This window comes from Benincasa hispida, chromosome 8, assembly GCF_027475165.1.
Source record: "Benincasa hispida cultivar pf3 chromosome 8, pf3_genome.v1.1, whole genome shotgun sequence".
Lineage (NCBI taxonomy): Eukaryota > Viridiplantae > Streptophyta > Magnoliopsida > Cucurbitales > Cucurbitaceae > Benincasa > Benincasa hispida.
The window spans coordinates 9,451,577-9,523,665 of record NC_143485.1 but is presented as its reverse complement, the minus strand read 5'-3'; the positions used below and the strand labels follow the sequence as shown (position 1 = coordinate 9,523,665).

At 29.7% G+C, this 72,089-nt stretch overlaps 4 protein-coding genes across 9 annotated transcripts; 2 read left to right on the top strand and 2 right to left on the bottom strand.

Moving 5' to 3' along the window:
- Positions 1-13,562: 13,562 nt before the first annotated feature.
- LOC120083348 (protein SEMI-ROLLED LEAF 2-like) lies at positions 13,563-24,594 on the top strand. Its single transcript, XM_039039074.2, has 19 exons — positions 13,563-14,084; positions 14,323-14,397; positions 15,035-15,150; positions 15,766-15,880; positions 16,075-16,203; positions 17,287-17,334; positions 17,726-17,907; positions 17,983-18,179; positions 18,300-18,592; positions 18,895-19,044; positions 19,169-19,735; positions 19,833-19,979; positions 20,849-20,921; positions 21,539-21,666; positions 21,852-22,052; positions 22,166-22,303; positions 22,394-22,519; positions 23,200-23,433; positions 23,915-24,594. The coding sequence occupies exons 1-19, from the start codon at positions 13,956-13,958 to the stop codon at positions 24,074-24,076; spliced, it is 3,210 nt and encodes a 1,069-aa protein (XP_038895002.1). The 5' UTR covers positions 13,563-13,955; the 3' UTR covers positions 24,077-24,594.
- A 6,188-nt stretch (positions 24,595-30,782) lies between these two features.
- On the bottom strand, positions 30,783-34,058 carry LOC120083754 (AMP-dependent synthetase and ligase family protein). Of its 2 annotated transcripts, none has more exons than XR_005483534.2 (6): positions 32,720-34,055; positions 32,172-32,361; positions 31,836-31,973; positions 31,384-31,451; positions 31,147-31,249; positions 30,783-31,037 (listed from the first exon to the last, which is right to left on the bottom strand). XR_005483534.2 is itself a non-coding variant. In XM_039039610.2 (6 exons), exons 1-6 carry the CDS (start codon positions 33,728-33,730, stop codon positions 30,924-30,926), a joined length of 1,632 nt encoding a protein of 543 aa, XP_038895538.1. In that variant the 5' UTR covers positions 33,731-34,058; the 3' UTR covers positions 30,783-30,923. The 2 variants fall into 2 exon arrangements, 1 of the variants encoding a protein (XP_038895538.1); XM_039039610.2 differs by having other exon boundaries at positions 31,828-31,973; positions 32,720-34,058.
- Positions 34,059-45,681: 11,623 nt separating this feature from the next.
- LOC120082442 (lactoylglutathione lyase family protein / glyoxalase I family protein) lies at positions 45,682-50,706 on the top strand. 5 transcript variants are annotated; one of them, XM_090316557.1, is made up of 9 exons: positions 45,682-45,893; positions 46,137-46,256; positions 46,377-46,438; positions 47,046-47,106; positions 47,334-47,413; positions 47,509-47,579; positions 48,358-48,447; positions 49,389-49,510; positions 50,477-50,706. In XM_090316557.1, exons 2-8 carry the CDS (start codon positions 46,164-46,166, stop codon positions 49,487-49,489), a joined length of 558 nt encoding a protein of 185 aa, XP_090172683.1. In that variant the 5' UTR covers positions 45,682-45,893; positions 46,137-46,163; the 3' UTR covers positions 49,490-49,510; positions 50,477-50,706. The 5 variants fall into 5 exon arrangements, with proteins under 5 accessions (XP_090172683.1, XP_090172684.1, XP_038893544.1 ...); XM_090316558.1 differs by having other exon boundaries at positions 50,123-50,706; XM_039037614.2 differs by having other exon boundaries at positions 45,821-46,030.
- An 11,126-nt stretch (positions 50,707-61,832) lies between these two features.
- LOC120083904 (transcription factor MYB80-like) lies at positions 61,833-63,825 on the bottom strand. Its single transcript, XM_039039813.2, has 3 exons — positions 63,645-63,825; positions 63,052-63,181; positions 61,833-62,626 (listed from the first exon to the last, which is right to left on the bottom strand). The coding sequence occupies exons 1-3, from the start codon at positions 63,778-63,780 to the stop codon at positions 61,912-61,914; spliced, it is 981 nt and encodes a 326-aa protein (XP_038895741.2). The 5' UTR covers positions 63,781-63,825; the 3' UTR covers positions 61,833-61,911.
- Between the last annotated feature and the right edge of the window lie 8,264 nt (positions 63,826-72,089).

Here is a 72,089-nt window from a genome sequence, read left to right as displayed (position 1 = left end):
TTATAATTCCATAACTATTTAGTAAAAGATGGAATTCAATCCTAACTCACTGTACTGGTACACCACAACATAATGATGTAGCAGAAAGGAGAAATCAAACCTTATTAGACATGATTCATTCAATGATGAGTTATGCCCAGTTACCTCAGTCATTTTGGGGGTATGCAGTATAAGTTGCCATATATATTCTGAGCATGGCGTATGAGTTATGGAGAGGACGTAAAGGTATTTATGTCACTTCATAATCTGGGGATGCCTGACACACGTGTTGATGCAAAACTTTAAGAAATTTGAATGACGTTCAAAACTATGCCTATTTGTAGGATACCTAAAAAAACAAAAGGTGATCTATTTTATGATTCTCAAGAAGATAAAATATTTGTATTGACAAATGCTACATTCTTAGAGGAAGATCACATAAGAAATCATCAACCTTGCAATAAACTAGTATTAGATGAGATGTCCAGAGAATTTACAGATAAATCAACAAAAGTTGTTGATCAAGCTGGTCCTTCAACAAAAGTTGTGGTCCATCACATCCTTCTCATGACTTGAGAATGCCTCGACGTAGTGGGAGGATTGTTCAACAGTCTAACTGCTACATGGGTTTAACAGAAACTCAAGTATCATACCAGATGATGGCTTAAAGGATCCATTAACCTTTAAACAGGCAATGGAAGACATAGATAGAGATCAATAGATAAAAGTCATGGACCTAAAAATGGAGTCAATGTACATCATTTCTATTTGGGAACTTGTAGATCAACCAAATGGGGTAAAACCTATTAGTTGCAAGTGGATCTACAAAAGAAAGCGAGACCAAACTGGTAAGGTGCAAACCTACAAAGCCAGACTCGTGGCAAAAGGTTTTACCTAAAGATAGGGGGTAAACTATGAAGAAACCTTCTCTCCTATTGCCATGATTAAATCTATTATAATACTTTTATCCATTGATGCTTTCTATGATTATGAAATATGAAAAATGGATGTCAAGATAGCCTTTTTGAATGGTCATCTTGACGAAAGTATTTATGTCTCAACCAAAAAGGTTTATTGAAAGGGTTAGGAGCAGAAAGCTTGCAAGCTTAATAAATCTATTTATGGATTAAAATAAGCATCTCGATCCTATAATATAAAATTTGATACTACGATTAATTCTTATGGCTTTGAACAAAATGTTGATGAACCTTGTGTTTACAAGAAAATAGTCAACAATACTATAGCCTTTTTGGTACTTTATGTTGATGATATCCTGCTCATTGGGAATGAGACAAGTTTCCTTGCTGACGTAAAGAGATGGCTAGCATCGCAATTTCAAATGAAAGATTTGGGAGGTGCACAATATGTTCTTAGAATCCAAATTATTTGGAATCGCAAGAACATCATGCTAGCGCTATCTCAAGCATCTTATATTGACAAAATGTTGTCCATATATAATATCAAAATTCCAAAAAGGGTACGCTACCTTTTAGACTCTGAATTCATTTTTTCTAAAGAACGGTGTCCTAACACACCTCAAGAAGTTGAGGAAATGAAAATAATTCCTTATGCGTCAGCAATCGGGAGCTTGATGTATACGTCCCGACATATGCTTCGCATTTGGAATAGTCCACAAGTTTCGGTTCAACCCTGGTCGTAGCCATTGGACTGCTGTTAAGTACATTCTAAAGTATCTTCGGAGAATGAGGGATTTTATGCTTGTGTATGGTCCTAAGGATTTGATCCTTATGGGATACACTGTTTCTGATTTTTAGACTGATGTAAATTCAAGGAAATCTATTTCAGGATCAGTATTTACTGTAAACGGAGGAGCTATAGTGTAGAGGAGCATCAAATAGAGTTGTATTGCTGACTCCACTATGAAAGCTAAATATGTTGCTGCAAGTGAAGCAGCTAAAGAAGCAGTATGGCTCAGAAACTTCCTGATAGATTTGGAAGTGATTCTAAATATGCATCTGTCGATCACCCTGTATTGTGATAACAATGGAGCAGTTGCCAACTCAAAGGAATCTGGAAGACATAAATGCAAAAAAGAACACATCGAGCGAAAATACCATCTCATCAGAGAGATAGTACACTGAGGAGACGTGATAGTCACGAAAATAGCTTTTAAAAATAATCTTGCTGATCCATTTATGAAGGCCCTCATGACTAAAGTGTTCGAAAGTTACCTGGTCGGATTGGGATTACGAGCTTCATAAATCTAGGACAAGTGGGAGAATATCAAGGATATATGGATGCCCTAATTTTTTGTATTTTCTCTCTTTTTCCCAACATTGTAACTCACTGGAGTTTTAATCCAAGTGGGAGATTGTTGGGAATGTTCGAAAACTTGCAGTTCTAATTTCAAAACATATTCTATTTTGCAATAAAAGTATTATTGAGACTTCATTCAATAAAAATGTTATTGAAATTGCATTATGTTATAAAGTCCAATAAACAAACTCATGGTTATAGTATGAATGTTTTAACTTTATATAGAGACATAAAAAAGGATCAAGTTTTAGTATATAGCCAAAAGGTCTATAAGTGTATGAATGAAATTGAATACCTCATTTTGGGAACACTATAGATACAGCCCACTTTGTATATTGATACAAAATATGTGATCCTGAAATCGTTCGTGTGAAGACATGCGACTGGAGGCATCCTATGCAAAAGATGTTTCCATAAGACCGGACCACGAAATAGTCACTTTTCTTTATAACAACCGTTTACTGTTAAAACTGACTATTTCAAATCGATGACCTAAGGTAACTCGATCTTAATTCTGAGCTAACTATGAACTTCTATTTATTCGAGATTATCCTCTGATCTGCATACGTGAGAGTGGTTCAACATCACCGCTAAAAAAGCCTCCCATTTTAGGGATAAAATCGGATAAATAGCTGGGGACATAGTCCTGCAAGAAGGAATCCACTCCTACCCATCTTAGGGTTAGCAGATAGGTTATTCCCTTAGGTACTGATTCTTGGTCTTGAACAAAGGGGCTCTGCCATCTCATGACAGAGAGAGATATGGTTTATTAGTTGGACTATAAAACAATTATTCAATAGAGGAGCAATGGAGACTTGAGAGCAAGATGTATTTACATAGGTATAACGGTAATTTTGACCTAGTTATAAATACGGACGACCTGTGAAAGATCGACTTACTGATTATGGTTAAATCAAGTGGATAAAAATATATCTACAATGAGAAGAGTGCAACTACTGAGCTATAGTGGTACGTCTCAGTAGTTAACAAATATTGATTAATTCGGTTTAAAGAGTTTAGCAAATTAATCTCAAATCGTTGGAACTCATGATATGTAGGTTCATAAGGTCCGTCTACTAGTTTGTAAAAGATTAAACCTTGGATTAAAATATTGAGTGAATTTGAAATATTCAAATTCAATTTTTTAGGATTTGGATAATTATATTTGATATAACTAACGTTTGAATTTATTGAAATAAACGTATTTGAAGAGTTCAATATATTTAAATATTGATTACATGAATAGGGATTTATGCTTAAATTAGATGTTTTATCAATTTAATATTTGATATTATTTAAGTAATTGAATTTGTTTAATTAATTATATAAATAAATCATTTTGCAATTTTGCAATTCAATTTCAGAAATTGAATTTGCATTTAATTTAATTTTGTTTAGAATTAAATTAAATTGAATAAAGAAATTGAAAATTAATTGTGAAAGTGGATTTATCCAATTTTTCATCTTGATAGTGGATTTTTCTATAGATTAACACCTAGCCCATTAAGTTAATGCCTTTTGAAGTGTCATTAGGTTGATTAACTAAGTGTTTGCATGATTAAGCTGATTAAATACTCCTAATTTGATCAGTTTCAAGGATACGTTCAGATTTTTGAGAAAAAAAATTATGTAGAAATTATTTCTCAAACCCTCTCCAAAATCACTTCCAATTCCTTCTCAATTCAGAGTTCCACCACTCAATCAAAAGCTGAGAATAGTAGAAAAGATACTCTTGGTAGTCTACTGAAGAAATTAAAGGACAATTTTGTGGAAATTGCAAAGAGCAAGTGAAAATCTATATAGGTTATAAAACTGAAACCCTTTTATCTAAAAATTTGTTATTTAGCACGCTTGTTACTCAAATTAATGTAATTAGAGTGCTTAATGATTTTGTTAGCTTCCGTGTTTTGCATGTTTACTTTATCAGTTATGAATTATGAAACCAAAACCCTAGGATAATTAATAGCAAAATATTTCTAAAAATTACACTATTTTCCATAAATGGGCTGGCGCTGCGGTGCTGTTGGGTAGTGTCGCGACACCCCCCAGCATCTGCGCCCATCTACCCTTTTTGTCACAACGCATCACCGTGGTGCTTTACACACAACACAGAAACACTGAGTGCTACGATGCACTGATGCCTCTTTTTGGTGCTCTCAGGTTATAGTGCCGAGGTTCAATGCCCGCAATGCAGCGCTTCCTTGTTTTTAGACAACTTGACCTTTTCCTCCTCTTTCTTCCCGTCTTTCAATGTATAGCTTGCGATTGACTTCTTTGGGCATATTTAGGCTCCTTTTAGCTCATTTTGACATTGAATCTCCATCTCTAATATAACCCTAAAATTCATCCGAAAACACATCAAATCAAACAAAAATCACATAAAAAACTATCCTAAATCAAATGCAAATAGTGCACATTTTATATGCGTTTCAACGTATTAGGTAAGTTAGGTAAAGGTAAAATTGAAGACACTTAAATAGGGGACAAAATATACTTTTGACTATGCAGAGCCCTCAAATTAAAATAACATAAAGTAAGAAAAAGGTTAAAAAAGATAATAGTTTTTTCTAAAAAAAAAGTTAGTCTTGAAAGGTGAAATTTTTTTTTAGTTAAAATCGAAATTTCCCAAAAGTTGTTTTATTTTCAAAACGACCTATGCATAAACTTGTAACCGAAAGGGCTTGTTTTTTTAAAAGGTAGTGCCTACTTTTCTTCTGAATTCCTGCAGGAAATTAAAAGTAAGGTTCAAAAGTTGCTTCGAATATTATAATCCGTACATGCCAAACACATGGGAAATACAAGACGAGAGGGCTACCTAAGAAGGCAACACTCATATTTCAACCTCATAGACTTATATTTTTATTTTTAGCTCCACATATCAAATATTAGGGTGCATTTGGAGCTCCCAATTTGGAGTAGGTTGAATAGTCTATTTAATATTCTTCGCTCGTGTTAAACTAATGGGAGGTAAGGGTTATTTTAACCATCACCTTGTTATAATAAAACTATTTACAACTCAATAATTGAAATAACTAAGTCTCTATCCACCAACGAAAACTCTAATGACCACCTCCAATTACCAACTTCGATGACCAACTTTGGTAGTCAACTCCAACGAAGACCACCTCCAATGTCCAACTTCAGTGACGACCATCTTCAACGACTAACTTTTGGAACTACCTATGTGACCAACTTCAGCAAACACCTATGTGACTAATTTCAGCAAAAACCACATTTGAGACCTAATTTGACGATGATCACCTCTGTCAACTACCTCCAGCGGCCAACTTCAACAACCACCTATACACCAACTTTAGTAGCCAACTCTAGCGAAGACCACTTCTGACCCCTAATTTTGGTAACCACCTCCACGCGACTCCATTTGGCGACTAAGTTCAATGATTACCTTCGCCGACCTGCTCATAATGTTTAATAGTTTTTTATTATAGGTAATTTGGCATTAATAGAAACACTTTGAATATAGCAAATCAAACAAACTTGTGTATAAAAATACTTTTTGTAACCAACTTGAAATATAGGGAACAAATAGAAATTAGACTCAAAATCTATAGACCAAAACTATAGTTTTTAATGTAGGGAAATATTTATTTTTAGATTTTTGTCTAGTTCTATGAAAGAATAAAATAAATTCTGACACAAACAAAAAATTTAGTTAGAAAACTCATTTTAACAATTATATAACTAATGAAAAGTTTAAGGGTCAAAATTCTATAAAATTGTAAGTTTTGAAGTCCAATTTAATAATTGTATAAGTTTGAGTGTCCTAATTTTTTTTTCTTTTTTAATTATATGTTTTAATTAGTTGAGTTATACACAAATTAAAAAATAAGTTCGGTTAGTTTATGCAGTTGGTAAAATATGATAGGTTACATTGCTTATATAAAACAAAAAATAGTAGGAAAATACTTAAACCCGAACTAAAAGAACCTGCACCCAAAACACAAACTATTATAATTAGACTATTTCACTCTAAGCAGAGACTATTATAATACATAAACTATTATAATCTACAACTGATTATAAGAACTTAATTGAAAAACCTCAATATATAAGGGATGAAATTAAGAAATTTTCAACTTTTGGTTCAAAATATTAAAAGGTAATATATGCATAATCGTTTTTTTCTAAATAAATAAACAAATAATGAGGTCAAATTATTATTTTTTTCTATATTTTGTGTTCGTTTCATTTGTAGTCCTTATATACTTTCAAATATCTAAATTAGGCCCTTCATTTTCAATAAATCTTAAAATTAGTCTCAATTGTTTCATCCCATTTGGTAACCATTTAGGTCCCTAATCATTTTGTTTTTGTTTTTGTTTTTGTTTTTGAAAATTAAGTCTATATCATCTACATTTCTTAACATGATTTACATATTTTGTGAGAAAATATGCTTAATTTTCAAAAAACAAAATGATTAGCAAACGAAGCCTAATTTTACAAAAAAAAGTCAAAAATAAAAAATAAATAAAGTCAAAGCTACATTAGCGTATCATACAAAAATTCTAGAAACATATTCATATTGTGCCTTTTCTTACTTGAAAATAATAATTATTATTGTTAATCAAATTTTGATAAAAATTAACTTCATATTATAATATTTACTAAAATTATATAAACTAAAATAAAACAATTCCAATATGACCAAAATAAAATTAACCCTAAAAATAGTTATTATTCTTAACTAAAGTGAGCACAACCCATTGACATATAATATGTGTTAGCAACCAATAAGTATATGGTTTAAATTTTTCATTGTACTAAATAATAAAGACAATAGCAAATATAGCAATCAGACACAAAACAATGTAAAAAGAATTCGTAGATATAACAAAATTTAGATTAAGCTCTAAAAGTATATCAGTGACAGACTATATTGCTAATAGAAGTTTATTAGTGATATTATTACTAACAGATTGGGTTCTATTGGCAATTTTTTTTAAAATATTGTTATTACACTCGATTATTAACGGTAAAAGTGCTATACATTATAATTACTTTAAATAATACGAAATAACAATAAGATTATTCTGATTGTACATACTTAATCACACAAGTCTTTCTATTTTATACTTGTACATACTTTTTCATGTTTGGAGATTGTTTCATCTTTCAATTGATGGTTAAACAAATATTTCTCTAGCTTTATATTTTATGTCTTTCGGTTTTCCCTTTTTCCAATAATAAATATGTCATTTAGTTCTTATCTTCTCGTGGTAGTAATTTTTAAAAAATAATTCTTAAGGATATCTATATGCATATATATTTGTGTGTGTATATGTATATATATACATGTATGTATGTACATATTCATATATATAAATAAATATAAAATATATATATTTATTTATTTCCTGTTGAATCCACTCTCTTCAAATATCATGATTTATATTGTTTTTTTTTTAATTGAGAAAACCATCTAATAATGACCGGTGAAGTAATTAACAGTCTTATTGTGCCTATAAATTTTATAGTTACATCATATGTATTTTTAATTTATTCATCCACATATGTATTCTTTTTTATTTTTACATTTTTCATCACTTTTAAATTTCATATAAAATATCTACAACTGATATTCACTTAACAAAACATTCATTCATTGTTTTCTATTTATATGTCACATAAAATAGTAATTGACTTATTTCATATCTATGGTGAAATAACTTAAAACATTATATATAAATTTTTAGGCACTATCTCTTTAATTATTTTATATTTTAATTCCAGATATTTTATTTATTTAAACTCAATAAAATTTAGATACATACATTATTTAAATTTTAATATAGAAACCTAAGTTCTAAAGATTTCTAACCAAATGCATGTACCATTTAAATAATAATAAATAAGAAAAATTATTTCAAATAATAAAACCGTTGAAAATATTTATAAATATAATAAAATATCAAATCTATCTGCCATAGACTAATATCTACATCTATTTATATCAAGTCTATGGTAAATAAACAGTAAAATTTTATATATTTTGGTGATTTTTTTAAAAAATAATGTTATTTTAATATATATTAACAAAAATAGGGTAGGACTGAAAAGATTGACAAAAATAGGTTTTTTAATCTTGTACCCGGTACACGATTACCTGGTACACGACTTTCTTCTCCATTAAATCACGATGCCTCTTCTCCTTCCTCCATTCGAAACGTTCTTCCTCCGAATCATTATTCCTCCATCCAAACATCGTCTGAAAACCTCCGCGACGCCTTATTTTCTCTTGTTGCTTGCTGCCACCGTGAGTCGATCTACCGAAGAATTTTCTTCATCCGAAGCATTTTCTTTGACTAAGGTAAAGTTTTTTCTTTAATTTTTTTCAATATGTGTATTTGTTTAAAAAAATGAGGATCAAGTTCGAAAATGTATAGTTTATAGATCCATGATTTAAATGTATAATCTTCATATATATATATATATATATATATATATATATATATATAGATATATCTCACTTTGTTTGCATTTGGATTGAACTAAATGTGTAGTTTATGGATTCATGATTTATTTTTGGATATATGTTGAACTTAAAAATATATGTATATGTTTATAAAAATGAAGAGGGCTTCATATATATATTATTTTGTTTGCATTTGGACCGAATTAAATGTATGATTCATGGATATACTATTTTGTTTTTATTTTGGCTGATTTAAATGTATAGTTTATGGATCTTAGATTTGAGTTGATTTAAATTTATAATATTTAGATCTTAGAAATTGGATTTTGTTGGGTTGACATATTAACATTTTTTTTTTTTGTTAACTATAACAGTTGAAAAAATCATAATAAATATGTCAATGCGTCTTGAAGATTTAGTTATTCCTAAATCTGAAAATGATGGAGACAGTGATATTGATGTTGAAGTTGATGAATTATTTGGAAACGATAGTAGTGGGGAACATGATCTTGAGTTGGTACAGATATGTTCACTCAAATAGATTGGGAAATTACAAATTTAACATGTGAACTAGGATCTACTTTAGAGAAAAAGAGTATATGTATAGATAATTGTAGTTTAATAATGTTGTTTAATACTAAAGAAGATTTACAACTTGTTGTAAAAAAATATCGTGTGACAGAACACTGCGAGAATATTGTAGTGGAATCAAATCAAGATCTTTGGTATATCAGATATAAATCATGGAAGGATGGTTGTGATTGGAGGTTACTGGCATGTCGGTAAAACTCATGGGATGTTCGAAATCACCAAACTTCAAAGGGAACGCTCATGTTTGTTTTCAGAATTGACACAGGGTCGTTCACAGCTTGATTCAAATTTTATGAGTACCGAAATCTAAATTTTGATTAGAGCCAATCCTGGGTACCTGTGGCCCTACTCCAAGAAGCAATTAAAAAACAATAAGGCTATAATGTTAATTATAGACGGGTGTGGCAAGTCAAGAGAAAAGTGTTGATTGTTGTGTTTAGTGATTGGGAGAAATCATATTCAGAACTTCCGTATTGATTGAGTGTTCTTGTTCATTACAATCCAGGAACATGATCAGATTGGTATTTCCTTCCGTTTGATGTGCCAGATACAACTATTTTTAGTCATTCGGTCTTACTAAGAGAAGGGTTCAAACATTGTAGGTCATTAATTAAGATCGATGGAACTCATCTCTATGGAAAGTATAAAGGGAAATTATTGATCGCCTTATTTATTGATGCAAACGGGCAATATTTCCCTTTGCTTTTTCTATTGTTGAAGGTGAAAATTCGTCCAGTTAGTCATGGTTTTTGTGGGCATTGCGTGGATATGTTACCCAAAAAGATGATATTTGCTTGATTTTTGATAGACATAAGGGCATTATTGCTACAATTAATAATGAGAAAATTGGTTAGAGTGAACCTAGAGCATACCATCGATATTGTCTTCGCCATGTTGCCAGTAATTTCAATACGAAATATAAATCAAAGCAACTAAAAGATTTGGCGTTTAATGTAGGAAATCAACACCAAAGGCGCAAGTTCATTCGGTGCATGAAAGAATTGAAACAATTGAACCCTGAATGCCTTGAATATTTTTTAGATGTTGACTTGGAAAAACGAACCCAATCACATGATGGTGGGTACCGCTATAGGTGGATGACAAGCAATGCAGCTGAATACATGAATGATGTTTTCAAAGGTGCCAGAATATTACCAATTACTTATTTGGTTATGTTAACATTCTATCGCACAATACTATATTTTGAAAGTCGAATACAAGAAATCAGTGAAGCACTCGATCATGGGGACATGTATACAGAATATGCATTGAGAAAACTTAAGAGGTGGAAAAAACGAGCATCTGTGCATATAATGACATATATTGATACAAACTTTTGAAGTATAAACTGACATAAGTATGATTTCTTCCTATAAAGGACAACATAAACAAGTTTTGAGCTTGAAAGAAGGAACATGTTCTTGTAATAAGTGGTAGTCATTCAAGATTTCATGCTCTCATGTAATTGCAGTTTGTAATTAGATGCGTTTGACATACATACCACTTATTGATGAATGTTACAAATTGTCCAATTTCAAGCGATGTTATGAAGGTCGCTTCCATCTAATAAAACACTCAGATTATTGTTCAAAATTATCATTTACAGAAATTCGTCCGAATGTAGACTTACTAAGAGAACATGGTCGGCCAAAAAATACACGCATTCATAATGAAATGGATTGGAGAGAGGCAAGCCAAAAAGTTCGATGTACAATTTGCAAGAGATAATGACATAACAGAAGTACTAGTCGACAATGTACATTAGGTGCTTCGTCTTCGGGTCATTAGGTATATCTTTTATGTACTTGTATTTTTCATGTAATTATACATTTTATGTACTTATATTTTTTATGTAATAGTTTCATGTTATGTAATTGTACTTTTTATATAATGAATTTATTTTTCATGTAATTGTATCTTTTTATGTATCTTTTATGTGATGAATTTTATTATGAAATGTAATTTGAACTTTTTAGGTAATGGTGCTTGGTCCTTCTAATCTTGTACAACTATATCAACAAAATACACATCGTTCACAATCAATATGGGATAGTTCTTCTACAGTAGGTTTGAGTTGTCGGAGAAGAGAGACATCTGCACAACATACTATCCCATTTGATCACCATATTATTCCCTACGTTAAACAAGCAGGTTTTCTCGAGGTTACACAAATCAAATTTATCCAACTTGATTGACACCTCATTACTGCTCTAGTTGAGCGTTGGAGACTAGAAACCCACACATTTCACCTACCTTGTGGGGAATGTATAATTACGTTGCAGGATGTTGCCATACAGTTCGAGTTACGAGTGGACGGGCAACCATTGACAGGTTTACTACAATATGATTGGAAGAATGTTTATGAATAGTTCTTAGGTGTTCTACCAGATAATCTGAAAGACTCAAGATTGAGTATCCCCTGGTTGGCATCCAAGTTTCCAGAATTACCTCCCGATGCCGACAACATCAGCGTACATAGGTATGCATGAGCATACATTATGCAGCTTATTGGAGGATTTTTGTTAACTGACAAATCAAAGACTCTACATCTCATGTTCTTCTCGCTACTATCTGATTTTGAGCATGCTGGTACGTACTCGTGGGGTGATGCATGTCTTGCATGGTTGTATAGAGAACTTTGTCGGGCTACCAATGCATAAGCGTTGGAAATAGCAGGGACACTGATACTACTACAGGTATGGACTTATGTTAGATTTCCAATTATAGCACCACATGTCTAGTTACAGGCCCCGGATCATCGTCCACTTAGTGCCAAGTATTATCTCATTTATATATTTATTTCGTTATCATTTCATGTAAGAATATAAATTAATTATATTTTTTATAATTTTAGATGGAATGGTGTATTAGCTGCCTCTGAACAGTCAGCAAATATGTTGCTCGTATACCGAAAAATATTTGACAGACTGATGCACAATTAGGTAACGAATGTATATATAAATGAATATTGGATGTATACTTATCTTCTTTTTTTGTCAGATTAATTGGACGCCATACACACAACAGATTTGGTCATCATTACCTGATTATTGTCGTGATGGTGAAGACATCTAGTTGACCATTAGTCCTCTTATATGCTTCCATATAGTAGAGTGATATCATCCAGATCGTGTGTTGAGACAGTTCGGTCTGTAACAAACGATACCTTCGTTGTCCTATACACTCCCAGCACTACACCAGATTGATTTGAGAGATAAACACGACCAAGACTGGCGTCGAATCCACGTGGAATATATATCCTACTGGCATGGACGACATGATCGCTGTGCACAGGGAGAAATAACAAATGGGTCAGCTGTATGAGATGACTACTTTTCCTGGTACGATTCAATCACGAGGTAGTTTATCACACTTGACGACGCTTACTATTATTGCATGGTAAGAGATTTAAAATCAGACATTTTCCATATATATGATATGAATATTGTTTAATACTTATTTTTTTTCACCGTATAGAATAATTTTATCGGAGATGTACACAATATTCAATGCAATACAACTTATCAGAGTTAGGTTTAATGGGTCAGCAAACATTGGTCAACATAGAAAATATTATTCAACAAACAAGAAGACTCAATGTTGCTGACACGATCGAAGACGTATTCGTCGTAGACGACAACGACAACAAGATGAACCTAATTTAGAGGGACATGAAGACAGCCCCATATGGGGTAAGGGCTAGGGGGTCGTCTTTAAATTTCATGTAAACTTATATTTTCAAATTAAAGAACTAATTGTAAATCTTCTTTAATATCATGACATTTTTTTTTAATATAAGTACAGAATAATTATGTTTTCATAGTAGATTAAATATATAATTAAGTTCAATAATGAAGAAATTTGTGGACCCGACCCTAAAGTCTTAATATTGTTGTACATCTCCGATTAAAAAGAAATAATTAGTCAATCTATTTTTTTTTAAAAGAAAAAAATCGTGGACTAAGTCCACGAGTCTCCATGCGACCGGTCAATCAAGTCAGTCGACGTGTTGCTGACTGGATTAAACTTTAATCGTGTACCCCGTACACAATTTTTTCAAATGGTAATCGTGTATCGTGCACACGATTTTACTACCCTACTTTTGTCAATACTTTCCACTCCCACCTATTTTTAAAAGTATTTTCTCATATACCCCATTTTTATCAATAATTTGAAAAAACACTATATTTTTTTAACTTCATCCTATTTTGGTGCTAAAAATAAATAGGAAAGTAATATGGAAAATAATAAGATATAAAAATGAAAAAGGAGGAAAGTAGAAGAAGCGGGAAAATAAGGGTACCTAATTTGGCAGTTGGAAAGAGGAGAATGAGAATGCGAGTTGTAGGGCATTTTGCGAAAAGCCAAGAACCAGGAGATCAAATAGCCGAAAATGGAGGCGATGTGGAAGATGAAGGTATATAATCATTTTGTTGTCCTCCATTTTTGTTTCGGTGGAGGTCTCGGAGATCCGGTGCTCTCGCGCTCACATACCGGAACCGGACGCCAATCCCTTCTCACCATTTTCCGAGGGCAAGGGTTTATTCATTCTCATCTCGATCGGGTCCTCCTCCCGGAGCTTGCAGCGTTTTCCCCAATCCCAATCAACCTCCCTACCGAATGTATTTGGTTGTTTAACGGGATTTTTGGGATTTCCTTCTCCTGCTAACGGGAAATGGTTTCGCGCCAAGTGTTGCCTGTTTGTGGTACTCTCTGTTTCTTTTGTCCTGCTTTGAGTACCAGGTCTAGGCAGCCAATCAAGCGCTACAAGAAGCTGCTTGCTGATATCTTCCCTCGCTCTCAGGTTCTGCTTCTTTTCTTTCTCTATCCATTTTTCAGTTGCCATGTTTGTTGGTGAAGGGAATTGAAGCTTGTTTGGTTGGTTGGGGTTTTTTTTTTAATTTTTATCTTTATCTTTTTTTTCTTCCTGTTTAGATGGCTGTATATTTTATGTTATCGTTGCTCATTTTCAAGGGGAATGTTGGGTTGGACTTATGCTATTTAAGCTTCTGATATTCAACCTTCTTTTCATGTTATGGCAGGAAGAAGAACCTAATGACAGGAAGATTGGTAAATTATGTGAATATGCATCGAAAAACCCTTTTCGGGTTCCCAAGGTGCGGTTATTGTCATTAATATGTCGGAACCCCGTTCTTGGATTATTTTGTAAAATTCTTTTTATTATAATTTATTTTTTGTTAATATTCATCTCACATATCTAGAGCCAAAGATAATGTGTAGCAATTGCTATATAGATTGAACTGCTATTGACAAGGAGGTTATGAAGGACGGTGCTGAACTATATTGACATAAATCAAGCATGGCAGATTTCTCTGTCCTTCTATTTTTTTATTTTTTCCTTGAGAAGTCTATGATAGAAGAGTTGATAATTAGAAGGTCTGTCGGAAACTTAGTTGTCAAATTCAAGCTTCTTTTTTGTCCTTATATGATGATGCTTGGTAGCAATTCTACTGTTTACTTAGCCTTGTTAAACGCTTGAGTTGAATACGCTAGTTTTGCCTTTCTTCCCATTAAAATTTGATTCCCAATATCAGAGGTCAAGCATTTTATTTGGTGCAATCTTCTATAGTTTAAACTTTTTTGGATGCTTCGGCTGTTTGTCATTATGATATATTCATTGCTTGGTCCCTCAGGTATGGAGGCCATAGTACTTTCATGATTTGTATTTATAGTATGTTAATTTTTCCTCTTAATAATTTTTTCTTCCGTGAATTTTTTATATTCTTTTTGCAGATCACAACTTATCTTGAGCAGAGATTTTACAAGGAATTGAGAAACGAGCAATTGCACTCTGTTAAAGTCATCATATGTATCTACAGAAAGCTGTTATTTTCTTGTAAAGAGCAAATGTGAGTTCCTTATTTAATTTTGTAATGGAAGTTAAATCTTTGAATATCAATACCATTTTCCTGGATCTTTCTGTGAGAAGGCTATAAACTAGCACCAGGAAAGCTAAATTTGGTTGAGTGGTGCAAGTTACTAATACGTGCTTACATCTCAGTCATCACTGGTCTTTTAAAGTTTGTTTCACAATGAATTTTGATTAAATTATTTTGATACTCGGGCTCCCATTTTTATGATATAGATTGATAGTGGATGATGTATATGTATGAATCTTCTGCATTTGTTAATGATCTTGAGTGTGTTCTTGGCAGGTCTTTTCCTTATCAATGGATTTCAAATCAATCGATTTTCGTAATTTCACTTCTTTATTAAAATGTTGTGATTCATATGTAAAATGAAATTAAATAGCTAAATTTTGTAAACCATGGTAACTTTTAAGCCATATGAGACTGTAAATTAAGTTATTTTTCTTCAGAATAAATTTTCTGGAAACCATTTGTGATTTGTGGAGAATTGGCCGGTGGATATTAAGCATGCTTATTCATCTTTGATGTCCTAACCTGAAAATATACTACTTACATGTATTTGAAAGTTGTAATTGGCATAAATAACTATTGCAGGCCTCTATTTGCGAGTAGTTTGCTTGGCATCATCCACATTCTACTGGATCAAGCACGTCATGATGAAATGCGAATTTTAGGATGTCAAGCCCTCTTTGATTTTGTTAATAACCAGGTAAGGATTACCAAATGGTATGCTTGCTTTTCGTAATGTTGTTTGGTTTAGGACTTCTCATCTTATTTCATTTATCAATGAAATTGTCTCTAAAAAAAGAACTTTTTTGTCTACTTTTGGAAGGTTGTGATGAATTAATTTACACTCATTCCTTGTAAAGTTCCTTATATTTATGTACATTTATAACTGTGCAGAGGGACAGTACCTATATGTTTAACTTAGATGGAATGATTCCCAAACTTTGCCTTCTAGCCCAAGAATTAGGGGAGGAAGGGAGAGAAAAACAGATGCGTTCTGCTAGCCTTCAAGCCCTCTCAGCTATGGTAATCTGCACTAAAGTTTATTTGGACGTATTACTATGTATTTTATCTTTATGCACGTACTTTATGTGTTGGCCTTTCAATCTCTTAGTAACCATAAGATTATGGAAACAGGTGTATATCAACAATTCTTTTATTGATAATTTGTTTTTAATGAAGCATGTGGTACGAACCCAGGCTAACTGTGTATCAACCAACACAGTTACAGAGAATTTCTTAAGAAAATTCTAGTAGCATACACAGGAAGGAGAAATCCCTGTTTCCCTCCAAAATTTTATGAATTGAAGAATGGAAAACTACTTTCCATAATCAGGCGCAAAACTAATCCTGTTAAAATATGTCCCAATTTAATTGAGTGAAATCATCAAAATGAAAATTTGGGTTGCATACATAACCTTTGGGGCAACTTCTCTGCGGTTGATGAAATGAGTCGGCAGATTAATTAAATATTAGCACAAATACACTTACGTACTAAAAGAAAATTACACATCTTTTAATTGCTACAAGAATTGGATTTTTGGTCTGTTCAAATGGCAGCAAATCCATCACCTTCACTAGGGGGAGGGAGGGGCATTGAACCAGAATTGCCAACGTAAGAACATATTATTGAGACACCATGAGAACATATTGCTGAGAATACCCAAAAATAAATTGTTATCCTGAACTAAGTTTTCCTTTCCAAAGTCTGCTCTTCTCATGTGCCTTTTCACTTTTTAAATTGCATTTTGTATATAAATATATCTCTTTTATGTACCTGTTTTTGCTGTTGTATCCGCTTTCTTTCATGGTCAAATTACAATGACATTTGAGACATCGGTTCATTTTTTTTGGTGCAACTGTTGCTGTTGTCTACTAAGTTGTATTGGTGCAACACTAGGCACTCTTTTAAGAATTTTAATCTTGGCTATTTAGTTACAAACTGGAAATCTCTTTTGTAATCAGCTATTGGTACTTGGGGTCTCTCCTTATTTCATTTATTCAATGAAACATTTCTTCTCAAAGAAAAAAAAGACTGTTTCTGTTGGAGAATGCTATTTGCTTTCTTTTTAGTCCGGAAATAATTTCTTATGAGTGTTTCATCTGCAGGTTTGGTTTATGGGTGAATTTTCCAATATATCAGCAGAATTTGACAATGTAAGTTGCTTTGCATTTATCACATCATTATCATTTTCTCACTTTAGTTTCTGGAACTATTGCCAGCCCTTTTACCGTTGGTTATTTAAATTTTCCTCCGTATTTTGTTTCTGCTAGGTCTTCCTCTGCAAGTTTAAGACTTTAATGGTTATATTTATAACCATGAGGAAGTATATGAATACTTTAGTGGTTAAGACTACATGTAAACCCCCCCTCGCACACACTAAACCCTGGATTTACTCTCCTTTTTAAGAAGATTAATGCTGTAGGTAATCCTTATAGTCGTGGGCTGTGAGAAGTATGCTGATCTCTTGTTTATTTTAGATATTTTACTTGTCTGCTTAGTATTATTTCTTATGTTGGTGGTATAAACTTTCATAAAAAATTTTAGGTTATCTCTGTCGTGTTGGATAATTATGGAGACCTTAAAAGTACTTCCACTGCTCCTTCCCACGACGGGCAAGATACTCAGGATGCAAGTGCTGAAGTAGTTCCCCATCTGCAAGAACACTTGACAAGGGTGTCTTCATGGAGGATGATAGTAACCGAAAAGGGGGAAATTAATGTATCTCTGTAAGTTCATGTCTTGGAACCACATAATTATATTTGTATCAACTTTTCAAGTGATATCATTCTTTTATGTAACAGAGAAGATGCAAAGAATCCAGAATTTTGGTCAAGGGTTTGCCTACATAACATTGCTAAGTTGGCTAAGGAAGCTACTACTATACGACGTGTCTTGGAATCTTTCTTCCGTTATTTTGATACTGGCAATCTTTGGTCTCCAGAACTTGGGCTTGGTCTTTCTGTCTTGTTGGATATGCAAATAATAATGGAGAATTTGGGTATTGTTTTCCTCTAAAATTTTTAAGAGTTTTAGCCTCTGAGATCTAAACTACTACTTCCGACTTCTTATATTTCTATAATTGTACCAGTGATTTTCATGTTTATTTTTTCTCATACAGGGCACAACTCACACTTTATGCTTGCAATTTTAATCAAGCACCTTGATCACAAGAATGTTCTGAAAAACCCTACCATGCAAATTGACATTGTTAATATTGCCACCTCCCTTGCTCAGCAGACAAATGCCCAACCATCAGTGGCCATAATCGGTGCACTAGGTGATATGATGAGACATCTTCGAAAAAGTATACATTGCTCCCTTGATGATGGTAACTTGGGAGCGGAAGTTGTCGAGTGGAACCGAAAACACCAAGCATCAGTTGATGCATGTCTTGTAGAATTGTCGCGAAAGGTAATTTTGCTTTCATTTGTGCTTCTCGAGATGCTCTCAATCATTTTGATGTAGGATTTATGTATGCGGATGTAAGTAATTTGTTCCTATTATATAGATAGCAGTTTTCATATAAAAGAGCAGGTCGTTCCATTGTAAATTTACATGTAATACAGTCATAAAGATCACGTGTCGTTTCGTTTGACTTCTGCATGCACACTATGAATCCCTATGAAATCTTTTCAAATTAATTTTACTTCTTATAACCTTATAACTTGTTAACATTGTTGTGGATTTTGTGTTGATTTCATTCAATGGCTTAGGTTGGAGATGCCGGTCTTATTCTAGACATGATGGCTGCCATGCTAGAAAACTTGTCAAATATTCCTGTAATGTCTAGAACATTAATTTCTACTGTGTACCGTACAGCCCAGATTGTGGCATCAATACCAAATCTTGTGTATCAAGACAAGGCAAGAGCGTCTAATCTTTTTCTTCTCCCCTAAATTCTTGAAGATTGTGGTTCAATCTTATTCTCCACCTTTTTTTCATCACCGATCTCTACCCCAGCCCTTTTAAACTTAAAATGTTTTGCAGGCCTTTCCAGAGGCATTATTCCATCAATTACTACTGGCAATGGTCTGCTCAGACCATGAAACTAGGGTTGGTGCTCACCGCATATTTTCTGTTGTTCTTGTTCCATCATCTGTCTGCCCACGTCCTCATGCTTCTGTACCCCACTCTGCAAAGCCTACTCATCTTCTAAGGACACTCTCAAGAACTGTGTCAGTGTTCTCCTCTTCAGCGGCACTTTTTCAGAAAGTGAAAGTTGAGCCTCATTCTGCACAAGAGAACATCTTTCAAAAGGTGGACGAAAAACCTATAATTCAACAGCCTACAAAAGTTGAAGGTGACTCCATTTTTAGCAGACTAAAGTCAAGTTACAGTCGGGTTCACACGGTGAAGAAGGATCCATCAATTTCAGTTCCAGCTTCAATTATAGAAGAAGAGGAAGAGCCAAAGATCAACAATAATACTATGATGAATAGACTGAAGTCTAGTTACAGCCGAGCTTATAGTATGAAAAAGTCTGCTAGTATGAAAAAATCTACACCTAGTACAGTTACTGATGAGAAACCTTTGGGAAGTTCAGAAAAGGAACAGGTATGTATTTGTTGTTTATTATTGTTACATTAAGGTATTCCTCTATTACTGTTTCCTCATGGTCTAATATTATCATTTTGTTGAATTAAAACTTCAGACAACGTTCCTTAGGCTTAGCAGCCGCCAGATTACCAATCTTCTCTCATCAATATGGGCACAATCTATCTCTCCTCTCAATAAACCTGAAAACTATGAAGCAATTGCTCATACGTATTGCCTTGTGTTGCTATTTGCTCGGACTAAGGTAAAATCATTATAGTTAGTTTATAGTTAGTTCAATCACTATATGGAATTAGTATATATTTTGGGCAAGTCCTGAGGGACGTAGTCTAGATTTCCTGTCAGGTCATATTTATCTCTTATTCTTTGGTTCCTAACGTTAAGTTGTGAACTCTTTTTTTTCCTTTCATTTTCCCTTCTTTTAGTGTTGACTACCATTTTGACAGCTATGATAGCGTCAATCATTTTTATGGCTATGGTATGCTAGAGATATAAAATTACATATAGAAAGTAAGTAATAGTCTTACAGATACCTAGGGTAGTCAATTACAAGATACTCATAATTTCTGATCATGTAAAGTAAATATATGTCTTGATAATGATATGGATACCATTTACTATTTTGCATCAGCTGGTAATATTCTTCAAACGAATTTGTCAAAAATTGCATGCTCCTTTTATATTTTTTATTTGGGATAATAATTAGATTTTTCATGATTATATAAATTTTACAGTCCAGGATAATTTGCATCAAGTACCGATGAATGGGTTTAAACTGTTAGGCACGAGTTTTAAATGGAGATATGCTGGATTTGCTCTGAATTGAGAAGGAAACTTATGGTGGAGAAGTAGACTTTTTCATAGTTTATCATATTTAAAATTCATATAAGAACTCAGCTCAGCTTCTGACTGTGATGGAGAGAATTGAAATCTTAGTTCTAGTTCTGGTGAACTGTAACAAAGTTCTGATGGGAACATGTTATATTAAGACCTTAGCTTAGCTTATGGTTATTGGTCAGTTTGCATTACTGTCAATTTGCTTGATTATTTGTCCAGTACCGGTAGATGAATATCCTTTTATAATTGTCCTTGTGATATACTCTGTGTTGATAGAACTCCAGCCATGAGACGCTCATTCGAAGTTTCCAGCTAGCATTTTCCTTGCGGAGCATTTCCCTGGCTGGAGGTAGAGACCATTCTAAGTTATTAAAATTAGATTTCATATCTACTGTTTCTGATATCTTGCCAGATTTATAATCCTGTCGTGCTGTGAAAAATTTGTGATAACGAACCCAGTTTTGCTCTACCTAGAAATTATGTGGTAAACCCTTGAGGCAATAAGTTGTAAGCTTTTTCTATCTTATATTACTTTTACTTTAAGGTCCTATAATGGCTTATCATCTTGATTTGAATCTAGAAATTTGGCCTCATAAAAAACCTGATGCAACCTAGATGTGGGTTCATTGTAGAAATAATGGTGATTTCCATGTCTTTGTAACAAAAAAATGAATAATAATAAATAAACAAACTTTTTCTTTGACTGATTAAATAAGTGATTTGGTTTATTTAATCAATATATGAGTGTTAGGTTGATTAATAATCAAGTGGGTTGAGCTGGCAGGGTAACACTTCAGTGACTAAAAGTGTGAAAATGGATGTAAAAAGTGTAAAAACGAAGATAATATTCCAAATATATTATGACGAAAAGTTATTTTTCATTACTAGTCAAGTAGTCATACGACCCTTTGGATGGGCCTTCATTACGTCATCTCTACAACTAAAACGAACTTTTTCAAATTGCAGGACAATTGCAACCATCACTTCGTAGGTCCCTTTTTACGTTGGCAACATCGATGATCATCTTCACGGCAAAAGCCTACAACATCGTGCCTCTTGCTCCTCGTGCTAAAGTTGCCCTTACTAGTGAAGTAGTACGTGCAAAATTTTTTGTTGCTACTCTAATTCATGTGTAGTACTAGTGTGTCTACCTTCTAGTTTGACATCTCTTTACTGGATATATAAGTAGGTTCTCCTTGATCTTATTTTGGATTTCAAATAAAATTAAGGTTTTAGGTTTCATGAGTAAATTTCTTCTACTGATTTTTACTTTTAACAGGTTGACCCATTTCTACGGTTGGTTGATGATTGCAAGTTACAAGTTGCTAATTTAGGACAAGACCATCCCAGACCAGATTATGGATCTAAGGAAGACAATGAAGCTGCCGTGAAGTCACTTTCAGTTGTTGATACAAGTGACAGCCAATCTAAAGAGTCATTTGCTAAACTAATTTTGCAGACATTGCATAATATGTCAGAAGTAAGCATTACTTTTTTACTGCAAATAATAATTTATTTTAGTATACCACAAAATTGATTGCTATAATTTCCAATTCTAATAATTGTAACGAATTGTTGTGTTCTTTAAAGCAGAATGTGTTATCTTCTATTAGAGAGCAGTTGCTTCAAGATTTTTTGCCAGACGATACTTGCCCATTAGGAACTCAATTTTTTGTCACACCAAGAGAAATTTATCAATGTGGACCAAAGAATGATGAAACTTCTAACCCGGTTCATTACATTTCATTCATCTCATGTGTCTAAGATTTCCAACGATATTCAAGTTATGGACTTCGATTTACATTTTGGTGTATTTTGTAGGTTGATCCCTTATTTTCAATGGATAATGACAATATAAACGACGAACCTCAAAGTCAAAATGATCTTGAGGTAGAGAAGGTCCCAGAAGGTCCAAGTCTTATGAGTGCTGATGAACTTTTGAATTTGGTAAGTAGCTAAACTTTGCACATGTGATCATATCCATTTGTAGCGAACATATAAGATGAACATTCACAAAGACAACAAAATCTTGTTTTCTATAGTCTCAAAATTTATTCAAAATTTACGAAGATTTAAACTACAGAATCAAGTGTCCAAATTGGAGGAAAAGGGTAATAGAATCAAGAATGTAATTTACTTATTGCGAGAAAAGTAAAAATGTTCTGGAAATATAATAAATAATCAACAAACCTCTCAGGGTTCAGTATGCAGTATACAATGAAAAGATATATACATTTTTTCATGCAATTCCTGACATTATAGTTGGTAGTTTATCTGGTTGAATTCAAGGAAATGCTTATGAAAAGCTTGATTTTCTGAAATAAAATAATATAATAAAAAGTAAGAAGGCTCGAGTTTAGTTATCCTTCGTTTATTCCATTAAGGGTTCTGTGATCTGCTACGGTGGTTCAAATTAATTCTTTGCCGTGATATATTTTTAAATTTCTTCCAACATTTTCGAAGTGATTGATGTTTGCAGAAGTATAAGCATGAGTGGGAAGATATTTTTTGTCTAACCTATTATTTTCTGAATCGATTCATCTTGAAAGATGGGAATGCAAATGCTTGCTATCCGTTATCTTTATGGTTTAACTAATGTATCTTCCTATTAACAATCTATGACACAGATATCCGATATAACAAATCAAGTTGGAAGGTTTTCAGGGGCCTTACCCACAAACATGCCTTACAAAGAAATGGCTGGAAATTGTGAGGCTCTTTCAGAAGAAAAGCAGCAAAAAATATCCAATTTCATTACTCAACCAACTAATGAAAATTCAGTTAGAGCATCCACTCATGATGATGACAATCTGCGCAAAGAAGAGCCTTCGCAACGCCATGTTCACTTCGCTGTAAATAAGGTACTTTCTAACATACTCCTGGCTTCTGATCAAAATCAATACTTGATATGGAGAAAAATTAAAATGGAATAATTCTTATTGAAATTGAGATCTTATTATTCTCTTGGCACGTATTTTGGAACCTTTATCTGCCTGCTTTCATAGACTGACAACAGCTCATGTATGCTTAAGTGTGTCCACCTGCTCTTATGTGATAGGAATGGTATTAGGGTGTATTAGAGTATAAAGGATATATTAGTAAATTAGACAGAGTGAGTTATGGAATTTGTTATAAATCTATAAAGAGAATAGAGAAGATAGGCAATATTTTGGTGAGTGATTTAGGGCTTAAGTGTTATCTCGAGAGGAGAAGGTTCAAGTACCTCAAATAAGTTGGTTTATCTTGTATTGTGGTTACCGTTTATATTTAAATATACTCGGGTCTATCATTATTGCTATCCCTTTCTTGTAAAATCTGACTTTGAAATTCACTGAAATGCAGAGTGGCAACCCTTTTGTTGACTCAGATGTACCTATGTACTGCAATTCATCCATTAACACTTATCCAGCACTTTGTGCAACTGAGTACCAATATTATCCCCACCTCATTCAACTACCATCCTCGAGCCCATATGATAACTTCCTAAAGGCAGCTGGTTGTTAAGTTATGGAAATGGACATCAAAATACTTCGAGGCATCTCAGTGGCAGTGATGATTGGCTATATAATTTCAAGATGAGCAAGCAAAGCTCCTCTGGTCTGCATTCTGCTGCTGCTGCTGCTCCAACCATTTTTCTCACCGAGCCAAACATTCAGTCAAGTTCTTGCCATCGTTTTTGTATATCTTGATTTGATTCATTTTCTTGATGGCGGGTAATTTGTTTTCCTTCATCCAGTTGCATGTTTGGATTGTTGAAATCATTCATTTGTTGGTGTCTTTGGATATGTATCATATAGAGAGATAGGTCGTTGTTAGATGAGATTGGGCGTGATGTCTGTTTATACTTGGGGGATTCCATGGTCATCTCTGACCAGAAGGTGCATTCATAGGGGTTCCTTTACCTGTTGGACTGTCATAGGTTTGTAAGTGATAAAAGGGGGCGATTAATGGAGATTTGTTTAGCTGTATATTTTGTAACAATTGTCTTGTATTTACGGGTGTAATTATTTCCTTTTGTAACAGTTGACGGCTATTCATTCTAGGCTATATCAGTGGGCTTATCTTATGAAAGGTCACCCTTATCCCACTAGCCCATTTTATTTAAATGCTCACTCTTGACAACCCAAAACAAGAATTAAAATTTTTTTTTAAAAAAAGGATAAAATTGAACGGAAAAAAAAAAACTATTTGACATTTGATAGCACAATGGATATGCCAAACACAAGTTGTACAAAGTCAATATATGGCACATATCATACATTTGACTTTGAATCAATTTTGAGAGTAAAATACAATAAACTCATTTTTTAAGCATATAAGAGTATAAATTTATCGACATTGATTTTCTTTATGTCATCTATGTGCATCTCCAATTGACTGTGGCTACCTTCTATAAGTTCATCACACTTGGCCCAAACCCCTTTTTAGTCTTTATTTGTTTGTAATAGTCATTAGGTTACTTTTAAATTTTTAATCTTTCATAAGCACATTAGGGTTTTCATATGTTGGCATTTATAAGCCAAATTTTCTTCATTTGTAAAAGTAAGGTTGAATGATGTAGAATTTTGAATGAGTGTTTCTCCCTCTTTTGAGCTCTAGTGAATTGTGAGTCCCCTTTTATAATCCATGGAATTGGTTGCAAGCTTATAAAAAAACAAGCAAATTTGATTGATCAATAAACTTGTGTATATTATTTCAAGCCTTGGGTAAACAACTAGTTTTTCTCTTCCAATTTAGTTGATCAATCAAAGAAAGTCCCCACTCCTTGACCTTCCTCTAGCTCATATTCAAATGTAAGAATGATCTTTGAGTTGATTGTACATGTGGAAGTCACATGACCAAAGGCATCTAAGATTGCCATGCCATTTTAAAGGTGTTTGTATCAAAGACTATAATGTGTGAGGGAGTCTAGATGTGATTCATTGTTGGATTTTCTTCTCTAATTTTTGTGATAATCATATTATATTCAATTTCTTAAAAATGGATGATAGTGATGCAAGAATTTGACCTATATATTAGCTGGATAGGGTGAGCAGTCTTTGTAATGGTAGGAAGAGATCAAGCTATTTTTAGATCAGCTATTTGTTTGCTTAATAAGGAGATAGTGGTTCTCTTGTCTTAAAATTATCTCAATACTTCTTGTTTTATTCATTTTTTATCATCAAACCATTTGAACATATAACTTAATTGATTAAGACATATACATCCTCTTTATATGAACTTCTCTTGAATCACACATTACACGTCACTTTTCTTATCGAAATATCTAGTGACTTTTCTAATTAGTTTCTAGGGAAAGTTTCATGTAACAACCCAACAAGTCAAATTAAAGCCACATTTACTAATTTGTAAACAAAATTGCCGCAATTGTGATAGTTTACGCTATGTATCAATTGTACTGGATCTCCAATCGTATTGATGAGGATTCCTTTGATTGTGTTTACTACACACCAACACAATCATATAAAATCCACTGATGTCGTTTATTTCCATAAGGAAGTGTAATGAAAAGGTTAAATGATGAAAAGTTAGTAAAAAAAATAATGTGGATCCCACGTAATAATTAAACATAATTGGATTGATGACCTTTTCCTTCGTAATAGGGTTACATTTGTTGATTATATATTTCATAATGGGACTCACATTTCATTAAGATTATAGAATACTGGGTATACAACAACATAAATAATCAAATGAGACAACTGTTCAAATTATCATCAATGGATTATGTTTACAAAAAAAAATAAACATGGTCTGATAGCAACAACATTAAGTGCATTTGCAAATATAATGATTTTTTCTTTAAAAACAGAAATATTTATGCCCCAATTTAACCATTTTAAGTAATTCTCTTCTTGCACTCATATATCATGAATAGACATCTATCATAAAAAAACACAAACTAATTCTCTTCTTCCACTCTTCTTGCACTTATATGTCTATCATAAAATAAACATGGTCCATTTGATTATTTTTAATGTTGTTTACTTGTGTTCTGCATCCGTATTGACACATGGTGACCACTTCCAAATCTGTAATAAAAAAACACAAACTGATTGATGAGCAGAGCGCGTGCTCAATCCAATTTCATATGCAAATTACGTTGTATCATTACCGTTACCATTACCATTATTGTTATTGTCTCAAAGGAAAAAATATGAATTTTGACACTTTTACTGTTATTGTTACTGTTACCGTTACCGTTTGACCCTTAGAAGTAATGGTAATGGTCATAGTAAATGTGACAAAATTAATAATTCTAAGTAAACGTGATCAAAAGCAATTCAGATACATTTGTGATTTAGGCTCATTACAATTGATCCATCAATAGAATTTTATTATAATTACACAAATTTTCATTACGATTTGGTAAATATGACCTAAATTTTTAATTTATTTATCATATATATAAATTTAAAATAATATAACCTTTGAGAGGAAAATACCTTTTTGGTCTATAGGCGTTTTGGGTCTTGTTTCCATTTAGTCAAGTTTTAAATGTTACAATTTTACCCTTGACAATTGACTTTTGTTTCAATCTTATTCCTAGACGAAATTTGAGTTTTCCTCTATGGTATAAACGTAGTGAAACTAGGCCCAGCCTCATCCGTACAAGGAACCCCCAAATATAGGAATGAGCTACAAAGCTTAGTAATGAAGGCTAATGCCTTGGGGGTTCGGCTTGTTTCTCCCCCACCTTTTAGCATTCTGGCCTCAGGAAAAAGAAAGAAACCCAAAATTAAAAGGAAAGAAGAGAAATTAGGCCATGTTTCCCGAGGGAGGCCATCTTCTCTCAGGCCCGTAGTCTTCTACTTCTAGTCGACTGCTCTATGATGTTCAAGATGTACACTTTTAACTTTGATTTTTACTATATAACTCGCTTTCAATATGAAGTTTTGATTTCTTAAAAAAAAAAACTTGTGTTAACATCTATTAAATATTAGTTTTGAAATAAATAAAAGAATTATAATTAATTAAGTTTCTCTATTTTTCATCACTATTATAAATTTATTTTAAATTGTCACTTCATTCTTTTAAATTAATCAATAGACATCAACATCAAAGACTGAGGTGAGTATTAGGGAAAAATCGAGTTTAAATGTGTAATCTTGAAATCTAGAGACAAAATTAAAACAAAACTCAAATCTCAATGAGTAACATTTTAAACCTATGAACTAAACTGAAATTAAATTCAAAACTTAAGGACTAAAACTATACAATTTTGAAATCTAGAACCAAATCGAATTAGTTCGGTAATTGATATATCATATCAGTAAAATTAACAAAATAGTATATAAGTGATATTTATCCATACATAAAAGTTTAAAAATACTTCAAACATGTAGTATTATTATTCATACACTATCATTATGCATACATAAGATTTTAAAGTAATTTTTATATATATATATATATATATATATATATTTGTATGTATGTATATGGATATTTATATAATTCCTTAAATAATGATAATAATAATAAACGAGCGGGGAATGGAGATAAAGAATGCATTATTTGTCCCGTCTTTCTTTAGTTTGCAAAAATTTCCCCCCAGTCCCTGCCTAAATAAGAATTTCCCACCCTATTAAGAACCGGTCCCATGGGCCCATCTCCATGGAGAAAAAGGGCATGATCTCTAATTACCACTTTCAAATTTTTCCTTAAAAATATTGAGATCCCGTTCTATTCGAATATCGATATCGACGAAAATTTTGAGAAATTTTATGAAAATTGATGGAAATTATTATAATTAATTTATAAAACTTTGATTGTAATTAAATTAGACTATGATTAACCATTTTTAATCATAATTTCTATAAAATAAGACAACATTTAAATGTATATTGTAAATAATTTGTGCAAATATCAATGTGAGAGTAGAAATTTAAAAAAATGGAAAAATAATTACAAAATAATATCAAATATTGAAAATTAATATAAATTTAAAGAATGTGAAATATTTGCATATAAAATAATTGTGAATTGTTTATTATAAAATAAAGTAGATACAAAAATGAAAAATTATAGTATTAAACTAATATAGTATAACATAATAAGGATAGAAAAATAATAAGATTACCCATATGAGTGACGTAAAAAACATAACATTAAACATAACACAACATAATGGAAAAGAAATAAGAAAAAGAAAACTGAAGAAGTAGATAGAGATTGAGAGAAAAATTAGAGAAAATTTCACAGTGAAAATTCAATGAAAAAGATTTGAATAAAAATATGTGCTCTTTTTTTTTTTAATTAATGATAAAAAGAGAAAAAACTTCTATTGAGCTTGTATAGGAAAAAAAAAAAAAGGAAAAAGATTGAAATTTCAGAAAAATTTCGAGTCTATCAAAATTACGAAATTTCGAGATGTCAACCAAAATTTTAAACTATAGGTAAAAGTAACTTTTAAGGAAATGTCAACTATTGAAAGTCAAACAATAAATTGTACTAAAAAGGACAAAGAATGAATTGATTTATCCTAAAAGAAAACAGGTTTAAATGGCCTTGGCTACAATTCCAGGTTTAATTTTTAAAGGACAAAGCCAAGCAGATCGTTGTTTTAAATGCACTACAATTCTTGTTTCAAGTACAGTCGTAAATGCATTTTATAATTAATTGTATCATTAATAAAAATTACTTACATCATTTCAAGTCGAGCAAATCATTTAAGGTTGGTAGAGAATCTGAAAAACAGAAATTTATAAACAAAAGATTAAATGAAAACAAAGTTGTATTTTATGTTTTCAAATATATGTTTGATAGCATAATTCAGAAATTGAATTCTAATTTAAACCATTATAAACTAATTGTATTTACCTACTAAATATTAATTGACAATAAATTATTATTAATTTATTATGAACATGTTTTATGTTAAAAAAAATTGAATAATTATTTTTTTTGTAATATTATATAAGTTATAAGAAAATTTGGAATTTTAGTCTCTATGATTTGGAATAAGTTAAATTTAGGTCTTATAGTTTATAATTAGAATTTACCCCTTATGATTTGATAAAATCTTCACAATACATAATCCATATGGTAGGAACTATTTAAGAAGATTTAACAAATCATAGGGACAATATATGAAGTTATATCAAATTTTAAAATGACTAATTTTATCAAGTCATAGGGACCAAACTTAAAATTTAACCTAATTTAATTTATAATACATTACATAATACATATTTTAATTTTAGAAAAATTAAATTAGATTTATAACATGACATACTATATTTCTAAATATTTTTATCTTTATTTAATATAATTTTACATTTTAAATTTTAAAATTCAAATTCTGGATAAAAAAAAACATATAAATATTGTTTTCAAATTTTGCACGGTTTAGATCACAGAATCCGAAAACAGTTTCGGAAATAGAATTTGGACTAGCTGCCAAACATATATTCGCTCAATTCAGTAAATCTAAAAACATAAAGTAGAATCCGAATTGTGAACCAAACAGATCCCGTAAGTTGTAGGGAATAACCTTCAATAGACTAACTTGAAGTTCTAAACTGTATAATAGTCAGAGATGAAATAAATCTTCTAAAGAATTAGACTATTTTCCGATTAGTACAAGTTCTCAAACAATAGTTGAAGTTAACATTTAAAGATCATTAAGAACCCGTCTGACAACGTTCTCGTCTTTTGTTTCTCATTTTTTAAGAAACCGACTCTTTGATAACTGTTCTCATTTCTTATTTCTACATTTTGAGAAATGTTTCTGAAAATGGGACAAAATTTGAGAAACGTAGTTTTTCCCTATTCCATTTCTATTTTATATAAAACCGTTTTAGATATGAAACAAAAACCAACCTTGCGTTGTTGGTGGACAAGCGCGCCACACATTCTTCTACTTCACGATTGTGAGTTTCATTCCCAGGTAAGTCAACATTTGAAAGATAGAAACAATAACTATTCAATGTTGTTAACTTTACATCAGAACTTATTTGTATTTGACAATGTAAAGTTTTTATAATTTTTTTTATATATTTTAATGCATGCTATGTATTTTTTATTTTACATCATTAAATTATTTTTAAACTATAACATAAGGGGGAAAAGGGGTAAAAAATAAGAATAGTTATAAAACATGATTGTTTTTGTTTCTTTTTTTCTAAGAAACAGAAAAACAGAAATAGTTATCAAACATATTCTCATTTTTAGTAACATGCCCTAAGTTACCCAGTCTTCTGATCAGTTGTAATAAAAAGATGGAATTTATTCACTTTCATAGTCCAGTTATACAGATTCACTCAAAATGGATTCAATATTAGGCCTAGTCTAACTTATTACTTCTATTCTATGGCCAGTATCAGAATGAAACTAGGAACCAAAGATCTCAGATTTTAGCTCTTACTTTCTCAATGAGTTCTCTCCTAAGGATTTTCCCAGAAACAGACTTGGGGACACTGCTGATGAATGTAACTCTTCTTAACCTTTTGTAAGGAGAAACCTGTTGCAAGAGAAAAACAAGTTTGATTTCTGATGCATATTGAACAACCTGTTTATTCTGTTTAAATTAACTGACTCGAAACAGTGAACTTTCTTCTTAAGTGGCTTACTTGATCGGCAATGAATTTAAGGATGTCCTCTTCAGTCAAAGAACTATTGGCAGATCGAACGACATATGCAATTGGAACTTCTCCAGCTTCAGCATCGGGGTACCTGTCGATTAAGTTTCAAATTCGATAGTATCGGTTAGATAGCTACTAAGGAATGAATGTGATAAGTTTAAATACAAGCAATGAGTGCCAGTAGAGCTTGTTTAAATACAAGCAATGAGTGCCGGTAAAGCTTACGGGATGACCACAGCATCTAGTATTTCAGGGTGAGAAACCAACAGTGCTTCAAGCTCAGCTGGGGCAACCTGGAGATACAGTAGCAAAAAATGAGAGAGGGACAAAAGCTTGAGAATTTGATTTGAACTCCAAAGAGCCCTTGCATGTACAACGACCAATCTAGCATACTACCATTGCTAGAGAAGTTATAGGAAATTAGGACATGTTTATTAAGAGTGATTTTGAACATGAAAAAATGATTTTAACAATTTCAAAATCGCTTCAAAATATTTTGTTAGTGTTTTGATAAAGTTCCCAAAAATATAGTTTGATGCATTATCATCTCACCAACAAAGTTGGGACAAGCTATAAATTATAATGACAAAAACAACTCAGCTTATGTAATATTTTCAATTTTAAAAACACAGATTGGAACTAAATATGATGAAATAAACAGATATAAACCTGAAAACCTTTGTACTTGATGAGTTCCTTGATTCGGTCGACAACATAAAGCTGACCATATTCATCGAAGTATCCAAGGTCTCCAGTATGCACCCAACCATATTTATCAATAGTTTGCTTGGTGGCTTGTGGATTGTTGAAATAACCTGCAAACGAGGTATTTCAATATTGAATTTTGAACCGACTTTAATTGTAGGTACTAAAATAACTTCTAACATGCTAAAGATCACCTTAGCTCATGATAATATTTACTTTAACTAACAAATGCAGGGACCATGCTTATACTCTCTCCAAAGTATCGTATGAAAAACATAAAATGATTGAAATGATAATCACAACCATACCGAGCATCATGTTTGGTCCCCGAACATGTATCTCTCCATATTGATTAGGAGGTAGAGGCTTCAGAGTATCTACACTGACTATTTTAGCCTCAACACCAGAGGCAAGTGTTCCAGCTGAACCAGAATTTCGTTTGCCAACTGCTGGATTCTCCAAAGCAACAACTCCACAAGTCTCAGTCATACCATAACCCTGAAAACGATAAAGAAATCAACAATCAGTGCATTAGAATATGTTATAATTCACTTCTACAGGGTAATAAATCATAGTCAAACGAAGTGAGAACAATTACGATATCCATTCAGGAGTAGCCGACATTTAGGGTGATGGCATATATGACTATTAGAACAGGGGAAGTGTTTTTAACTGAATAAAAGAACTTCAAAAAAATTTCATGGCTGTCACTACCATATGTGATTTTGAAAAATCTAAAAACACTGGCGTTGAATTAGTAATGACTTTTGTAATGTGAGGAAAGCTGATTCTAGCCAATAAGAAACAATACTAAAAAAATCTTGTTATAGAACACATACAGCCTACAACAGGATACCTGAAGAACCACAGCACTGGGAATGTTATTACCACATTCCTCCATTAATTCCTTCCCGAGAGGTGCAGCCCCTGAACCGACACGCTTCAAGGATGAAAGATTGTATTTCTTCACCACACTCTGCTTTGCCAAAGCAAGCACAACAGGCGGCACAACCCACAGATCTGTCACCTTGTACTTCTCCACTGCCCACAAGGCCTTCTCCAGGTTAAACTTTGGCATAGAGACAACGGTGTTTCCTTTCTGTAGCTGCGCATATGTTATACAAGCCAATCCAAACACATGAAACATTGGCAAGAAATTCAGATATACGCCATATTCCTTCCCCCTAAATGTCTGATCCATTGTTATCATCAATGAAGATGTTATGAAATTCCTGTGAGTCAGAATCACACCCTTACTAGCTCCTGTTGTTCCTGATGAATACAGAAGTGCAGCTGTATCACTCTGTTTCACCTCAACAATTGGGAAATCAGACCCAGATTTATCACCAGCCATGTTCATCAAATCATTGAAACATAATAATTTGGAAGAATGAATTGCTGAAGGAATTTGCTGGTCTAGTAACACAGTTGGGATGTTTAGATCCTTCACTTTATCCCACAATTCAGCAACAGATATCACAAGTTTGGGTTTAGCATCTCTAACTTGCTTGGTTAGCTCAGAGACCGTGTAGACAGGATTACAAGTGGTTACAATAGCCCCAATGGCAATAATCCCAAGGAAACAGATGGAGTATTGAACTGAATTTGGAGCAAAAATCAACACCACGTCGTTTTTCTCAATACCCAATTGAAGCAAGCCATTGGATACCCTAATTACCGAGGCTTTAAGTTGAGAATACGACACAGAATCAGAAGATTCCGCATCAACAATGGCTAGTCTATTTGGATAAGACGATGAATTTCGAAAGAGGAAAGAGATCATGGAGAGATTGGGATGTTTAGGAAAGACGAGCGGAGGCCGTAAAGACCTGAAAATTCCATCGCGACCATACCCAGATTTCTCCATTGAATGAATCAAAATCACAAGCGTATTAGCAAGAGAGATTTAGATAAAAAGTAGCACACAGATCGATGAGGATGTTGGAAGATATGAGAAAAACGACGCATCCTCTCAAGTCTTTGTTGAATGAAAGCAACATAAGAAGACTTTAAGAGTGATGGGAGTACCTTGGTGTGAACAGCACGCGGGAAGAAAAAATGGTCGCCATTAATGGCAGGAAATGGCAAGACTTGGAGAATTCGTCTTCAACCTTGACTGGGAAAGCAGAGGAGATGAAAATTGTCTCTCTATTGAACAAACAATCTAAGAAGTTTCAAATTAGAAGTTGTACATCGTTTGATAACTAATTTGATAACTATTTAACCCGTTTGTTAACTCTCTTATTTTTTGTTTTTATTTTTTTTATTTTTTAAAAATAAATCTATAAATTCTACTTCTATCTCCAAATTTATTTATTTGTTGTATACTTTTTATCGATGGTTAAAAAAATCATGTCAAATATTGAGAATTAAAAAAATAGCTTTTTTAAAAAAAAGTTATTATTTTTAGAATCTGGATAAGAATTCAACCATTATACTTAAAAAAATGCAAATTACTATAAGAAATATGAAGGACATAGGCTTAATTTTCAAAAACCAAAAACAAAAAATGAAATGGTTATCAAACGAGACTTTAGTTTTTTAGTTTTTGTTTTTGAAAATTAAATCTATAGACACTACTTCCACCTTCAAATTTCTTTATTAATTACCTACTTTTTATCAATAATTTAAAAAACCAAGTCAGATTTTGAAGACCAAGTCAAAATTTGAAAACCAAGTCAAATTTTGGAATCTAGCTAAAAATTCAACCATTATACTTAAAAAATATATAAATTATGGTAAGAATGGAGAAGAAATTGTTAAAATTTTTAAAATAAAAACTAAAAACATAACGATTACCTAACATAACCTAAATGATTGATATTTTATATTCGATTAAGTACATTGTACAATGGAGTCAATTGTTTGTTTGGAAAAATAACAAAAAATTGCTTCCTTGTTTAAGATTATATATATGTATATGTATATATAGGTTTAATATTATTTTGGTCTATATATCTTGGGTTTTGATTTATTTTGATTCCTATACTTTGAAAGTATTTGTTTTGGTCTTTATACTTTCAATTTTGGTTCATTTTGGTCTCATGTAATTTCAAAGTGTTCATTTTGGTTCATTATAATCTTTAAACTTTCAAAAAGTGACCATCCAATCTCTAAAAAACGTAATGAAAATGAAAATGTAGAGATCAAGATAGTTATTTTTTCAAAGTACTAGAACCAAAATGGGTATTTTGATAGTACAAAGACCAAAATGAACAAAAGTTGAAAATATAAAGACCAAAATGAATATTTTCAAGGGATAACAACACTGGATGCCCTAATAAAGGTCGTATATTCCACTTTTGTCTAGCTTTTCTATTGTTTTTAAAAAGATCAAAATGACTTCTTAACTACATAAATATTAGAACTCAATTACCTTTTTGTCCTCAACCTATAATTAGTTACACGTATTTTAAAAAAGAAACTCAAAGGTTTACTTGATTCATCCGCAAAATTAATTTAAACAATTTTTTTTTTTCAAATCTACCACCTCCTCTAACAAACCCAGGATCTCAAATTCAACATTCTCTTTCTCCACAAGCACTCTCTCCACCCAAATACCGCTAGCCATCGAGAGTTGCTCATTGTCGTCGCTTAGATCGCCACCTAGTCGTTGATATTGTTCGGGGGTTTATCAAATATATATGTCTTAATGAATGTGTTGGGTTTCTCACTATTGTAAAAGGTTTATATAAAATATATTGGGAGTAAAAAGTTTATATGAAATATATTGGGATATAGAATAGGGAATTATATTTTATACAAAGGTATATTTAAAAGGTTTATATGAAATATATTGGTACATATGTGATGCCAACACAAAATAAATAATGGAATATAACATACAAAATCAAAATATTTGGAGTAGGTATTACATTCAATATATACAAAGGTATGTTTATGCTAACCATGGGTAAAAAGACAAAAAAAAATAAATAAAAAAATAAAAAATAAAAAATAAAAATAGCCAGAACATGAAACCAATTGTGTTTTATTATATTTCAAATATATTTACTAGTATATTTCATATATTAGTTAGAATATTTTCAAATTTCTAATACAATGTTTTAAACAATATTTAAAAATAATCATAATTTCGTCAGAAAAATCAATAAGTTGTCATGAAACCAGTTGTGTTTGAGTATATATCAAATATATTTACTAATATATTTCACATATTGGTTAGAACCTTTGCAAACATCCAATATAATGTTCTAAGATATATTTAAAAATAACCATGATTTTTTGTGAGTAAAACTAGTTGTTTGATACGTGAAATACATTAAATGAAAAATAAAATCAGATTGAATGCATTTTCTCTCTCCAATTAAAAATGTGAAGGAAATCTCAACATATAAATATATTTTTTTCTCTCCAATTAAAAAAAAAAAAAAACAAATAAATGCATTTTCTTTCTCCCAAAGGAATAAAATCTCAACTCCTATTTAATATTTCCTTTCTCTACAAGTTTTTCCTTTTCCAATGTTCCTATTCTCTCTCATGTCATCTAGTCTCCACTATCTTATTTCCTCTTCTCTCTTAGGGAGTGTTTGGGGTGAAAAGATGAGATTAGATATGAACTCAACTTATTGTTTGGGAGATCAACTTTGTATGTCAACGATATCTTATACCATGTCTATCAACAATGGACTCAACCCTCATCACCATTAATGTCTCGTTACTCAACTCCGATGACCACCTCCAAAAGTCGACTCTAGCAACCACCATCTGCAACTAGTTCCGACAACATCTAACCACCATTGTCGACAACCAACTCTGGCAACCTCCGACAACAACCACTCCACCAACTATGACCATTATTTTAAATTATGACTATTACAATTTGAGATTTATAGATAAGCGAGTTTTTATTTTGTTGACACTTGTGACATAAAACCGTCAATAAAACCTTAATTTAAAGCTTAAAAATAACTATTAATTTAAAAATACATATAAAATATCAATAAATGTTTATATTTAAGTAGATGCGCAAAATTATCAATAAAAACACCTTTATTGATACAAATGTACGTAAGTTTCGTCAAAATATTGAGTTCCCAATTTTTTTTATTAATTCATAATATTTTATGGTCGTTCTTTATAGTAATTTAACATTAATAAAAATGACTTTTATCATGTAAGAAATCAAACAAACTTGTATGTAAAAATACTTTTGAGAAAAAACTGTTAGACACATAAGTGTTTTTTTATTTCAATAAATTTTTATTAAAAGTGTTAAAATAAAAATGACTTAGCTTGAAACGTCACATACATAAATTTGTAAAATGATTGCTTAAATTAAAAAAATGAAATACATGATCCAAAAGTAAACCCTAACCTCATTTTCCAAAACTACTAATAATACATGTGTGTTTAAAAAAATAATAAAATAAAGTGCAATCTTTATTATACAATATATGTAAAATTATTGAATAAAAAGAGTACTAAACAAAAATAATCATCATAAAAACATATTATTTACGTTAAAAAAATGCACCAGATACCTACAAACGTATAAACACCACAAATATAAAACTCAACTCATCACCCTAAACAACCCATTAGTCTTCTCCTTCTCTTCCATTCTCTTTCCTAATTTCTGCATTTCCAGTCTTCCTCCTTTTTTTTTTTTCTTTTCTTTTCCATTTCTTCTTCTAACTCCAAGGTTTGTTTACTTTTCCTTCTCTATTGCTTATTTTCTTCTCCCTTTCTCACTCTCTCTTCTTCATTTTTCTTTTTTTACTTCTCATTTTTAATCACTTTTTTCATTAAGTTCGCCCATCTAAGAAAAAACTGACAAAATCAATCGACTCGATCGGCCATTCGATTTTTCTCATCATCCCAAAATCGATGGAAATCAATCGTCAAAAACCGATGGGTTGGTGGTCAGTATCGATTTTACTCCAAACCTGATGTCGACCGCGGTGATCACCCATAAAACTAATGTGAGTTTAACTCATGCATTCCTTCTTTTGCCGTCTAGAAGTTTAATCCCTCATTTTCATAATTATTGTACTAAAAAAACATGTGAGGACTTTTTTTATAAAGGAAAAAATGTTTATTTAACTTTAATTAGTTTTTATTTCTTATTGTCAAAGAACATTTTTAAAGAAAAAAATCTTGTAAAATAAATAATATTTTATTAGGATTATTTTCAAATATAGGAAGATGAACCAAAACATTTATAAATATAACAAAATTTCACTAACATCTACGATACACTATGATAGACTACTATCTGTGTCTATTATGATAGACATAGATAGTTGATAAACACATATAGTAGTCTATCGCGGTCTATCGCAGATAAACTATAATATTTTGTTATTATTTATAAACATTTTCAATAATTTTTGTTGGGGTTGATGTCCTAAATCTCGTTGGTCTTGTAGCTTGTAATTATATTGTACAAATAATTTATTTATCTAATAAAATATAAGACATTTTATTTGACATTTAGTAGCTTTAACCCACAAAATCAATAAACTAAGATTCAATGTTATCTTTTGTAACTTAAACATGTCATTTAAACATGATCCTCTTGTATGTCCACATACAAGAGGATCATGTTTAAATGATAACCTAAATGATCCATAGTAGATAGATAACGTTGAGTACCTTATCCTGGTGACATTACGAATACGGTCCGCTTTTTAGTTGTTACAATTGTTGTAAAGTACTACAAATAATTTGATCCTGATCATTCATATAAAGACATGTGAGTGGGAGCATTCTATACAAAGAGTTTGTATAAGACCGGACCATAAAATGAATAGTCTCACTATATAACACCATTGATAAAAGAGACATACATTTTGATAGCTCTAAAAAAGAATTATAATGTAATATCCCAAATTTTTAGGTAAATCTAATTTGTTTATCTTGAATTAATTGTGGAACATTTTGGATTTTGGAAGTTTGGATTTAATTATTGGATTGAGAAAATTCAATTTAAATTGTAGGTGATAAAGGATTTGAAGACTTTGAATTAAAATTTGAGGAAAAGTTTGGTGAGGATATTTTGGGTTAAATAATAAAACATTTGGTTTTTGTTTAAAGAAGGAAAAGAAAAGGTATAAATAAATATGGAGGTATATATATGTATATTTATTTGAGGGTAAATGTTTCTTTTGAAATAAAAAGTAAAAAGGGGAAAAAACCTAAAAATTAATTCTCTCTCCTCTGTTCGCACGTGGTACCCACCCCCGAATCTTCGTACATTTCACGTAAGACGGACGCGGGCAGCAGCCTGAAAGTAGTCGTTCGCATGATGCCCGGAGCCAAGCGTCGTCCTCTCAGATCTATTGATGTCGCCGCTCGCGTCCAGATCTGTGACCTCCAGACATCGTCATTGTTGGGTTTTATGTCCTAAAACTCGTAGATAGTAAATGAATCAATTGACCGTCATCAATAAAGAGTTATTGATGTTAATTCAATAAATGTTATTGATTGTGTTGTATTTTATTTTGTCTTAAGTTGTATTTTATTTTGTCTTAATAACTCTAAATCTAATAAACTAACATCCAAGGTTGTCTTATGAGTCTTGAACTGTATGTGGAGACATATAAGGGTCAATATTCAAGAAATAACCTAAAGAGTCTATAGTATAGGGATAAGATTGAGTACCTTATCCTTGTGACACTATGGATATGACTCACTTTGTATTTGATACAAACACAATGATCCAACGCGTTTTTGTAGGTAACACATATGTGGGGATATCCTATGCAATGAGTTTACATAAGATCGGATCGTGAAATAGTAACCACTAGATGTAACACCATTAACTAGTTTGGTTTCTATTTCAATTGGATGAACTAGGCAACTTAGTCTTAATCCTGAGTGTATTATGAACCTGTTTACGAGGGGTTGTCCTTTGATTTGTATGGGTGAGAGTGACCAATTTGTCGACTGAATAAGCTTACCATTTTAGGGATAAGATCGAGTGAGAAGCTGGAAACATAATAATACAAGATGGAATTCACTCCTTTCTGACTTTAGGGTAAGCAGATGAGTGTTCCCTTAAGTGGTATCTCCGGGATTTGAACAAAGGGCTCTACCCTCTCATTGGTCCAAGAAGGGATTTTGTTTATTGATTGGACCATACATAGGTTGTTCATTAGAGAAGCCCTGGTACTTAAGGATACAGAGGTAGCCCAAGGGTAAAATAGTAATTTGACCTAGTTGGTGTTATGGACACTCGTGAAGGACTAACTTGCTATTATTGGTTTATATCCGTGGACATAGAAATATATCTATAGTGCGAAGAGTACAACTTTGGGTTTTTAGTGGAGACCTGCAGATTGACGAATATTTATTAATTTGACAAATAAGTTTAGCTAATTAATCTCATATCGTTGGAGCTTTTTATCCGCAGGTCCACTAGGTTCCTTGTTAGCTTACTAATGGATATTAAAGAGGAATGATTTGAATTGTTCAAATCAATTTGAGGAAATTGTATATTAATGTGATTAATATGTAATTGATTATGGATATGATCTATAATTTAATTAAGTTGGAGAGAAATATTTGAATGAGATTCAAATATTTAATTCAAGTGAATTTGGTTCATAAAGAATTAATTAATTAAATTAATAGGGAGGTGGTGCACATAAACATACAATGTTTATTTATGTTAATTAAATATATACGTTAAATTGGATTTAATGTATAAATTTTTTTAACTAATGTGTTAATTAATTAAATAAAGATTATTTAATTAATTAAGCACAAGGGTAAATAGGAAAAGACTTGGAGAAGAGATTAACCTTTTCCATATAAATTCTTCCTTATGACCCTTTTAGGGCAAGAATTGATTTTGGTGAGATTCACCCTAGCCACCAAAACATAAATCCTCTCTTTATACTCTAAGAGAAATCTTTCTACCTCTTCCTCTTCCAATTAGTTGGATACCACATATCCTTCTATTGGAATCCTTGAGAATAACAAGGTTATCCTTCTATTGAAATCCAATATTTACGAAAATAGCCAACTAATGGACAAATAGAAGCCAAAAGTGACAAACAATTGACAACAGTGACCAAAATGGACAAACAATGGACATTGCATAGAGAAAATCCATCCTTCTTCACCAGTAGAATGAAAATAACCTAATCAAAATTACCAAAATTCATCAAATACCCTATAGACAACACAATGATAAGTATAAGTAGTAACATTAAAATCAACCCAAGAAGTAGCCGCCCAAAACACATGTTTTTCCATTTTTCCATAATTTAGAAAATGGATAAATAATGGACAAACAGAGTTGATAATGGAAAAACAATGAACATGAAACGAAATTCGGAGCATAATTTAAGAGCAAAACAATGAACATGAAACGAAATAATGGACAACAGTGGACAAACATAGAGCATAATTTACAAAATTTTGAGCTAAAGTTGAAAAAAATGGACCTCATCATCAGCTAGGAAAGGGAAAAGAAGATTACCTTCAACTCCCCCCCAAGCTCCAAAACTCGCCCTTCACCATGATTACTTCCACCCCCACCAAGCACAATCGTCTCTCAACAAAACAAATTAGGCTGAAACGACAGAGTGAGAAAATCAAATGATGCAGCAAAGGAAATCAAAGCTTTGGAGCGACAAGGGATAGTATTCATTTGAAGCAGCAAGGGTAAGAATGAACGGACATGTTTAGAACGAAAACAAGAGAGAGGAAGTCAAACAAAATCCCAATCGACAGAGATGAAGAGACACGAATCTTAGATATGTAGATCTATAGATCTGTGAAGGGTCTAGAGAAAAACATGCAAGAAAAGTACCACCATAAACGTAGATCTATAGATATGTGAAGGGCCAGATGAAATAATGTTAGAGCTAAAGATCCAGATATGGTTTCGACGACGATAGAACTGATAAAGATGAAGAAACACAAAACTAGATTTGAAGACAACACCGAAACTAGATCTAAAGACGAAGAAGTAAAGAGAGAAGGAAGAACATCATTGATCTAAGCATTTCGTTCAATCGGAGAAGAAATGAGACAAAAGAGATGAGGAAGAAGAAAAGGAGATGCTGCAAATAGTGAAAAGATACACATTGTGGGGTTGGGAACAATGTTCCCTAGGGTAAATTTTGAACATAAGATTGAAGCTCCAACTAAAAATAATTGAGCTCCAAACATGGAGTGGGCTACCCCATTCCACTCTTGGGCTAAAACAGACACTAAATATGTTCAGGGGACCCCGAATAAATATTTTATTTATTCATTCATTTATTTAATAAATTGATTTGAAATAGTCGTCTTTGAATGTATAGATGTAATCATGAGTAACAACCCTTGTTAGAGTACTCGAAATGTTGGGTCATTACATATAATTTCTAGCTTAATTTAGATTCGTTAATGGATTTTACATGTCAATTATACTATTTTGTAGGTATTGAGCACCAAAAAGGTAGAATCAAGCTTAAAATGTTAAACGGGGTTAATTTGAAGAAAATTGGAGGTAATTTGAGCATCTGGGCTTCAAAGGAGGAAAAATGACCAAAATACCCTTGACCATAGCATTGTAACCCTCACTCTGATAGAGTAGACCAACATGCAGCGGAAGAAATCAGAATCAATAAACACTCTAATTATACTTAATTTGAGTTTAAAAATATGCATTAAAACAATTTCAAAAGAATGGTTTCTAAAAATAATACCTTTGTTGAACCACTGAAAATCTTACTTCTCCCTACGAATTAGATCTTCAAATTCACAACAAACCACCACAAAGACTTTCTCTACTATCCTCTAACTTAGATTGAGAGGTGGAATCTCTAAATTGAGGTGAAAACGGTTGAAAAGGAGAGGGTTTTAGGAGAAGAAAAACCAACAGAGTTTCTTCAATTTTCAGCTTGCATGATCTTGAAATTGAAGTCAAAATCTTCAATTTATTGTGCAGGACAATGCCTTCAGGATGTAAAGCTGATGCCACTTCAATTTCCATTGAAAATGAAGTGGCATGAGGTGGATTGGTAAGTGGGAAAATACAAAATTGGATTTTCCAACTTTCTAATCTTTAATCTTTTTTTTTTCCTTTTTTTATATATATAAAATTTGATTAAATAAAACTTAATTAAAATTGATTTTTCAATTAAGTTTTATAATTTTGAATTTTCAAAAAAAAAAAATCCAAAATTTCAATTAATCAAATTGCCAATTTTGAAGAAAAATTTTAAAATTGAATTTCATTAAATTAGATAATTAATAAAACTAATTTAATTAATTTAATTTGATATCAAATATTAAATATTATATTTCACCTCATCAAATATTTAAATCATTATTTAAATATTTTTGAACTCTCCAATTTCGTCTATTTCAACAAAATTAAACGTTTTAATTGTATTAAATACAATTAATCAAAACCCTAATTGAATTTGAAAACTTCAAATTCAAAACCCTAGTTTTGAATTTGAACATTTCAAATTCTGTTCAATTCACTAATCCAAGATATAATTAATGAGCAAGTAGAGAGACTTTATGGATCTACAGATCATGAGCTCCAACGATTTGAGATTAATTGACTAAACTCTTTAGACTAAATTAATCAATATTCGTTAACTACTGAGACACACTACTATAGCTCAATAGTTGCACTCTCCTCATTGTAGATATATTTCTGTCCACTTTAACTATAATCAGTAAGTTAATCATTCATATGTTGTTCGCATTTACAGCTAGGTAAAAAATATGGTTTTACCTCTGTAAATACTTCTTGCTCCTTAAGTTCCCCCCGATCCTCTATTGAACAATTTAGTTTATAATCCAACTAATAAACTATGACCCTCTCGATCATGAGAGGGCGGGACCCAGTTGTTCAAGACCAGAAATCAGTATTTAAAAGAACAACCTATCTATTAACCCTAAATCGGGTAGGAGTGAATTTCATCTTGTAGAACTATGTCTACAGCTATTTTTATCCCCAAAATGATAATATATTTAAAAACATCTAAAATTGCTAAAATAAAAATGGGTTTTGAAATTTAAAATTTTTCTATAGATTTTTTAAAAGATGTATTTTTAAATAACTTAAAATAACTTATAATTCTTTCAAAAACAAACTTAAAATAAAAGTTAAAATTTTTCATACCATAGCTATCTACCACTATAAATGACATAAGTGGAAAATTCGCAATTTTTTTTATTATTATTAAAATGACATAGCATTTATTTTTAACAGTACAAAAACAATTTATTTATTATTAAAAAAATAAAATACTAAAAGGTATTTAATGTTTTGTTCATCTCTAAGTTCCTTTTCAAACTCATACTTAACATAGCAAACCAAATATTTTTATATGAATCCCAAAGTAGTGATATTTAGAAACTATACACAACATATATTAAAAATAAAAAATAGAGATATTTCAAGAAAATAGCTCAAACACACCTCCAACCTCTCATGTAACTATTTTAAAGTTATTTTATAATAAAAAAAATATGTTATATATTTTACAATGAATTTTGTTGTTATTTATTCTAAAAGTTTATGTATTGGTAAGACTCTTTAAATTAGTTCTCTAAAAAAATTATTGTACTATAAATTGGTAAATTCACATTTTATTTTAATATATAGTTAAATAAATAGAAAAAATCATGTGCATAGCACGTTTTAAACGCACAATTTACCCAAAAACAAATCATTATGTACTTTACTAGGCATGCTTTCTCGCGTACTTTCCCCAACATATTATATTATAATTATTAAAAGCACAATTTATCAAAAAAAAAAAAAAAAAAGCAAATCACTGCGTACTTTACTAAGCATCTTTTCTAGACTGCTTTTCCTACTATATTATATTATTAAGACTCAAAGCACAGTTTACTCAAAAATAAAATATTATATCTCATTTGATAATCAATTGATTTTTATTTTTTAATTTTTAAAAATTAAATAAAAATAAATATAACTCAATTGCTATAGTGTTTATACCATCCAAATCTAAGTTGTTGATCTGATCTGAGATAGATTGAAAAAATTATTTTAAGGAATTTTCTAAAAAGGTGCTAGCTCTCAAAGATGAAAATATTTTAAGGTTATTTTTTACCATTCCTTTATCCATATATATATATATCTTTTTTTGTCTAAAATAGATTGATTTAATCATAAAAAATCTAGATCACGAATAGAGATGTCCACCGGACGAGGTGAGGATAGGACCTATTTCATTCCTCTTTCCCATGAAATTTTCAATCGGGATTGGTGCGGGATTCTCCGCGGGCAATTCGCGAGAATCGGATTCCCTGGGGAAAATTTTCCCATTCGTTTTTTTTAATATATTCAGTTTTGACAATTTTGTTTATTCTCAACCAAATAAAATTATATATATTAAATGAGTTATTTTCAATAAATTTTTTATTAAAAAAAAACAGTATAAAAATAATACTATTATATGTATAAAAATATAATTTAATACTATAATTTCTAAAAGTTAAAATTTAAATATTACAATATCATAGTCAAACTTCCCATTTAAATACCACAACATTTATGATTTAAGGTAGAAAGTCTTGAATGTTAAAATAATTTAAAAATGTATTAAAGTATAAAAATGTTGAAATGAAAAATTAAAAAATAACTAACTTTTTATATTACAATTTTTGTAAAAAAAATATATAGATAAAATAATAATAATAATAATTATTATTATTATAAATTTATATTCTATTTAATAATAATAATAATATAATAATATAATATATTTATCGGGTCCGAAAAATATAATCTTCGTCTCCGTTTAGTCAACTAAAAAAATCCACTCCCTTCCCCATTTTCGATATTTTCCATCCCATTCGAAATAGGTCCCCACAAGGCCGAGTACAATTAGATCTATTTTTTTTTTATCTACAATAATATTATCCATTAGAATAATTAATCGATTGTACTGCTCCACTTACAGAAAATTCAATTCGGAATCTAGGTTTATAAATAGCATTGATAGAAAACTTTTATTACGATTCAAATTTGCAATTCCTTCTCCAGGCACGCTTCACATATCCAGGAATAGTCTCTGAAAAAGGTAAAGAAAAAACCAAGCAAAAATCCATGGCTTCCTTATCGGTGGCCACCATTTTATCCCGTTTCTCTCTTTTGGGGTTTGCATCAAGATCTTCTTTAAACCCATTATTTATCCCCGCCAATAGTGCTAGAATCGAGGTTCTTCAGATCAACTGTTTTTCCTGTTGCTATTTTCTTGGCCAATGGGCCTACATACCCTTTCATTTCCTTTTGATTGAGTTCTTGGAATTGGTTTTCCTTGCAGAGATTGAATCGGTTGAGACCCTTCTCCATGGCTTCGTCTTCTAAAGAATCTCCAGCTAACAATCCCGGACTTCATGCTACTCCAGATGATGCCACTAAAGGATACATCATGCAACAGACTGTAAAAATTGCTTCCGATTTTCTATAATACCCATTTCTTTGTTCATTCATACCGTCAATTTTGAATGAAGGCTATCCATTTTACTCACACTTGATTCCCTTTTGATGAATTGTGCTGTAGATGTATCGGATTAAGGATCCTAAAGTCAGTCTCGACTTCTATTCTAGAGTTCTGGGGATGTCGTAAGTTCCCTTCCCCCCCCCAATGTTAGATTATTACAGAGTGAAACTGAGGTAGCTGCGGTACTGTTTGATAACATTTTTTTTTTTCTAATCTAATTTCTACCAATGTTTTAAAAAATGAAGTTTCTAAAAAGCCTGGTTTACCTTCATGTTTCTTCGTGGACTTCAGTTTAAAAGACCTTTGGTAACTTTTCCTATAGTAGTTCTTTTGCACAGTTGGAGTCCCTTCCTATAGAGGGAGGTTTCTTTTTTTGTAGGCTTCGCTTTTTTACGCCCGTATATGCTTTTATTTTTTTCTCAATGAAAGTTATTGCTTCTATAAAAAAAATAGAAAATAAAAAGATTCTTACTTAGAGAAGATGAAAGTCATGGTAAGGAAATGAGAGGAGATAAACTTAGTATTCAAAAACCAAAAACTAAATAGTTACCAAAAGAGTTTGGCATTCTTTTTTTGTTCTAGTTATGATGCTTCTGGGGAAAAATTTGAGAACATAAATGTGCGTTTTGTTCTTTAGAGTACTTGAAATTCTATTAAGTTTCCAGAATGATTTCAGTCTAATATGAGCAATTCGGGTCAAATAATACTGACACCCTTTAAATATGGCAGATTACTCAAGAGGCTGGATTTCCCTGAAATGAAGTTTAGCTTGTACTTTATGGGTTATGAGGTAACCTCCTTTAGATTTTAAATTTCTAATGCATTATATGCATTTGTAACGACTCTTTATGTCGATGTACATTGTTTTGTATATGTAGTCAGATAGTTAAATTTTATACACTTGCACCATATTTGGGGTTTTCACATAAGCCTCTGAAATTTAGATTTCATGTTTATATTATTTGTATATCATAACATCTCTGGCTTATATCTAAATATTTTGTTATGGTGCTTTAGGATCCTGCTTCTGCACCAGAAAACTCACTTGATAGAACAGTGTGGACTTTTGGTCGAAAGGCTACGATTGAGTTAACACAGTGAGACTATACTTACAATGTTCAGCCTTTCATTTTGAGATCATTCAAAGTGCATGGTTTTCTATTAAAATTTGACAATCATAATCTTTTTGCAGCAACTGGGGTACTGAAAGTGACCCTGAATTCAAAGGATATCATAATGGAAACTCAGATCCTCGTGGCTTTGGTATGTAACTTCCTACCAATGCTTCTTTTCTTTGCTAGTATTGTAGTTTGCTTGTTGCTATATCAAATGAAGTAGACCTACTAATGCAAGAGTATGCATTGGGCAAGGATACAAGAAGTGCATCGTTTTCCACTAAAATAGAGGGAAAACAGAAAAGGAATAGATGTGAGTTTTCTTGTTAAATCTCGTTAGAGGTAATTAGACTGCATAACAGTTAACAGTGAAGAAAAGAATTTATAGAATAAGCCAATTAGTGATGATATTAATGATGTTAAGGATATCATTTTAGAATTTCTGTTTATCTGGCAATTAACATGGGTGGTTTTTCTTTTACTATTTACTATTTTTAAGCCTCGAAGCCACCTTTATCCATTTGAAATATTGATTATATTTGAAGACATCAATACGTAAAAGTATATGAAACTACTTTTTTTAGTCAACTTGTTGTGATCTGTCTAAGTCGTAATTTTTCAGACAATAATAGGTTATAATGTCAGTGTTGTATCAAGTTTGTGTCTGTGTTTCTTAATACTCAATTATAGAGAACAATAGATATCAAAATGCTCCATTCTAGGGTAATTATTGCTCCATTCTGTTGGCTTTCAGCATTTTCCCATAAATTTGCAGAGATCTATCAAGTGCAAATATTATATGTTGTATGATGAGCTTTACGCACAAAATACGTGGCTACAACTTACAAGCTACATTTTACCATCTTTTATACCTGAATTTCATTTTTAAATTGAATTCTTCTGATTTATTCTCTCTTTTTTTTCAGGACACATTGGCATAACTGTTGATGACACAATTAAGGCATGTGAAAGATTTGAACGCCTAGGTGTGGAATTTGTTAAAAAACCAGATGATGGTAAGGCACCTCGTCTTAGAATCCTGTCAAAAGATCTAGTTAGAATCCGTATTGAATATGCTTCAATGGTTCTCTGCTTGCTGATTGTCAGCAGTGATTTGAAAATGAAATAATTGGCAAAATGAAATTTTTGTTATTGATTTAGTGAGAAAAGTTCATCAAAGTGACCCGAATATGGTTGTCCTTGGCTAAACAAAGAGCCCCAAAGAAAATCCCTTAGGTTAAAGCTAGATTAATCACTAACGAAAAAGAAAAAGAAAAAAGGAGATAAAAGGACCACCTAATTTGAGCCTAAAGTAAATCAGAAGTTCACTGGGGAGAAGTAGTTTGTGTGTCCTAAGCGTCTTGATTTCTTTTGTGTCTTAAGTAACTAATAATGAACCTTTTAATGTTTAAATAGTTGAGTCCTGAATATTTGTAATCTTCTCCATTTTTGAAATTAACATCTATTGATTTGAATACCTTGGGAGTAAAGTAACTACTTTTGATCATATAAAAGATGCATTGATGAATTCACTTTTTTGTCATTAGATGTTTTTGTGAGACAGTTCTTTTAATATTTTTTATTTACTCTCCAAATGAGATGCAGTAACTTTGACATGTTATAAGTTCTAACACTCTAAATGATAACCTGAAAAATAGTTAGTGGACTACTAATGAAGAATTCTATATTTCTTCTTCATTTCTGTACAAAAATACGACCTGAATTTAAAAGAGAGGGAAAAAATATACAAGGAAATAAACTAACGGTAATAGGGAATATAAGGAAATAATTATACAAAAGAAACACTGGTAAATACAGAGAAGAAATTCTTTTTCCTATATCCAACAATTTACACTTCTTTGAGATTGCTTCCATATTATTGCATGGTTAATACTATTTCTATTGAAACGGAAAATTGTGAAAATTGCTTATGTGTTTTTCTCTTCCAATTGATTAGGCAAGATGAAAGGAATTGCATTTATCAAGGATCCTGATGGCTACTGGATTGAAATCTTTGACCTCAAAACTATTGGAAAGCTTACTTCTGACTTTGCTTGAGACCATATGAGCCTATTTCTGGTAAGTTAAGGGCGGTTATTATTTCAAATCAGTGCTTCCATAGATTGACTGGACCAAATTGATTCTAGCTACTGTCACGTCACTTTGTTGAGCTTGTGGGTCCAAGCATCTCCAGACCAAATAGGTTATATAGTACTATGATGTTGGTTTTGTAATTAAATGCATGCATATGGATGTGCAAATAAATGAAATCAACCTACAGGAGTGCGCTAGAGTGCTTTGCAGTTCTGTGATACCATCTGAATTGAAATAGGCTTACATACATCTAGATTTTGTCTGTGTAACTCTTGATTTTGTCTCTCTCTTCTATTCCATCTTCAAGTTGGGCATCACGAGGTTCTCGAGACAACTTGATGCCGATGAATTCAGTTGAACTCAACTGATGTTGTTTTGTTTATAATAGTCTCAAAGATTTTTTTTTTCTTAACACAATTGGATATATTTAGGACTGATGAGGGATGATTCAAGTGATTGAATCTTAATTCTTTTGGACATGCCGGTGCACAAATTCGTCTTCCCAGACACGATTTTTTATGGATCAAAACCTTGAATTAGTTACTGTGGAATGTATGAAAAATAAATATTTCATGAATGCATCTCATTTTTATGCAGGCTATCAGTACTTGAAACTGGAATGGAAACTCAGCCCATTAACAATCTCCATCTTCTACTTCATGGAAATATATTTCTTAGGTTAAATTACAAAATTGATCCCTACGATCGAATCTGATACATAATCTCTATGTTAGATAAAACTTTCCATCGAACCATAAGGACTAAATTCTGAGACCAAATTATAACTTTCTATAGACTATAGGGACCAAGTTTACAATTTAACCATAGTAGCATCTTGCCATCGTAGTTCTGTCTTTTCTAGGGGAGTTGTTCATATGAACAATTATTTCCCGTGTTTGTTGTCATGTTTAAGCTGTCAATTTCTTATGTGTTTTTTTTTTCCTTTTGAAGGAACCATTCTCTTCCTTATATAAGATCTATGGTCGAAGCATCTGATTTTTGGTTTTTGGTGAATCTTGTTCGGGCGAACGTTGTTCTCACTTTTGCCCTATTGGGAAGAATGAGTTTTTTGTGAGACCCTTTGGCTCTATATTGTCCAAGAATTGGTATTTGTTATTCAAAAAAAGGTTCTCAGGCTTTTGGTACCATATAGATTTTGAATAAAGTGTTGGGTTCTATCACGTAGCCATTTACTTTTACTTTTTGACCTTCTTTTCCGGCATTGAATTTAATCGAAATTGCCCAAACAAGTATTGTTTGCAAAAATTCAGCTCTATGCATGAACTGATAGGAAAGACTTAAAATGAATCATTCTTTGAAGGTCTAGATAGAATGAAATGGCTACAAGACCTATAATGTTTATAAGTTTTAAAACATGAGATTAATATGTTACATATTAAAATTTAAATACTATATTATTATAAATTTTAAAGTAAAAAGATTTTTTTTAAAAAAAATATTATGTTTTAATTAAAAAACCTAAACCCTAAACACAACTTTTAATTATAAATGTATACTTTTACAAGTGTTTTTAAAATTTTTGCAAAATTTTGAATAGTATGTTTGGAATATCTTTTCTAGTGTTTTATTTATTTATTTTTTAAAAATTCGTTTTAGAAAAAAAAAAAATGAAGTATTTGACAATCACTAAAAATATATTTTGATAAAATGAATTTATAAAATAAGCTGGTTTAGGATAAACACTTGAATCAATTTTTAGTAAAATGACTTTTAGTGTTTAATAGTTAATCTTTTCCTAATTTGTATAATTCTTAAAATTACTATACGTGCCAAAGTCAACTACTTCACTTCTAGTATATTGTCGTGGCTAACACTCTCCTTTGTTAGTCAACTCCGCCACTACCATTGTTGGCTACCAACCCGACCATTGTCATTGGCCAACTCCCGGAAAAACTATTTAAAAAGAAAACTTATTTTGTAACCAAACCTTAAAAATCTAACTTTTTTTTTGACAAAAAAGGTTACATGAAAATTGAGAAGTATTTTTAAGAAGTTGAGAAGAAAAACAAATACGTCGTGAATAAGCAATTCTAACCTAATTATGGTTTTTCGATTGAAGAATAATAAATATGAAATTGTTATCAAATTGTCTATTTTTTTTTTTAATACAATAATTGTAGAGATTGGGGATCAAACCTCCAACCTCTAAGATGGAAGGTCATATCAATTATTATTAAACTAAGCTCTCTTTGGTCAAATGGTCTAAATTAGAATAATAAAATTAAGCAATAAATTCTATAGAGTCAGTTCTAACAATTTTATATAAAATTGTAGAAGGAGACTTTTCTTCTCTCTTTAATAATTCAAGGTGGAGGAATATCCATGCAAAAGGACAGAAGTTATTGTGGAATAAAAACTCCAATAATTGGACTGCTTTAGGATTGACAATTAAAGTTTATTTTCCCTTTTTCTTGTTTTCTTTTCTATTTTATACTATAAATAATAAAATGTTTTGACCTTTTCAAGTAACCCACAAAAAAAAAAAAAAAAAAAATCTTATCCCACAATACACGTTCATTTTTCTTATTTAACCTTACTTACATATGAACTTCGAGATTTATCTCTATTTGGTCTCTAAACTTTCAATTTTAGTTCTTAGCAAATTTAAAATTTTTAAAAGTTAATAGACTTATTAAATATAAAATTAAATTTTATGAGCATAAGCTATCGATTTTGTGTTTAATGGATTTATGAATTTTTAAAAAAACTAAAAGTTTGAAGACTAAATTTATAATTTGAAATAGGCACAAACGTTATAAAATCATATTTTTTTTTTAAAAAAAATGAGACCTATGAGAATTTCTTTATTTCTTAATTATTATCTCCTTTAATTAGTTTTAAATTTTCTCCTTGAACTTTTAAAGTTGAGTTTAATTGGTTTCTATAAATTGACAAGAAACTTGGAAAGTGGTATTTTAATAAGTTTTTGAACTTTCAGTGTTCTATATTTATATTTATTATTTTTATAGTTAGTATAAAATTCTAATTATGTAGGTTTCGTCTGAAAATCATTTGGTTTTGGTTTTTTGTTTTTAAAAATTAAGCTTATAGACACTGCTTCTCCTTCTAAATTTCTTCATTTATTATCTATTTTAAAAAATCAAGTCAAATTTGAAAATTAAAAAAAGGAGCTTTGAAAAAGTTGTTTTTGTTTTTGGAATTTGACTAAGAATTCAACAATTTACTTAAGAAAGATGCAAATCATGGTAAGAAATGAGATAAAAATAGGCTTAATTTTCAAAAATAAAAAATAAAAGATGAAATAGTTACCAAACAAGACCATAATTATTAAGATTTGAATCTAATAATTTGACACTTGTGCCATTAAACATCGAAGACTACTTTAAATTAGCTTGTCAAATAATCTTTTAGGGGAAAATACACGAGGTTTAGAGGTGATGTCAAAAGGACAATTTATAGTCATTTTCCAAATTTCAAGGACTAGAATCTAACTTTTAGAACCTTCAAGACTAAATGGATTAGTTACCAATTCATTTGAGTTGGGTCGGATTCTAATTATTGAAAACAATTTAAATAAATGACCTTAGTAACCCGACCTGACCCAACCCAACCCAAATGTTTCATGGTTGGAATTAGGTTGGGTTCATTATTTAATAAGGACTATTTGGATTGTAAGTTATTTGGACTCAAGAAACTTACAACCCAAATAATTGTGTTCGGTCAAAAAAATGTTTCAACCTAACTTACGAATACCCCAACCTAAACCTCAAAAACAAGGTATATTTTGCCTTAATCATTTTTTTTTATCGCACGATCTTTAGTTAACATAGTTTGTGTCCCATGTAAGTGTTAAATTAACATGTTTAAAATAAATACTTATAAGATACAAAATTGGAAGTTTATGGACCTAAAAAAAAAACTATTTGAAGGAAAATTACTAGGTAAACACTAACTTTGAAATAAAAGAACACGACTTAGGATGTATTTTAAACTTTTTAAAGTACATAAATTAAACAAAGATCAAAGTTTAGGAATGTATTTTAAACTTTTAAATTAAATGTTAAAAAATACCTTTGATTCCTAACCTTTTATAGAAGTAACAGTTTTGTAACATTCGAGTTTAGGAGAGATGAATGAATGAATCGAGATCATGAGGATATGAAAGTATGGTTAAGAAAGACTTAAAAAATTTAAAACTACTATCTATAACAACAATTGCACATTTCTTTTGATGACTCAATCATAAGAACTTCAAAGTTAAGCATTACTTTTAAATTTGTAACATTTTAGTCCCTAATTAAACTTTAATTTAATAAGTACTAAGTACTTAATACTTTGAAACTTGTAACAATGTGGTCTCTATTATGAACAATCTCATCAAAATTACTTATTAACTTTTATTACGTAATGACTTTTTTTTCTAAAAAAAAAAAATCAGATCAAGTTACTGATCGACATGTGTAAAAACTTTCATTAAAGATTAATAAAAAAAATTAGTAATAAAGACAAAATCATTCCAAAATTGTATAGTACAAGGACTAGATTATTATATTTATTAAAGTTCAATAACTAAATTGTTATAAATTTAAAAATATAAGGATCAAATTGTTACCAATTGAAATTCAAGAACTAAATTGTTACTTCCATGAAAATTTAAATATTAAAAGTGGAAGTGTAAGCTCTTTTGGACTATTAGAGATATCATATGGAAGTGTAAGTTCTTCCGAACTATTTCGTGTTCTAGGGAGGAGATTAATCGTTTCTCTTCTTGTTTATCTTTTCCTAAAAAAAAAAATTAAAAAAATGTTTTTAACCTAAATTTAAAATATGGAAAATTGAACTGTTAAATTTTGATTTTTTTAAGAGAAGTTAGTGGCCATTATTTAAAAAACAAAAATGTTATACAAGGATTTTTTTAAAAGAAAACAAATAAAAGGCTATTAAATTACTAAAATTTCTTTGTCCGTAGGTTCCACACCTTTTGACCTTTTACACCAAATATTCAAATGTTTAATAAAAAACTAATAAAGTTGAAATATTTGGCTATTATAATTGACTTTCATTTTCACAAATTAATTATTTTTCTGTAGTGGTAAGTAAAGGTGGATGAAATTTAAACCAAAAGTAAAGTAGAGAGGGATTATAAATGTAATTAATTAAATGCCTAAATTATATGAGATGGTTTTTTTTTTATATTCAATGATAACAAAGGTCAAATGTCTTATTCACATGGGAAGCCTATTGAAGCATATCAAATTTTTTGTTAATTAATATTCATAAATTATGTAGGCTTTGTTTTATTTCAAAAAATTATGATAATCATTATTATTATATATTATTTAGTTTTTGATGATTAAATTTATAAACACTACCGATAATTTATAGGAGAATTCTAAGTACATTTTTAAAAATTAAACTAAATTTTAAAAATTAAAAAAAAAACAATATTTTACCAAATAAGGTCATGAATTTTTCATTACGATTTTACTACCAAAGCATCAACATTGTTAATTAATCATATCTCAACTAAATTTAGGCACATACTATAATTAAGAAGTTGGAGCTCAAATATGATAAAACCACCACAAATAAATTATAATTCATCACTCCTCTCTAAGGGCCTTATAAAAATTATAGATATTTATCGACACAACAAGATTTAGGACCTCTCTCACAAAAAAGATCAATTTCGGATAAATTGGTGTCCGAAAAAGGATAGCATTAAATCAATTTATCATCACATCACTAACCAATAAATTTATTAATTTAATATATAATTAAACAAATTTTAGTTCATGAAATTCGATAGTTTCTATTATTTTAGGGGATCTTTTCAAATATATAAAAATGAATCAAAATATTTATAAATATAACAAAATGTAACTGCCTCTATGTGATAGACACTGATAGACTATTATCATCTATCATGATAGACACTAATAGACTCTAATAAAACGTCACAATCTATCAATTTATTAGAGTCTATCAGTTTTTATCATTTATAAATTGTGACAGTATACCATATTTAAAAATATTTTTAAGCGGATTTTTATTTTAGTCTCTTTTTTTATAAAAAAAAATAGTAAATATAATTTTTATTTTCACTAAATTCGTCATAATAATAGTAGTGGTCTATTGGATATGACACAGCCAAATAGTTTGATATTGCCTATGGGTGGATAGGTAAATATAAATTTTCTCTTTCTTACGTAGTATTCTTTTTATTTTATTTTATTTTTCGTCGGTTGGCTTAGATTCCAAATCAAGTAATTGATGTAACAAAAAGACATAAATGTTAATGATAAAAAGTTAGGAATATAATTATTTGAAAAAAAATTTATTTTGATGTCAAAAAAAAAAAAAAAAAAAAAAAAAAAAAAAAAAAAAGAAAGAAAGAAAAGAAAGAAAGAAAAAAGAAGAAACAAATATATTTTGTTAATCTATTAAGGTCATATGAATTCAAAATATAAATTTGATTTCAAGATTTAAAATATTATATTTTAAATCCTTAAATTTTCACTTAATACCCACTTTAACTATGTGATAATAATTTTAATTAATTAATTTAAAATAGTCATCTTGAAAAAAAATTTTATAGATAGAGAAAAATTTCAAACTATTTACAGAAATAACAAAAAAAAAATATTGATAGACTTCTATCAGCGTCAATCAATGATAAACTTTTATCAGTTTTTATCATCGATATATATGATAAACTTCTATCAACCTGTATCATATAAGATTAAAATTTTGTAATTTTGTGTAAATAGTATCCCTTATTTTTAAACTTTTGAAAATCTGCCTACTCATAATATGAAAACAATTATTTATTTTTAATAATGACGAAAATGTAATGAAAATTAATTCATTTATTTTAATTTAATAATAGATAATTAACACAAATCATTAAAGTTAAACATTAGGGAAAACTCAAGAATAAAAATCTAAAAATCTAAAAGTAATTGAAAATTCAACTGATAACATAAGACTAAAAATGTAAAATGTTGGAAAAGTAGTGTTTTTGGTAACTAAATTTATAATTTAAAAGGTTAAATTTAACATCTAAAATCTAGAAACCAAACAAACACTATACTCAAAATTAAATATGTATCATTTTGTATTAAAACTTTTATGAAAACGTGGAAGTGGACAAATATTTATGAAAATATCAATATATATATATATATTTATTGATATAATGTTGATTTCTATGGATATTAATGGAATTATCATAGAGATAATTAAAACATTAAAAAATTTATCGAAATTAATAAATAAACAATTTACACTTTTTTTTTTAAATACGTTAAAATGCTCCATACTTCATATTATATTGTTGAACATTAGTGGTACATTTTTTCTACTATGTTTTGTTTCATTAATTCTAAACATTAGAAGATATCGGTAGATGATTGAAAATTTAATTAATAGAAATAGATATTAACTAAATTTATAATTAATCCAAGAAGTTTAAAATTCAGAAAAAGGAAAAGTATAGGATTTATCATAATTTTAAATTCTACGTAATCTAAGTTTGGTTTATTTTGATCTCTTAATTTTTTTAAAAAATTCTTTAGCATGATAAAAAATTGTTATTTTTAGAATTTGACTATAAATTCAACTCTTTTATTTTATTTTTTTTTAAAAAGATACAGTAAGAAATTGACGAAAAAAATATAAACTTAATTTTCAAAAATCCAAAACTAAAATTCAATGCCTCATTTGGAAACCATTTGGTTTTTAGAAATTAAATCTATGTCCTCTTAATTTCTTACATAATTTTGTATCTCTCTCAAGTAAAAAAAGATGAATTATTAACCAAATTTCAAAATTTAAAAAAGTTTTGAAAAATAACATTTTTTGTTTTCAAAACTTAACTAAGTAGATTAAAAAAGATAAAAAATTTAGATGGGTAAAGAATATTTATAAATTAATTTTTAAAAATTAAAATTTAAAAATAAAATAAATACCAAACGGAACTCAAATGAGTACCGAACCAAATCTTAAATAATTGATATGTGAAGTGGTACTTACTACTTAGTAGTCTGACAGAGACTTCAAAGGCATAATGTAATTTGGGAGTCTTTTTGGGAGTGCTTCCCAATGGGGATTTACCTATCACCTCCATAAAATTATAGATGGGCTAATTTGGTCTTTTTCTATCTCTCATTTTTCCCTCACTTTTTTTTTTTTTTATTAATCATCCACCATAATTAGAAAAACAATAATTGAATTCAAAGTTTAAGGTGTTTTTGAATAACCATTTGATTTTAATTTTTGGTTTTTTTGATAATTAAGGCTATATTCTATCCATTTCTTTGAATTGGTTGCCTATTTTTGAGTAAAAAAGTTAGAATGCTTAGCCTTTTTTTTAAAAAAAAAATTAACTTGATTTTTTTAAAATATTAGTAGAAATAGATAACAAAGCAAAAAATTGGTGGTACATATTATGTTTATAAATTTAAATTTTAAAAATTAAAAACAAAAAGTCAAATGGTTATTCAAGGAAGTTAAATATCTCTAAAAATTGTTTTTAATTTCCCTTTTCTTTCTCTATTTAGTCTATCACTTTTAAGAATGTTTATACTCTATAATTTGAGATTTTGAATTTATTTAATGTGAGACTATTATTGATCAAATATTGATGTGACATAAATATATATTAGATGAATTTTAGGTGAGTTTACATGAAATCTAGACACTTGATTAGACTATTGGGCATGCAGTGTCACTATTCTAATTATTGGGCTAAAAATAGAGACTAAATATAGAAAATCCTCAAAGTTTCATCTTAAATTTAAGATTAAAAAACACTTTTAAGTGTTTAGAGTTCAAGTAAAAATTTAATCTTTATGCTTAGTTTTTAGTTCATGTACTTTAAAGGGGTAATAGTTTTTATCCGAACGTTAAATTTTTTAGTTTTTAGTTCATGTACTTTAAAGGGGTAATAGTTTTTATCCGAACATTAAATTTTATTATATGTAACAACATGGTTTTTGTTGTTTATATATACATTGGCATGTACATATATGTAAGAAATTCTATTAGATATTTAATATTTATTTTAACTCGTCATTATGATTTTTAAAATGCAGGAAATAAATCGTTAAATACTAAAATTCAATAACTAAAATTTCGTTAGGTAACCATTTGGTTTTTTATATTTAGTTTTTAAAAATTAAGCACATAAACACCTCTTCTTCATCTAAATTTCTTGCTTTAATATCTACTTTTTACCCATATTATTAAAAGCCAAGTCTAAATTTTAAAGCTAAAAAAAATGTAGCTTTAAAAAACTTGTTTTGACTTTTGGAATTTGGTTAAGATGAGATAAAATAGACTTAATTACAAAAATAGAAAATGAAAAGTTACCAAATGAGGATCTAAATTGTTACAAACTTGAAAGTTAAGTAGAGATGGAAAAATGAAAGTGAATGAACTAAAATTGTTATTTTTTTTCATGAGTTAGAAATTAAAAATATTTTTTTAAATTGATATTATGGTTAAATAAAAGAAAATAGTAGAAAAAGTCCAATTTTTCTTGGGTATTTAAGAGAAAAAAAGAAATGGATTCTCTCGAGGCACGGCCTTCAATTTTATTTTTCTTATAGAGAAACAAACCTAAACTTAATGTATTTTTGGGAGTGATTTTAAAATCGTGAAAATCACTTTTGTCATTTTTAAAATCATTTTAAAGTATGTTTTGGGTCACTCAAAATTAATTTAATATTAAATTATTACCTTTTAAATGTAATTTTCATATCATCAAAATTAATGTGATTTTGAAAATGAAAAAAATGATTTTAACTATTTTAGAATAACTTTCAAACATACTCTTAGTAGGGTATGAAAATTTGAATCTCCGACCATAAGAAAAGCTACATGTCATCTTCTTAAAAAAAAAAATTTAACAATTCCATGACTGCAAATAATATTTGGACACTTGGGTGCATTTGGATAAAAAATATATCGATTTTTTATAGATCCGACACAAACAACAAATTAAAATATTTTAAAAAAGATGTAAGAAGAATTTGTCATGTAACAAATTATGATTGGACAATTTAATGAGATACACAAAAATAGGTATAGCTCGAGATGCAAGTAAGTATTTTTCATAATATTTTAACGTTAATATTTTTTTAAAAAATATGTTTTACACTACATAATATATCTTCAAATTACATGACCTAATATATGTTGTTTCACTTAATTCTTTATCTCTTACTTGTAATTTATATTTTTCATAAGTGTTATCGGTAAGAAAAGGGTCAACAATGATACGGAAATAAGGCTCTTATGTCTACTTTCTCCTAGTCAAAATGAGCATAGTTTAATTGTTATAGTGTTTATACTATCAACCTTGAAGTCGCATAGTTTATTTTATGAGATGTCAAGCACATTATTTTACTTTGAGTAGCTCTTTGTCTTACATATTATTTTATAGATTTTCTTCCTTTTAGAAGTTATTCTCTTGGCAGCTCACATATATGTGTTTTAAACAAGACTAGACGAGAATGCTATAGAAATAAGAGAGAGGATCTCACGTTTAAGGGAAGCCTAGTTAATCACTAAGGAATAGATTGTATGTGAATCACAATAGAAGGTATCTAACAAATATGTTTTTCATTATAATCGCTTAACTCTTTACTAATAAAGTTTCTTTTTATCGGACATACTGCCTCCCAGACAGATTATATTGCACCGAACTAGGTTATCAATTTCCGTGTCTTTCTATTTTTATTTGTTTTTTTTAATTTATTTATTGTCATTAATATCGTTACGACATTGTGTGTAAGTTGTGTTGTTCTATATTAGATTGATATCTATATACTCTTTAATAAGGATATGTATGTCTTATCCAAATTCTTTCACCAAATCTACGGTGGGGGTTATGGAAGAGTAAATGATATTATATTAGATTATATCATAGACTAAAATCAAACCATTGAAAAAACAAAGTATGCAAAAAAAAGGCCAAAAGTTGTCAAATAATTAAAAAAAAAAAAAATCATTTTGCCATTTTTTAAGTCCAACCTAGGGTAGCAAAAAAAAAAAAAAAAACACAAACCCTAATTGTGGAGCTTAATATTATTCCAGGCCAGGCTCTGCAGGTAGAAGTAGTAGAGGGAAGAGGCACATGAATTCAAAAGGTCAAAACCATCCCATCATTTCTTCAAAGTGTAGTGATTTTTGCAGGGCTTGAAATGTCTTTTCAATAGCTCCATAGCTCTACTACTCACCCCTATAACAACAGCATGGCCTTCACATAAATGTAAACCTCTCTCTCTTTCTCTATTTTTTTTTCTTTAAAAAAACATGAAATCTTATCCAAGTAAATTTATATCCATCTCGATATTTCTATCGGTATATCCTATTTTTCATGAGTTTAATATTGACATGAAATGTAAAATGATATTTCTATTGTATCGTAAAAAAATTCGTGAAATATAAAAAAAATAAGCAACAAAATGTTAAATATAATATAAATAATAGACATATCCATATTTGTATCGATATTTCCTCGTTTCCATTGATATTGACATGAATGTGAAATGATATTTCTATTATATCGTAAAAAATCTGTGAAATATAAAAAATAAACAACAAAATGTCATTAATGTAAACATAATTTATATTATAGACATCGTTAACTTGTTTAAATTTGATAAATCTATTTTTTTTATAATTTTTTAGAAATATCCATTAAAATCGATATTTCAATCGAAATTTTTGTAGAATTAAAATTTTTGGTTGACATCAACCTTTTAAATCTTGTTTGATATTACTAAAAAAAAAATAATAAAAAATTACTTTACTTTAAAAATGTAAATTTCCCTCATTGTTTTTGTTTTTATATACTTTATGAAACATATTTTTAACTTCCATATATGCCTGTTTTTTTTATTGCCCTGGTTTTAGGGATTTGACTCTTGCTCTTCATTTCTCCAACTTCACTTTGGCTTCTAGTTCAAAACATATACACCAACTTTCACATAAAGCCAAAAATTAAAATAAAAAAATAGAAAAAATAATCTTGTCAACATTAACTTTATTTATATTGGATTATTTTTAATTTTAGAATGATTATAAATATCAAATTTTGGCTTTATAAGATATGCTAATTAAATGAATTTCAAATCACAATGATATTTTCTTTCCTTTCAGCCATTGGACCATCATTCCTTTATGCTAAGACCTTCTAGTTTTCACAAAAAGACATATACTAGCCTTGAATTTTGGAGCAACTACAGTAAAAAAAAAAAAAAAAAAGTTTGTACCAACAATTTCACATCATTAATTACCTTCATTAACATAGTGCACACAATCAAAAGAAAATTTTACCCAAGTGCTGTCAAAACACGAGAGAAATTAATCCTCCCCCCTTTTACCCCCCTTTCTCATCAGTTAAAGTACATGAATTTTTCTAGTAATGTCTTGTTTTCATCCTCCATGAAAGCAGCTGGTTGATGATTATTCATAACATTATCAGAATAATAATAATAATAATAATTAGGGTTATTATTATTATTATTATTATTATTATTATTATTATTATTCTGAAACCCCATTATTCCTGAAGAGTTGATTTGAGTGTAGCTTCCATCAGAAGTACTTGAACTGCAACTGGCTTCACTTCCAAACCCTAATAAGCAGCTTTCTTTCATTTGTACTAATGGATAATTATGATTATACATCAAAGAATTACCACTCAATAAGTTGTTGTTGTTGGTTTCTTGTGTTTGGACAAGACAAGGGCTAATAATATTGTTGTTGTTGTTGTTTGTAATTTGGAAGTTTGACCAATTTGATGGGATATTTGATGAAATGAGATTTTCAAAGCTTTTCATTGTTATTGTTGAAGGAGGGGAGAGGTTGTTGTTGTAATAATTGATATCATTCAAGTTATCTGTGTAGTTCAGGGATGAGAGTGGTTGAGATGAAAATGATGAAAATATTTGTTCATGATTACGAGAATAAGATGGTGTGGTGGTGATGGTGGTGGTCATTTGGGCTTTCTTCTCCATTCCTATAAGCTTCCTCTTTAGCTTGCTATTCCAATGGTTCTTTATATCGTTGTCTGTTCTTCCTGGTAATTGTGTCGCAATTATCGACCACCTACAAATTCTCGAGCTAGATCCATAAGAAGAAGAAAGAGAAAACAAAACCCTAAAAAAGTTTCGTTAAAGCTTACTCAATCGTTCACAACAAGTTCGATCACATACATATTATGAATACGAACTCAAGAGGAAATGACGTAAATAAATGTTTGTATCTAAGTTTTTACTCTTATATCATGTTAAATACGGTTAATTTTACGCAATATTTAAGTAAACTTCGGGTAAATTTAATTGTTTATACATTTTTTTTTTAGAAATTACATATTCTTAACATAAGGATAATGAAGAAATGCATGCAAAGAAGCATAAATTAAATAAATAAATAAATAAAAGGAATAAGAATGGAGTTGGTTCTAAAAGGGGTTAAAAGGCCATGTAAGTTGACTAATAAAATATTAATTAAGATTATATAAATGAAAGTACCTGCTTCCAATTGTGGAAAAGAGAGTATAAATTATTCTATCTTCCTCATCAGTGAATCCTCCATGTTTAATGTTAGGCCTCAAATAGTTAAGCCATCTCAACCTGCAACTCTTCCCACATCTCTTCAAACCTTCCAAAAATATCCACACCAAATGAGGAAAAAAAAAACACCCATTTTACAAAGAGAATTTTTTTTTAAAAAAAAAAAAAAAAAAAAAATCAAAACCTACCTTAGAGAAAGAACCATTCAAGCCAAAGTGAACATAACTCAACTAACTTATATATGAATATATTAGCGACCACGAGATCTATATTACAAATCACTGTATCCTTATTGAACTAAAAAAAACAACAATGAAGAAGAAAGAACAATTCAAAACCCTAAAAACCCATTTGAAAAAAAAAAAACCCTAAAAACGACTGACATAAGAATGTATTAGCGACGACCACGAGGTCTATAGTTCGAATCCTCCTATCACTATTGTACTAAAAAAAACAGCGACTACGATGGGAAAGAACAATTCAAAACCCTAAAAACCCATTTGAGGGAAGGAAAAAAAACCCAAAAATGGGCAAAAATTGAGTAATTTTACCAGCTTTTTGAGGGAGAGAGATCCAATTCCCACCAGTGCCATTCTTTTCAATATAATCTTTGAGCTTAGCATCTTCTTCAGGAGACCAAGGACCTTTCTTCACATTACTCTTATCACAACAAGGAGACCTTCCCATTCTTTTTTCTTTTTTTTTTTTTCCTTCTCTAGTAGTAATTTTTTTTTCCAAAGAAAACAATAATAAATGAGGGGGAATGGGGAAAGTGAGTTATTATTATATAAGAGCATTAAGTTTTTATTTCTTTTTTGGAGGGGTTGGTATTATTTATAAAGAACTCAAAAGTGAAACAGTAAGTCAAAATGATAGACAAATGTTGAAACAGTTTTCTAACTCCTATGGGAACAAGCTACTCTATAGTCTCTTCACAACTTTTTTATCCTTTCTTTTATTTTAAAATATATTAGTGTAGATATATATATATATATATATATAATTTGGCAGCCTTAAGTACAGCAAACCCTTACTTTCTCCATTCAGTCTTTTTTTTTTTTTTCTTTCTCATTTTCAAAAGCATCCAAAGTCTTTCTTCTAAGCATTTAAAAAAATAAGAAGGGAAAGGAAAAGGATAGACATGTAAACAAATGTATAAGCAATGTAAACAGAATTTGACTACCATAACACTGCTACAAAAACTATATTAATTTATGTTTTTTCACAGTCAAGTATCGGTGGTACTTGACATTTTTAAAAACGTCAAGTAATCCAATATCAAGAATAAGAGAAATTTTTTTACCATCTAAAAGTGTCAAGTTATAATTCTCTTGATACGTTATAACTGTCAAGTATATGAGATCTTTTGACTTATTTTAAGTGTTAAGTATCTAAATTCTTGACATTTATTATAAATCAAGTTTTTCGTTACTTGATAGTTTTTACTTGTCAAATGTAATTTCTTTTCGACATCCAAAACTGGCAACTTAAGGAATACTTGACCGTTTTGCTTGTTAAGCTTATTTTTTTTTTAAAAAAAATTGTACTATTAGAAATTACCAGTATAATTTTTTGTTTTGAAGTCCAACAATGATATAGAGGATGATCATTTTATTAACCAAGTAAACAAACAACACATATATTGAAATCTTTAAACTTCTTCAATCATTTGAAACTTTCCACTAACCTAGCTAACAAAAGTGCATATATATCCTTGAACATAATTGTCGTCATATATATATATAATTACAACATCTAATGTTTACAAAATTCATAACAAAGTCCATACATCCAATATCATAACTAAAATCCCAAAAGAACAAACCCAAATATTTACAATTCCAAAAATTACACCAACTATATAGATCTAGGTACCCCATATGATCAACACACGCATTTCCAAAATTATCATATTAACATTCTATCCCTATATCCAATATCAACAATATTTGTTTAACCAATATCTTCAAAAAATTGAATGTCGACCATCCAAAAAATGCAGATCGTCACCATCACATGTGGGAATCCAAAAATTCAGCTAGCTCTACTCGCACCTTGTCTAACTCAAATTGACTGTACAAGTCCCTTGTATCAATCTAAAATAAAGCCCAAATATATTGAAGTCAATACTTATTTTGTCAAATATTATATATTTGAACTATTGAGAATAATGCAAATATGTATTAATTAACAACACACCGAATCAGTGACTACTTTGCCCCCTTTGGTGATAATATCTCTCATGTATCTTATCACATAGTATCCACATTTAGTGGTTCCAACTTGTAAAGGACACTGCAATAATACATAAACTAAAATAATTTATATTGCATACGCATTAGGAATAACATACATATATATAATTTCATTAATGAACAAATATGTTTATATTTACCTTTACAGTTTTCCATAATGTTTAGTTTCGACCTTTTTGAATATTTTTCTCGGATCGAAAGATCGCAATAGCCCTATTGCCAAGTAATACCCACAAAATAGTAAAATAAAGTAAACATTAAAATGACGAAAACATCATAGTATAAGAAGTTAACTTATGTGTCTGTTACGTATCTGATATCTACTTGAGATGATGTTCGTAATGAATCAAGATAATAGAAGATATCATCATATGCGTTAATATAACTAGTAGTGCCAAGTGACCACTAAATAAAATACAAGTTGTATATGTTTACTGTTAGTACAAGAACTTTCAATGAATTGACTAGTAAAACCTTACTTACCTTGGATTAAAAGGATAAAAAATGATTTAGTTTTGTTGTGAAATCATTAAAATACTAATTAAACACTAATTAATTTAAAGAACTAAATAAAAAATTAATTAAATCATTATGGTTTGATAAACCTAATAAATAGTATCCATAGTTTGATAAAATTTTCATAAATAATCATGATTTTCTTTTTTTATTTTTTTTTTAAAAAAAGAAAAACAAAACAACAAAAGAGCTTCATTGAATGGTTCATATCACATGGACTATTTATTAGGGTTCATCAAACCATAAAAACTAAATTCTAATTAATTATAAGTACTATAAAGACTAAATTTTAACTTTCTCTAGAATCTATACTATAGGCACCAAATTTACAATTTAATCATTTTTAAACTTGTGTATTTTACTCAGTTGTGTTCTTCTTTACATGCTCTTAAAATGCTTACAAATGACTAAAAGTGGTTTTTTTAAAACCAAATGAGTTTAAAAGTATGTTTAACATAACATTCTAATGATACTTGGTTGCAAATTAAAACCTTTCTTTAGAAAAATTGGATCGAATTAGCTTTTCAAAGAATAAATACCTGAAAACTTCCAATTCCAAAAAGAAACATAAAATAATTGAGAATCACTTAAAATCTTTTTATGGTAATTTGACTTTTTACCGAGTCACTTTTAATTTAGATGTTGAATCATCCAAACAAACTTTTCATTAAATTAGGACAAGTTTATTACTATGAACGTAGTTTAATTGGCATAGTGTCTGAGATTAGTTCAGGATAATTTAAGCCTTAAAACTACTATTAAACATAATTCCTTTTTACTTAAAACCATTTTATAAAAAGTTTGGTAGTATAAAATATTTTTGAAAAAGTATAGAGGTAAATCAAACTAACCTAATATAGTGTAAAACTTCTTTTGACTAATTAAAAAAGCTTGAAAGAAAATTTGAATTATCACAAGTGGTTTAAGAAATTCTAAGAATAGATTAAAAAAAATAAATATATATATATATTTTAGTTTTAAAATGAGCCAACATGATTATAAATATGGTAAAATATTAAAGTTTTTCTATTTTAATTATAGATAGCTAACTTATTTATAAATATAATCAACTTATTTAACAGTTTTGTTCCTATTAGAAAAATTAACACTTATTTTAATTAAATTGTTAAAGTGGACAGGATTTCTTGAATCTAGAATAAAGTTAATTAAATTATTATTTTTATAAAAATTAACTATAAGATCAAATTATTTTAAATGGTAAAATTTATGATTCAAAAGAAACTTAGAATACAGGAATTAAATATTTGTATAAAATTCTAGAAATAAAGGGTTATAAATAAATTTTTAATGTATCATTCATTATTTTATTTGTAAAAATATGATGAAAAACTTTATTGTCTCGTATTCTAAAATATTAATAAACTGTATTTTCGTCCACAAATCGTCGTACTTATTCATCAGTCTCTCTCAGGTGTTTAATTATTAACTCAAATATTATAGTTTAATCTTTAATTTTTGCATTAAAATTCATTTTTTTTTCTTTCTATTAGCTATTCTTTTGCCACTTAATATAAAATAATATTTGCTTCTAATCTAAACTAACACTTGACCCATACTAAATAATTTTGAACACTTAATTTTTACCATATTAAATATATTCTGATCAAGTAAAGACATTAACAGTTGTATTTAGGTTAGGTTTGTATTGTATTAAAGAACATATTTTTTTTTTTTAAAAAAAGAAAAAAACTGAAAATGATTCTATGCAGAAGAGAACAAATTAGAATAAAGTATAAAAAATCTAAAAATTAAAAGTTTAGGTCCTATTTTGTAGCAATTTTGTTTTTTATTTTTTATTTTTGAAAATTAAACCTATTTCCTCTTATCGCTTACATTGACTTACATATTTCTTAAATTTCATAAACAAAAATAAGTTTTTAAAAGTATGCCCTTTTAATTTTCAAAATATGGCTTAGTATTTTAAACTAGTGGTAAAAGTAAATAACAAATGAAAATATTTGAAGGTGCAAGTAGACTTTATAGGCTTAATATTCTAACATAAAAAAACAAAAAACCAAAAGCTCTGTTTACTAATCATTCGGGCACCATTTTGTTTTTAAATTAAGCCTATACATCTGCATTTCTTACCTTGATTTGCATTTTTCTTAGGTAGAATAGTTGAATTCTTAACCAAATTCTAAAAGAAAAAACAACTTTTTGAAAGCTATTTTTTTTTAGTTATCAAAATTTGGCTTTGTTTTTTAAACCATCGGTGAAAAGCAAATAACAAAGGAAAAATTTTGGAGGTGGAAGTACTATTTATAGGCTTAATTTTCAAAAACAAAATAGTTACCAAACAGAATCTTCGTTTTTTGTTTTTTGTTTTTGAAAGTTAAGCCTATTTTATCTTCATTTCTTATAATGATTTGTATTTTTCTTAAATACAATGATAGAATTCTTAGAAAAATTTCAAAACAAAAATAAAATTTTAAAATGTTTTGTTTTCAAATTTTGGCTTGATTTTTTGAACTATTGGTAAAATGTAGATAAAAAAAAATGAAAATGAAAATTGTGTCTATAGACTTAATTTTTTAAACACAAAAGTTAAAATCTAAATAGTTACCCACCAAGATCCAAATGTTACTAAATGGGACTTTAATTGAACCCAAGTTTCCATTTATAAACATTAGTAATTTTTGAAAAAAATGTTTTTTTTTTGGTTAATTCACAAACTTTATCTAAAATTTAAACAGTACTTCTATAACCCAATGAAGAGGGTGTGTTTGTAGGGGTGTTCAAAAAACCTGATGATCCGAAAAAATCGATCAATCCAATCCAACCCGTGCGGTTTGAGTTGGGTTGGGTTGGGTTCAAATAAATGAAAATTTTATGGATTGGGTTGGTTCATGGGTTCACTTAATATAACCCAAACCAACAGAATCAACCCGAGTTTATTATTAACTTTAAAAAAAATATATTTTTTATTACATATAACACATTATTTATACATATATTGATTTTAATTTTATTTAATTCAAATATTTTTTAATAATTTATTCTTCAACAACTCTTAAAAGTAGTTTCTTTGCATTTTAGAAAGGAAATTTTCACTATATAAATTGAAACCGAGTTGTTAATTTTAATTCAATATATGAAAATAATTATATAAGATTTTTACATATTTACATTGTGCTTCTTTTTAGAATTTTTTTTAAAAAACAAATGACCCAATTAACCCGAAGCAAACCAACCAAAATATTTCATGGTTGGGTTGGGTTGGGTTCAAATAAATGAAAATTTTATAGATTGGGTTGGTTCATGGGTTCACTTAATATAACCCAAACAATCAGAATCAACCCGAGTTTATTATTAACTTTAAAAAAAATATATATTTTTTATTACATATAACACATTATTTATCCATATATTGATTTTAATTTTATTTAATTCAAATATTTTTTAATAATTTATTCTTCAACAACTCTTAAATGTAGTTTCTTTGCATTTTAGAAAGGAAATTTTCACTATATAAATTAAAATTGAGTTGTTAATTTTAATTCAATATATGAAAATAATTGTATAAGATTTTTACATATTTACATTGTCCTTCTTTTTAGAATTTTTTTTAAAAAACAAATGACCCGATTAACCCGAACCAAACCAACCCAAATATTTCATGGTTGGGTTGGGTTCATTTTTTAATAAGGGTTGTTTGGGTTGAAGAAATTTACAACTTGAATAATTGAGTTGGATCTAAAAAGTTTTTCAATCCAATCCAACTCAACCCATGAATACCCTTACACCCTTATGTGTTTGGAATACGGCCTTCTCATTTGAGCACTTTTTTTTTCAATGGTATTTTCAATTAAAAAAAATTATATATTATATTTTTCATCATCAACCATTTTTTCTTCATTTTTTCCCATGAGGATCCCAACAAAAACTTTCTACATAGGTCGTGAACTATTTTAACATAATTCTCAACGAATCCATACAATCAATAAAAAAGTCGAGATAAAAAAAGAAAAAATTATTTTAAATGTCAAACGGTTGAAAATATTTATAGATATAGCAAAATGTCATAGTCTATCAACATCTATTCATGATAGATGATAGTATTTAATACTGATAGATAATGACATTTTGATATATGTATATATTTTTTTATTTTTTTATATTCGAAGAAAATCCATAAAAAATAGCATGCTTTAAAACATTGATTTCATATAAAAATAAAATTTTAAAACATTTCCAAACACACTAGAAATGATAACAAGCCAATAGAACAACTCTCTTTTTGGTTAAAGTGAATATATTTCAGTCGAATTTTGGTATGTACTACCTCTTTGAGATTGAAGATTCAAATCTTCCTACTGCATTTATTGTATATATATAAAAAAAAAATTATTTTTCAAAAATAGATTCGTCATCAATCAAATATGCTTCAATATATGTAAATGAGTTTTTCCTTTGTTTTGGAGGTATTATACATGTCAACATGAACATAGTTGAATTGACAAAATATAAACTATCGACCAAGAGGTCAAAAGTTTGAATGCTCTATGTCACATACCGTTGAACTAAAAGAAAAAGTATTTACCACAACATATATTTATTGCTCTATTTTTCTTTTCTTTTCTTTTCTTTTTATTACTGTTTTTGAGAGAAATGAGATTTTAAAATCCTACGAGAGCATGAATATATTTTCTATTGGGTAATTACAATTGGTAGCATTTTTAGGAATAATAATCACATGTATAACATTATTTTAAAAAAATTGCAAATATAGATAGACTTCTATTGTTGATTGACTCTTACCCGTGATAGATCTATCATTGATAGACTCCTACCAATAACATGGTCTATCACTGTTAGACTATTTAAATTTGACCATATTTGCTATTTTTTACATTATGTTATATCTACTAATATTTTGGGTTTAATGTCTATATTTACAAGTGTTCCATTTTCTATTTTCATATGGTCTAAGGTACTAGAGTATTCTATCTTGCTCAATTAACAAGAAATAAATAAAAAAAATAAATAAATTAGGTTTGATGTCATATGACACATGAAAAATATAGGCAATTTTGTCACACATCCAAATACAACAACAGTGACCTAAAATATTACAATAAATAAATAAACAGATAGATAAATTCAAAACCCTATTTTCATAGGGAAACAACACAATAGATAGCATATTAGGGCTGTGCTGGTGCTCCCATCTATATTTGCAAATAATTACCAGATTTGCTTTCTTTAGTACCCTAAAGAAAAGAACTATATACAATTTTGGTAATTTTTTTGGTACATATATTCATCATTTAATTCACATATTTATGATGAATGAATATTCTTTGAGGGAAGGCCTTATGATTATGGCAGTTTCTATTTGTTACTTCATTGTTTCTGCCTTCACTTTACTGTTTACTATTTACTATTTTACTATTTTACTATTTTACTATTTTACTATTTTACTATTTACTATTTACTATCTACTATTTACATACACCACCTAGATCCTTTCTCCATCATTGACCTACATTTTTTTTTCCTTTAAGAAGAATTAATTGCAAAGGGACTATATTATGGCTTTTACTAGCTATGTTGTTTATACTATAGGTTAAATTATACAAATTATTCATATAAAAGTAGGTTTCAATTAGGTTTCTAGACTATTTTAAAAAGATTTCATCATTATGATTGAACTACTTTGAAATTTATTCCAAACATTATTATGGAGTTTTTTTTTTTATGGGAACTAACGGGACGATTAACGTGAACAAAAAATTGGAAGTCGTATGGGAGGTCGTTAATGTAAGTTGAGGTGATAGATGATGTGTAAAAATTGAGTATGCAAATGCTAATATCAATATTTTTTGAAATGAAATAAATCGAAACCAAGATGAAAATATCTATAGATATGTTGATATATCTGTAAATCAAAGGGTTCGATATCGATATTAAATATTCAATGATATCTTTGATATCCTTTATAAATGCTCATAAAATATAAAAATAATATCATGAATTTAATCCAATATGAATAGAAATACTAATACAATATCTATAACTTAGTTTGAGTGTAAAAACAACTTAATTTTTAATCTAAACAAATTTTCTAAATTTTTTTTACTTACAGAAATATCTGTTGATATCGATATCTTGTTGATATATATCCATCAATTTCTTAGTAAAATTGAAATCTCAATATCGATATCGACATCGACATTTTAGTCTTTAAATCTTGATCTTCTATAT

What these genes read in the sequence shown, in the direction of transcription:
- LOC120083754 (XM_039039610.2), bottom strand. Translation starts at nt 33,730, where the DNA reads ATGGAGAAATCTGGGTATGGTCGCGATGGAATTTTCAGGTCTTTACGG. An exon ending in CTAGATGCTGTGGTCATCCC is followed by an intron (nt 31,250 to 31,383) that starts GTAAGCTTTACC and finishes CTTAATCGACAG; the next exon opens with GTACCCCGATGCTGAAGCTG. An exon ending in TTAAATTCATTGCCGATCAA is followed by an intron (nt 31,038 to 31,146) that starts GTAAGCCACTTA and finishes CTCTTGCAACAG; the next exon opens with GTTTCTCCTTACAAAAGGTT.
- LOC120083348 (XM_039039074.2), top strand. Translation starts at nt 13,956, where the DNA reads ATGGTTTCGCGCCAAGTGTTGCCTGTTTGTGGTACTCTCTGTTTCTTT. An exon ending in TTGATTTTGTTAATAACCAG is followed by an intron (nt 15,881 to 16,074) that starts GTAAGGATTACC and finishes ATAACTGTGCAG; the next exon opens with AGGGACAGTACCTATATGTT. An exon ending in GAGCATTTCCCTGGCTGGAG is followed by an intron (nt 20,922 to 21,538) that starts GTAGAGACCATT and finishes TTCAAATTGCAG; the next exon opens with GACAATTGCAACCATCACTT.
- LOC120083904 (XM_039039813.2), bottom strand. Translation starts at nt 63,780, where the DNA reads ATGGGAAGGTCTCCTTGTTGTGATAAGAGTAATGTGAAGAAAGGTCCT. An exon ending in CTCTCTCCCTCAAAAAGCTG is followed by an intron (nt 63,182 to 63,644) that starts GTAAAATTACTC and finishes TATTTTTGGAAG; the next exon opens with GTTTGAAGAGATGTGGGAAG. An exon ending in TTTTCCACAATTGGAAGCAG is followed by an intron (nt 62,627 to 63,051) that starts GTACTTTCATTT and finishes GAGAATTTGTAG; the next exon opens with GTGGTCGATAATTGCGACAC.
- LOC120082442 (XM_039037614.2), top strand. Translation starts at nt 45,920, where the DNA reads ATGGCTTCCTTATCGGTGGCCACCATTTTATCCCGTTTCTCTCTTTTG. An exon ending in TCTAGAGTTCTGGGGATGTC is followed by an intron (nt 46,439 to 47,045) that starts GTAAGTTCCCTT and finishes TAAATATGGCAG; the next exon opens with ATTACTCAAGAGGCTGGATT. An exon ending in CTCAGATCCTCGTGGCTTTG is followed by an intron (nt 47,580 to 48,357) that starts GTATGTAACTTC and finishes CTTTTTTTTCAG; the next exon opens with GACACATTGGCATAACTGTT.